Raw genomic sequence first — 72,089 nt, forward strand, 5'->3', positions numbered from 1 at the left:
ATGCCGCCAAGTCGCTCCACGATGCGGTGGTGGTTGCCGAGGTTGCTCTGGGGGGGAGTGACAGCAGCCACTCACCTACATGCCTCCATACATGGGTGGTCACTGCTTCCGACTACCGCCTTCCAGTGGCCGGCGCCCTAGGCAAAGGCCTAATGCTGCCTAGTGGTGGTGCCGGCCCTGCACAGAGGCCCACTAAGGGGTGGGACCATTTGCTGGAATGGGTGTGGCCACCTGACCATTAAAGGATCCGTAGCAAAGGAGAAACTGGGTGCTGAGTGTCACAGGCATTACCTGCCCCAAGAGAGAGCACTTACTGACAGCCATAGGTGGCGCACAGTGAGTGCCCTTTCAGAGTACAGTTAATGCTTGTGACACTCAGCATCCAGTTTCTTCTCTTTCTCCTGTCCTGCCATCATGGGTCCCAGTTCTGGATTATTTAATTCCCTTACATTAAAACTGGATACTGCGGGGAGAAAAGGCCACCATTGCTGCCGTCTCTGCTGACACTACCGCCAAGGACACTAGCTTCCACTAAAAAGTTTCTCCTGTGCTCTGCAAGCTGGAGGTCACAGCTAGCCACAACCCCATAGTGGCTGGCCATTGAGTAACATGACATCACACATCATGATGTTCTAACGTCCTCTGTGCAGGCCCTGCCCTCTCAGTGGGAGGATAAATTAAGGCAAGGCTGTTCTGTGCAAACACACGTTTTATACGGCCTACACACGGGGAGATGTACGATCTAGCATCGCTCAGAATGCTCAGCATCGCTCAGCACACATCGCTGCGCAGCGATGTGTGTCCTGTGCGATCTGTCAGGGCCATTGTTCTGTGTGAGAACACTGACCCTGACTCCAGCGATTATAGATTTATCCAGCATGCTGGATATTAATCGCCGAGCGATAGTGACACACGGGGCCACGCATCGCTATGGCCCCTACACACGCTCCGATGTCGGGGCATTTTCTAAGCAATCTAGTAAGATCGCTTAGGAAAGCACTCAAATCGCCCCGTGTGTAGTCCCTCTTAGAAAAACATTTTTTTTTATATAACAGCTGAAACACACAAAGACACAATGCTCCTGACTGTCCTTTTTTATTACATGGAGGGGTTTCTCTCTCTTGACCCCAATTACAGCCTCTCTTCTATTTCTCCTGTCTATACCAATTCCTCCCATGTCCCTCTATTCTTCCTTCTATTCTATGCATTTACCTCTATTCTTTCTAGGGATGTGCACCGGCCACTTTTCGGGTTTTGGGTTCTGATTACCTTGTGGTTTTGAGTTCTAATGGGTTTTGCCAAAACACCTCCTAAGTGTTTTGTGTTTGGATTTCTTGGGTTTTGGGTTCTGATTTTTTTGATTTTTTTTGTTGCTCATACGCTATATTACCTCAATAACATTCATTTACACTCATTTCCAGTCTATTCTGAACACCTCACACCTCGCACCGAGGTAGCTGGATAACTATGCTAAGCCACACAAGTGTGCGGCACAAACACGTGGCTCATGTAAGAGTGGCACTGCAGTGGCAGACAGGATGGCAGTTTAAAAAACTAGGCCCCAAAAAGACCCCTATCTGGGTAGATACGGCAGTATTAGGCAGTGAGCGGCAGACCAGACAGGTAGATACAGCAGTATTAGGCAGTGGGCCCCAGACCAGACAGGTAGATACGGCAGTATTAGGCAGTGAGCCCCAGACCAGACGGTAGATACGGCAGTACTAGGCACCAGACAGGTAGATAAGACAGTACTAGGCACAAGACAGGTAGATACGTCAGCAATTTTATTATTAGGTACTGCTTGGCATTGGGACTCAGTGGCACACGTCAGTGCACCAGCAGCAGCAAGGAATTATTTTTTTATAGTCCCACACAGCACAAGTATTATTTTTTAATTAAATTAGATATAACAGCCTAGTATGTAGTTGTACTACTAGGTAGGTACACTTAGGCAGTAACACTGCCAGTGGCAACAGTGGACTGAGTAAATAATACTGGCAACCTCTATTCACAGTATTCAGTGCAGGCAGCACCAGTGGACTATATATAATTCAATTAATTATTAATAATATAGCAGCCTAGTAGGTAGAGAAAATAAACTACTAGGTAGGTAGGCAGGCAGGCAGTAGCACTGCCAGTGGTCACCACAAAAGGTAGTTATTATATTACACACCACCAGTAGCTTTATGCAGTGCACCAGCAGAATTTATAATAATTAATTTTATTATTAGGTACTGCTTGGCAGTGGCACTCAGTGGCACACGTCAGTGCACCAGCAGCATGGAATTATTTTAAACAGTCCCACACAGCACAAGTATTATTTTTTAATTAAATTAGATATAGCAGCCTAGTATGTACTAGGTAGGTACACTAGGTACTGTAGGCAGTAGCACTGCCAGTGGCAACAGTGGACTGAGTAACTAAATAATACTGGCAGATTCAGTGCAGGCAGCACCAGTGGACTATATATAATATAATTAATTATTTATATAATATATATTACAGCACAGCACCAGAAGTAGGCCCCAGCACAGAGGAGACAGTAGTACTACAGGTACACAGTTAGACTGTCCTCCTTGCTAGGGAGAGCCCACCCTAAGCAGAGAGGAGAACAGAGTACACAGCAGCACTGAGAGAGACAGCCCCAGCGAATAAAATAATTACAGCACAGCACACCAGAGGTAGACCGCACAGAGGAGACAGTAGTACTACAAGTACACAGTTAGACTACACAGCAGCACTGAGAGACAGCCCCAGCGAATAAAAAATATTGCGTTCAAGGTCAAGCTCAAGTTTAAGCCCCAGCAGCAGCACCAACACACCCTCTCCCAACCCACTACTAGACTGGAGTGAAGATGGCGGGCGCAGCAGCCGCTATTTAAAGCCTCCCGAAATCCGGCGCCAGGAGATGACGTTCTGACCACGCGGACGGACCCGAGTCAGGCGGGAATCTCCGAGCGCTGCTCGGAACCGGGCTCGGAATGATGACGTTCGTGGGGGCTCGGATCTCTGGAATACGAGTCTGCACATCTCTAATTCTTTCTACTATTCTTCTTGTCTTCATCTATTTCTCCTGTAACCCCATAATTTTCCCCATACTCCTATTTCCCCCTATTCTTCCTGTCATTCTTTTTTCACTTTTTTTTATTAGTTTTCTTCTCTTTATCTATGTTGTCCTCCTCTCTCCCTTCTATTTCTGCAGGAGGTAGTGTGTGGGTTTGTCTGGTTACTACCTGGGTGGTCCTGTGGCTCGTGCAGATTCCCAAGTGCTGCGCCGGACGGGTCCGCAGCGTGACATCATAATGCAGTGGACGTCAATACCCAGTGTGAGTATGTTCCCCCCGCATGGATCCTCTAAAAAGTTTCTGCAGCCTCTCATCCTGCAGCCTCCGGGTCAGTCAATAGCTGATGACTAACCGGTGGCGATAACTACCATGTCAGCTAGTCTGATCATCTGCTGTAGGCCCCACCCCCTTGCACATATGGGCATGGTTATAAACTAACGGGAATCCCCCGGTACCCCGTTAGGCCAGTATGAGCCTGAGTGGGAGAGCCCCATTGCCATGCTTTTGCCCTTCCCCTCCACCACAAGCACATAGCGCTTTACCCTGTGTGTTCTCACACACAGTGCCCTTCACCCAGTGGCGGATTCAGGGGGGCACCTGGGCACCCTGTTATTTCTGACATAGCTGAGGACCTGAGCTTTTCAACGAGCCCAGCCTCGCATTGCTAGCCCCCCGTGAACCAGAGATACCGCCGGGCAAACCTGGAACATTTCCCCATAGGATAACATAGCAAGCCACCCGACGGCTGCTAGTTCCCCAACTGGCATCGCAGAAGCTTGTGGTTGATCTCATTCGAACCCAAATCGGCAGGCCTTCAATCTGATACCAGGCTAGTCGTATATGGGTCAATTTGTTCGAGAGCTATTGAGGGTAAGCTGATTTTTTTATTTCTGAAATGTAATTTTATGGCTGTTCATGTTCTCTGAGGGAAGATTTCTCTGGAACCAAATGGCCCAGTTTCACAGGACCAGTATACATTCATTCAAAGCCCACTCGAAAGTTCTTTAATATGATACTGGTCTTGTGTAAATGGGTCAATTGGTTCTGAAGATATAGCCAGTTAAACAATATAGCCGGTTAAAGTCCCTGACACCAGAAAATGCAGGGACTAGGCTGGTGGGAAAGGAGCCAACCCGGGAATGCATAATCCAGGGACCATATTCCCGGGTAAGACCCTGTATTTTCTGGTGTGTAAGGGGCATTATTTCAAGTAGTCGGGACCTGCAGTGTTCTGAAATCTGGATAGCCCCTGGCTCTCTGCCCGGCTGTCAATGGCTGTCACTTCTTCCCAGCGGGGGGCTGTCCCCCAGTTTCCGCAAGCATGTATTACTCCTTGGCAACGAGTATGTAATCCTACATGGCAATGAGCATGGAAGAACACCTGGCAATGAGCATGGAACCACTGGTAATGAACATGTAGCTAAGCAGCACTCAGCATAATTTTTAATAGAAGGCATTACGGTGTTTGGCATAATATGTAATGGACATTATGGTGTGTGGCTTAACGTGTAATGGGCATTACGGTGTAAATTTTTGACTCGCCAATGTCCCTGTTTATTAAGCATATTGTGAAGTTTGGATTAATCAGTGTAGCATTATGTGACTTTTGGCTCAATCCGTTTGGAGTTATGTGAATTTTGGCTCAATTTGTGTGGCATTATGTGAATTTTGGCTCAATCTGTGTGGCAGTATGTGCATTTTGGCTCAATCCATGTGGCATTATGTGAATTTTGACTCATTCCATTTGGCATCATGTGTAAGTGCCAAGTATAATGCGGTCTAGTATTTTGTTGCATAATTTGTAGAAGTGGTATATGGTGTGGTACACAGTTTCTTATATAGCGCATACATATTCCGCAGCGCTTTACAGAGAATATTTGAACATTCACATCAGTCCCTGCCCCAGAGGAGCTTACAATCTATATTCCCTACCACATGCACACACACACAGACATTCTAGGGTTAATTTTTGTTGTAAGCCAATTAACCTACCTGTATATTTTTGGATTATGGGAGAAAACCGGAGTACCCAGAGGAAACCCACGCAAGCACGGGGAGAATATACAAACTCCGAACAGTTAGGCCATGGTGGGGATCGAACCCATGACCTCAGCGCTGTGAGGCAGTAATGCTGACCATTACACCATCCGTGCTGCCCCCTTTTGAGAGGCCACACATCCTTTTCTGGAGCGACTTCGGTGCGCACACAAATACATCCTTCACTTTCGACGCCAAGGTGGACCTGTGTACTTTAAATGCCAGGGCCTATTTTTAATCCCATTCCCACCCTCTCTCTGCTCTCCTCCTCTCTTTCACCGCTATCTGAGCATGTACACTGGCACCACTGACACCCTCCCTCCCCCTCATATCCCCTCTCCTATCATGGTGCCCCCCCCCCCCCCCCCCCTGTAATTTTTTTCCTGGATCTGCCCTTGCCTTCACCCACTGCTCCCACGCATGCAGTTCCCCTCCTGCAAGAGGGCAGCCAGCTCTGTTAGGCAGGGGGCGGGGCCATCTCCGGGAGTGGAAAAGAAGAGAGGCGGTTCGGGGTGGGGCCACATACACACTGTCCTGTTGGGGGCGTGCCTACAGTGATCGTGTCATTTTAGCCCCCCCCCGCCGTGTAATGCCGGTGTTTCAGGCATTGCAGGGCGGGGGGTAAAATGCCGAGGGGCGGATCGCGGGAGATGGGGGGTTATGCAGGAGGGTTGCCGATTTATGGGACCCTCCCGGCCATCCCTGTGCAGAGGGATTGCCCGCCCTTCCGAAGGGGGGTACTCAATTTTCGGGACCCTCCTGCCCATTCTGGGAGGGTAGGTAAGTATGACATGAACACTGAAACTTTGGATGTAATTGCATCTTCTATAGCGAGCACATTTACACCCGAGATCAGGCCGCCTATATGCAGCTGCTGATGTGTGCAGTTATTAGACATTAGCCTAGCAGCCTACAGTATAAGAACCTACCTTCTGCATCGGTGTGTGAACAGTTAATAATCTGCTACGTCTCCTGGATACAGGCTCTAAATGGAAAAGGGTTGAGTAAATTAATGTCTTCTTGAGATGTCACCTTAGAAAGTGTCAGCACAAAAGGTGGCTTGCTTGTTTCATCTCCAAAACAGCAGCATTCTTTCCCTGACATTTGCCGACCTTTCTTTGTGCTCTCTGTCTGACCTTGGAGGCCATTTCCTGGCCTTCTCTGGGTGACCTCTGACCGCTGCAGACCTTTAGCTGGAGAATGTGACATTTTGTTCTCCTCTGGCTGACATGTGATGCTCTCATTATTCCAAAGTATGTGAAAATAATGACCTCCCGGGACCTTTGAGTTCTTGCTTTCCTACCCCAGTCTGCACAGAAAGCAGAATCACTGGGCCACAGTTCCTCTGCAGGAAACACACAACCAAAAATAGGCAGAACTTCAAAACTAGTATTAATCAAACAGGGACATTTTTCTGTGTTTCTGACATAACCTTCTATGTTACATATAATTATTCCCCTGACATGTCATTTCTCCGCAGGTAATATATGCACTCTCTGCTACTCTAGAATACTTAAACACCCGTCAGTTTTTTTTTTTTTTTAACCTAGCCCAACTTTAATAATTCAAAACGATCCACTACTGCTGTGCGGAAAAATGTATCTAGTAAATATAACAAGCTGTGTATAAAATTGCAAAAAAGATGATTGCACTATATAGCCGGTACTAATATAGAATTATTACATTAGCACTTTAAAATGTAAAGCTAATTTTGAGTTGTATTAAAGTGCGCGTGCTTGTGTCAGCCATGGCAGACAGATTTACTATATTATGCTAATGTGAGTTTCCATGTGGCCAGTGGTGGCACTTGGGTTGATGTCACCTAATGCGACACTGGGCGGGTTGCTTGCCCACTACAGGGGGTGTGGCCTAGTTCCGCAAAGCCACACCTTCTGGTGTGTGATATTTTGCATGCTGCAGGAGACTCCTGATTTTTTGGTCAGTCTCCCACACCTATGGAAGAGTGTCCAGATCTCCTGCATCCTGCCGCTTCCTAGTGAAGTGAGCGCTATGAGGGGATTATACATGGAATTGCATGACCCTATGGAAAAGCATGGCTAACTGATGTGAATTTGCCTCCTTAATTATTGAATTTGGGGGAGGGGCTAAGTGACTGACAGCTCTGTTCCACCCACCAAAATAGCTAGTATCGCTTTCTCTCCGACTTCTCCTAGAGAGGAGACTTCAAAGGTAGTCAACCATGCAAGATTTGTAAAGTGCAACGGAATCTGCTGCGCTATATAACAAACTGTAAATAAATTATTCATTATCCTTTACTGCTGACACCGCAGCTCAGTGACACCATCAGGAGTGAGACGAAAACAGCAGATTGGTGTAGACTAATGAGAATGTGACGATGTGGAGTGGAAAGGGAGCAGGGACCATGCTATTGATATATCCTGGCAGCCCTGAATGCAGGGTCGACGGTGGATGTCTCTGACGACCCCCCAGGAGCGTGCATCATCAGCGGCATAGTGCGTACACACTAGACAATATTTACATTAATATTGTCTAGTGTGTACCCAGCTTTTGATGTTCAAAGATTACTTACTATAATCAATAGTCATTATTGTAATCAACCCAACCAATTTGGCCCTTATTCAGATCTGATCACAGTACAAATTTGTTCTCAAAATGGGCAAAACCATGTGCCCTGCAGGTGGGGCAGATGTAACACATGTGCAGGGAGAGTTAAATTTGGGTGGGTTGTGTTGAAACTGAAATTTAAATTGCAGTGTAAAAATAATGCAGCCAGTATTTATCTGGCCCACCTGCAGTGCACATGGTTTTGCCGATGTTGAGAACAAATTTGTACTGCGATCAGATCTGAATAAGGGCCTTTATGCTTTATTTTAAATATTATTGGCAAATGTACTATATTTGTGTTTTGTGTTTAAGTTTCAACATTCTATTTAATACCAGTTATTTATATAGCACACACACAATCAGTCCATGCCCCAGTGGCTCTGGTTGGGATCATTTTGTCTACAGCATGCTGGTCGACATGGGAAAAGGTTGACATAGGTCTAGGTCGACATGGGAAAAGGTTGACATGGTTCTAGATCAAAAGGCCATTAGTTCGACAGGTCGTTAGTTCGACAGGTCATTAGTTCGACAATGTCTAGGTCGACAGTCACAAGGTCGACATGGGGTTTTTCACTGTTTTTTTACCAGAATGTAAACACAGTCGACATGGACACAGTTTAAAGGGCACTGCATCCCCTCGCAATGCATCGGGCACGGTGCCTCGCTACGCTAGGCACACTATTTTATTCTCCCACAACACCCTAGTGGATGGTAGGGCATGAAATACCGCGTGTCGGCACATGTTGGCTCAAAAACAGTGAAAACCCCCATGTCGACATTATGACTGTCGACCTAGATACTGTCGAACTAATGACCATGTCGACCTAGAACCATGTCGACCTAATGACTGTCGGCCATCATGCTGTAGACCAAATGACCGCATCCCAGTGTCTCTTACAATCTATATTCCCTATCACATGTACATGTACAATTTTTGTTCAGAGCCAATTGACCTACCAGTATATTTTTGGATTGTGGAGCAAACCGAAATACCCGGAATAAACCCATGCAAGCACGGTGAGAATATACAAACTCCACACAGTTAGGGCCATGGTGGGAATCAAACCCATGACCTCAGTGCTATGAGGCTGTAATGCTAACCATTACACCAGCCGCGCTGATTAAAAAATATTTCTACAACTACATTTGTAAAAAAAAAAAAAATGAATGCTGCAAATACGAGACTATAAAATGAATGCAAAGAAAAAGCAGAAAGATAAACCAGCATGAGATATAACCTCACAAACCACATATGCATCACAATTAGGTGACGAGGTAACAGAGCTGGTTATAAACTATCAAATCTATGCTACAAAATAGGATTGGAACCAACTAAACTGCAAGGTAACAGTGTCATGCTCTTGGAGTATTTAATGGGTTAACCGCGGTGCATTCGAAAGCCAAAAATATAACAATTGTATTTAAGGAAGTGAGTTTCATTTAAGGGGAGTAGGTTATCTCCAGAGGCTGAAAGGACCTGGAATTGGTGTTCATGCTGAGCTGTGTATGTAGCAGCTGGTATTCTGCCCAGGATTGATCCTGCATAATGATTTAATCATCTGCTACCCATAGACAGAGTGATTCCTCTAGGTCAGGGTTGAAGGCATTTGTGATATGAACCAGCTTGTGGCAGCTCAGACCAAAACGCTACTGAATCCAGCCTGAAGCGAAATTGTACAGGAGACTGACTTGTGCCGGATTTTACTTATCACCGTACAGAGTATTTAGGTTAAATTTGCGTCAAATCTGGACAGGCCGTCACACGTTAGAGGACAGGCCGCCGGAAGAGCCTTATTTGTCCAACATTATTACATTTCCTCCTATTTTAAACAAGTTTCCTGACTGGAACTCTCACTGATATATCGTCTTTCTCTTTTCATTATTATTTCATAACCTAATGGAGAGGTGCGTTTTACTGTCGGATAGATATTGAGAGGATGTCAGCGTGCTTTACGACTTAGAGCGTGTTGTGGTTAAGGACCATCACTCGCTGTAGTATACGCTGTGCATTAATATGGTTTAACCCAGAAATGAGACCTTTGCTTGGAATGAAATTGGAACAAAGTGCTGTCAGCGAAGCCAGATCTCATTATTATTTATCGTCTGAGACACGGCTGTCTCTGTAAAGCCAAAGCAGCATGTTGGATTGCAAACCCTGACAGAGATTTTATGAATGTGTACGCGTGTCCTGAGATGATCGTGCTGGAATTGCAATGTGCTGAGATGTTCTGGGAATGGCAGCCAGGGGACAAATGCCCACGCCCCCAGGCTGTTGGCAGCAGAAGAAGCCTGGTCAGATGGCATGCTTAGGCGTAGAGTGGTTGGGTATTTAATTAATGTACCTAAGTTATGGCATCCATTTATGCTATCCGTTCCACATGCTTTCCGGAGATCCCAATTTAAAAATGGGGACAAATTTAGCAACAACAGTGCGTGTCCTGATGCCCCTATGTCACGCCCAACTCCCAGATCTGGTTATACCCATTATTACAGCCCAAACCGTTTTTGCTGCAAGATATTAAACCACTCTTTAAAACAGTTACTAGTGACCTCTATCTCAACGTAGTATCAGACACTATAATACTGGTGGCCCAGTAGAGCTTACAATCTAAATTCTCACAAAGGCTAGAATTTGTTGACAATGAAGATGGGGAGAACATACAAACTCCACATAGTGTTCTCCTATGAAACTCTATGCAATAAGCCTTGGAGCAAGAGAAAGTTGACAAGAATAAAGTACCAGCCAATCGGCTCCTAACGGTCACTTCAGAAAATGACAGTTGGGGTGGTTGGTTGGTTGGTACTTTATCTTTGCTAACTGTGGGCCAGATGTACTAAGCTTGAAAAGTGATCAAATGGAGAGTGCTAAACAGCCAACCAATCAGCTCCTTCCTGTCATTTTTCAAACACAGTCTGGGACATGGCAGGAAGGAGCTGATTGGCTGGCTGTTTATCACTCTCCATTTTATCACTTTTCAAGCTTAGTACATCTGGCCCAATATCTATCTCCAAGTCTAAAGGCCCATACACACTGGGCAACTTTGTGCTGAAAGCAGCTTTAGTATACTCGTTTGAGCTGCTTTCTTCTAGAAAGCCGCCCAGTGTGTACGGGGCAGCGATGAACTGTGATCACAGATGCGCACTGCTGAATCATCGCTGGCCCGGCCAATCATCTGCTAATATTATCAGCAGATGAGCGACCGGATGGACGGATTTCCATAGCGACGGATTTCCATAGCGAAGGATTTCCATAGCGACCTGCTATGGAAAGTTGTCCACCCCCAGGAAAATCTAAAACAAGCAAAAATGCTCCCTGTGTTGGCACAGTGTTTTTCAGCCCAGCAAAATCTCACACGCACACACACCAGCTAGTTGGGGGGTGTGATGTGAGTGGGTGTGGATAAAAAGATCAACAGTATACAGATAGACAGTCAATATTTCCACACCAGATGGCCAACAGTCAATAGGTCAAAAGGGTGAAAAGGTCAAAAGGGTGAAAAGGTCAAAAGGTCAGAAGGTCACCAGCTAAATGCCTGACATAAACGTAGGCTAATATCTGCCAAACAATGTGCATATTCCGGTAGGCCATGATTTCTCCAGCGCTCGCAGATCTGAGACACCTCTGTGGTGTCTCAGATCTCTGAGCGACCTGTGCGGGAAGTAGGCAGGCAGCTGACATCCGCTGATGTCGCCCCCCCCCAGCATTTTTGAGGGGGAATAATGCTGTATTTTGATAAATCAGAAACTCATTTTTTTCACGCCAACGCTAAAAAACCGGCATACAAGATTGGCCCCTATGTGTTACAGCTACGGGAGACACATTTTCTGTAAAAAAAAATATAAGACTCAACATTTTGCTCCAACATTTGGCAGCTAAATAAATAAAAATAATAAGAATAATGGAAGGATCGGCGAGTGGGCGCCGGTTGACTCTAAATTTTTTAATTAAAACACTCCTGGAAAAATAGAGTAAAGGTAAAAAAAAAAGAATATTTTCCTTCAACTAGTAAATGACTTAATTTGCTAATTTATACCGTGAGTGTTTGAGAACAACAAGCCAGACGCAGAAGGGAGGAAACTCTTCCTTAAGGGCATTCACTTTTTTGAGTGAGGAACAAAAGATTAAAAGATCAGTGGGGAATATGTTCATAATTGCTACAATACAGAACTTGAAAGCGGAATATGAAATGAGGGAGCAGGATAAAATAAAGACTGTGGGCGTGTGACGGAGGAATATGATAAAGGCATTCAGCTCTGCTCACCCAGATAAAGGGGGTGATAATTATAAGTCAAACGCTGTGGAACTGGGGCTGTGATTACACATTTGAGAGAGCGGAGTCAACCTGTCATTTAGGTTTTTTTTTTTTTAACCGGCTTCCATTAATTAGTGAAAGGAAAAATAGAATATTTAGAAAGATACTACAGTATGTTACGCGCTGGCACATCAATATATGCAGGATTTGTTTTACCGTCATTGAGGCGCCATTCACCTTAGATGACTTTCAAGGCTAAATCCATACAAAGGGTCTGATTCAGAGGTGTACGCAAATTGGTTTACTACATGCCCCTATCAGTGGTGTATTTATAACGGGTGCAGTGTGTGTGTGCGCGGTATCCACAAGGGTCCACGCGTCACACGCTGCACCCTTTTTTTAATACGTAACCCTCCGGCTGCGACAATAGCAGCAGTGCTGCTTAAACTGAATGAAAAATGGCAGCCGCACTGGTTTCCCGGAGATCTGTGCATGCACCATTATAGTATGAGCCCTCTAGTGCTCAGATTCTATAGCACTGGCGGCACAGATTGAGGAGAATACACACGGGCTTCCTCCTCAATTAAAATGCCCCCCTCCCTCCCAACTCCACTGCAAGGAGAGCACACCCACTAACACTTAACATGCCCTAGTAGTAGTAGTAGTAGTTCGTTTATTTATACGCAAGATAACTCTTTGGTTGCCCTTGCAGAAGGCTTCGGGTCATTGTCCATTGTCTGCACTGTGAACCGCCGTCCGATGGGTTCTGAAGCATTTAACTTCAGAACCCATTGGACACTGCAGATGGATCGACATGACTAAGGTCAACAGGGTTGGAAGTTCAACACAAGCATTAGGTCGACAAGGGCAAGGTCGACAGTCAAAAGGGTCGACATGAGTTTCTCATGTTTTTTGAGCCGACGTGCTGACAGGTGGTATTTCACGCCCTACCCTCCACTAGGGCATGGACGGGGAATAGAATAGTGTGCCGAGTGCAGTGAGCCATGAGGGACAGTGGCGGCCTCGGGCGGGACGCGGGAACATCCCCATATACCGGGACGTTCCCACGGTAAGCGGGACAGTTGGGAGGTATGCCTTTGGAGCAATACCTAAAATAGGTCACAATGGCTAAGGTTGAAATGGTTGGAAGGTCGATACAAGCATTAGGTCGACAATGGCAAGGTTGACAGTCAAAAAGGTTGACATGAAATGTTCATGTTTTTTTGTCCCGAAGCATTAGTCCCCCAGCATGAAGAGAACAGATGTTGTGCGCATCATCCTGCAAGGCCACATCCCTTTTCATAGGCCACTCCCTTTTCTGGGCTCGCACAGCTTCGCCACGCACGGGTCCCAATCCAGGGGGGCTCAAAGTTGGGAGGTATGCTATGGCCTGTCAACCTTCAGTGGTCGACACAATGCATGTCGACCTAAATTGGGTGGCCCCAATGACACATACCTCATAGGGCTCGTATAAGTGTCCATGGTGCCCTAATGGGGGCTGTTTGTGTATTATCTTTGCTGCAGCAAGAAGCAGAATTCCCTACCTGCCCCTTGTCCTAGGGAGTTTCTTATATATGAAATTAAAAAATTAGCATTCAAAAACTTAGCCCAACTTACATTTATATATCCTAGTTATAAACACATCTTGTTTTAAAAGATTTTATTTTTAAAATATTCTGTATATATTCACTTGAGTTCTCTTTGTAGGCTTAGGTGACATTTTAGGTCACTGTAAATTATGATCCTTGGTGACCCTTTAATGCTATTTGGAATCTCCTGATCTGACATCTAATGATTACTAGTCTAGCTGGATACTGGGTTTGCTTCAGGCTACCTCTAGCCACTAACTTAAAACATCCTCGAACCTATGCTGATGACCAGACATCTGTGACAGCATCTGCAGAAAACAGAAATTCATTTAATTTACTCACTTTCTTTGTTGTAGTTTATCCCCTCCCTTGTGGTCTCTGTGATTCTGTCAAGGGTAAGGTTCACTTGCAGAAAATAGTCGAGTCATAGTCCACCATTGTTGACAGTTTTGTTTCTATAGAATGAAAGATATTAATATAACCTGTCTACATTGACAATACCTGACATTGCACCATTAGATACACCCTATGGAGAGAATATAAAACTATATAGATAACAAAGTTACTGTAATCTTTATTCTTTGTGGGATGGCATTGTATGCAGGGGTATACAACGTACTTACATACTCTCCCGGAAGTTGCGGGAGACTCACAATATATAAAAATATAACCTTGAAAATTATTGTTTTCACATAATTTTTGTACCACCTTAAGGTATCAAAGGAGTTTAGGAGGAGTTTTTGTACAAATCTCCTCCAAGCTCTTTAAATTGCATTTTTCAAGTAAGCAGACTGGGTGAAAATTATTAGGATGAGAGATTCAGAAAGTGAGAGATCTGGTAAGAAATCTCCATTTTTTTTTTAAAGCGGCAATCATTTACACTGCAAAACCAGTTTAATTATGAAGTGTAAATTCATTTTGAAGTTGAAAAAAAACTGGAGATTTCTTACCAAATCTCTCACATTCTGAATCTCTCATCTTATTAAATTTCACCCTGTGCATGCTTGTAATTGGAAATGCGATTTGTTCAAATGTATTAATATTAAATTGTATAAAAAAATACCAATGGGAGCCTTGCGATAATAACACCATATTTTGATGGCATTCTGCAGGCTTTTCCTCCAGTACTCCTTCTTTGCCCTTCCTGCATGCTGACTGGCAGAGCAAAGACCAGAGCAGGCCTCTGGGATCAGCCTGTGAGTCTCATTAGAACACAGATGAATTTAGGTAAAATTATCACATATGAATAGCAGATTGTTATAAATATGACCTATAATCTTTTATAATATGACAGGATGTGTGTTAATAAGCTAAATGACATACTATAAATAACTGATACATTTATACTTGGCTAAATGTATCTACCATGCTTTCCTTCGCTCTGCTGCAGAAGGCTGCAGTGTTGTAATGGAGGAGGAGCTTGTCTTTCTCTGCAGAAATGCAGTGTATCGATTGGTGGATTTATGATGTCAGCGAAATGTCAACTTTAGATCCTGTTAGCTCAAACACATTATTTAGAAGTATTTAAGAGCCAGGGTCTTATTAGTCTAATGGGAAAAAGGGGAAACCCTAGTGGGCTCCACTGACATAGGGCCTACCCCTATAGGGATCCGGAGGCTGGCCACACCCATTAACATGGACTTCTACTCCTGCATTCCCCAGTGGCTTTTCGTGCCCCAGTTCGACACTAAAAGAGCTACAGGGTTATATGAGCAATGAGTTTTCCCTTCGAGGTTCATATCTAAAATGTCATTGTTGGAGTTTGGTGGCCCTTTCATTTTTAACAATACCTGAGAGATACCATGAGGGTCCTGCTCATTAAGGGCAGTGCCTTGTGTGAAATATCTGGTTAATAATAATGCTGGTGCTATGTAAATAAATAATGATAATAGTCCCAGTCAGCCTTACACTGCAGCTTTTAATAAAATTGCCTTGAATTGCAGCCTCTGCACATTACTACACTTGGCAGGAGATAGACCCATAATAATAAGCCAACCAACAAATCATGGAATGCATCCTATACAGGGTTGGGTGTGTAACTCTGCCGATAATGAAGTAAAAAAAGGTTTTCAGAATTTATACTATCTCTTATATATTTAGCCAGATCTGTCACTCAACCCCTGTGGAGAACGTTCCTGTGTAGAACAGTTTCACTTTCATGTGTCTGACGTTCCACCCCCTTGACATCACCTCCCCCCGCCCAGCCAGGGCTACAGTACACGACCACCATCCACCATTACTCCACAGCCACCATCCACCATTACTCCTGCACATCCCTACCCTCTGCCAGGACCCCCGCGACCCCCCTCCCGCGATTCGCGGGACCCCCCGCGACCCCCCCCCTCCCGCGATTCGCGGGACCCCCCGCGACCCCCCCTCCCGCGATTTGCGGGACCCCCCCGCGACCCCCCCTCCCGCGATTCGCGGGACCCCCCGCGACCCCCCCTCCCGCGAATCGCGAGACCCCCGCCCCCCCCCCTCCCGCGAATCGCGGGACCCCCGCGACCCCCCCTCCCGCGATTTGCGGAACCCGCGTGACCCCCCCTCCCGCCATTCGCGGGACCACGTTTCGCGGTAGAGGGTGGTCGCGGAGGTCCAGCGAATCGCGGGAGGGGGTGGTCGGGTCTGGGACGGATATTAGACAGCACTTACATCGACAGCCATTACATCGACAGCATTAGTTCGACAGCTCAATGTCGACAGCTCCTTAGGTCGACAGCTCATTAGGTTGACATGTTTTTAGGTCGACACTGCCATTAGGTCGACAGAGTCTATGTCGACAGTCAAAAGGTCGACATGGGTTTTTTCACTGTTTTTTTTGCGGGACCCCGCACCCCCCCTCCCGCGATTCGGGAGCCCGCACCCCCCCTCCCGCGATTCGAGGGACCCCCGCTTTCCACCCTCCCGCGAGTCGCGGGACCCCCGCGACCCCCCCTCCCGTGATTCGCGGGACCCCCGCGAACCCCCCCTCCCGCGATTCGCGGGCCCCCCGCGACCCCCCTCCCGCGATTCGCGGGACCCCCGCGACCACCCCGGTATCCGGACTATTGTTAGACAGCACTTACATCAACAGCCATTACATCGACACCATTAGTTCGACAGCTCAATAGGTCGACATGGTTTTAAATCGACATACCATTAGGTCGACATGTCATTATGTCGACAGCTCATTAAGTCGACAGCTCATTAGGTCGACAGCTCATTAGGTCGACATGTTTTTAGGTCGACACTGCCATTAGGTCGACAGTGTCTATGTCGACAGTCAAAAGGTCGACATAGGTTTTTTCACTGTTTATCGAGCCGACATGTGCCGACAGGCGGTATTTCATGCCCTACTATCCACTAGGGCGTGGTGGGAGAATAAAATAGTGTGTCGAGCGCAGCGAGGCACCGTGCCCGAAGCATAGCGAGCGGCTGCGGTACACTTCAAACTGTGTCCATGTCGACTGTGTCGACATTTCGGCCCAAAAAAACAGTGAAAAAACCCATGTCGACCTTTTGACTGTCGACATAGACTCTGTCGACCTAATGGCAGTGTCGACCTAAAAACATGTCAACCTAATGAGCTGTCGACCTAAGGAGCTGTCGACATTGAGCTGTCGAACTAATGCTGTCGATGTAATGGCTGTCGATGTAAGTGCTGTCTAATATCCGTCCCAGACCCGACCACCCCCTCCCGCGATTCGCTGGACCTCCGCGACCACCCTCTACCGCGAAACGTGAGACCCCCGCGACCCTCCCGCAAATCGCGGGACCCCAGCGACCCCTTCCGTGAGCCCCCTCCCACAATTCGCGGGACCCCTGCGACCCTCCCTCCCGGCATTAAAAGGGCCCCCCGCGACCCCCCCTCCCGCGATTCACGGCACCCCCCCCTACTGTGATTTGCGACCCCCCTCCCGCAATTCGCGCCGCCCCCTCCCGCGATTCACGGAACCCCCCGTAGCGCCCCCCTCCCGTGATTTGCGGGCCCCCTCGGCACTTCTCGCGATTTGCGACCGCCCCCTAATTCACACATTCGGGGACCCCACCTCCCGCGATTCATGCCCCCCTCACGCAATTCACGGCAACCCGCACACCCCCTTCCTGCGATTCGCAACCCCGAACGACCCCCCCTCCCGCGATTCACGAAACCCCCCGTAGCGCCCCCCTCCCGCGATTTGCGGGCCCCCTCGGCACCTCTCGCGATTTGCGACCGCCCTGTAATTCACACATTCGGGGACCCCCCCTCCCGCGATTTATGCCCCCCCCTCCCGCAATTCACGGCACCCCCCATACCCCCCTTCCTGCGATTCGGAACCCCCCACGACCCCCCCTCCCGCGATTCATGCCCCCTCCCGCGATTCACTGACCCCCGCACCACCCCCCTGCGCCCACCCTCCCTTGATTCACGCCCCCCTCATGCAATTCACGGCAACCCCCCACACCCCCCCTCCTGCGATTCGCAGCCCCCCCAGGACCCCCCTCCTGCGATTCATGACCCCTCCCGCACCACCCCCCCTTGACTCACGGCACCCCACGCGCCCCTCCTGCAATTCACGGACCTCCGCAACCCCCCCTCCCGCAATTCACTAACCCCGACAACCCCCCTCCCGCAATTTGCGGACCCCCCTTCCCACGATTCAACCCCCCCCGCACCCCCGCCCACGATTTGCGGACCCCCGCCCCCTCCCGCTAACCGCGGATCCCCACACACCACCCCCCCTCCCGCAATTTGCAGACCCCCCAGACCCCCTTCCTGCAATTCCACCCCCCAGCAGACCACCGCGGCCCCCGCTCCCGCATTTCACGTACCCCCGTGACAATGGGGGATCCTGTACCACCACAAGCAGGTACCGCCCCTAGGTGGGAAATCCGGCCCTGGCTGCCGCACTGCAGGTTTCCCCACTGCCCTCTGCACCAGTGCCACAACTTTTATCAATGTCTTGCATACATACCACTATTATACAGCCTCCTGCTCTCATGCACGCTCACTCCCTCCCAGTGGGAGGAGACGCTCACCCACTGCCAGGAGCTGCATACTGTCCCCCACCCTCCTCCAGTACTAGGGATGCCCATCGACCATCAATGATTTTCAAAAAATCGATGGTTTATGGCCGATGTTGAATACTTTTGCCACCAATGTGGGAGGACACTGCCCTGCCTCCTGTTCTCCTGCCCCGTAACTTCCGCCAGTGGAGACCCGCTCACCCTGTGTTGCCCACATTCCCCTATCATGCTTTACCGCCCAGCCTCCTGCTCTCATGCACCCTAACTCCCACCCAGTCGGAGGAGACACTGACTCCTGTATTTCTGTGCTGCCACGCTGGACCCTCACCCACTGGCAGAAGCTGCACAGTGTCCACCACCCTCTTTAGTCCCCCGTATGCCCACACACCCCTATCACTACCCAGCTTCCTGCTCTCCTGAACCGTAACTTCCACCACTGGGTAATCGCTGACGCTGTGTTGCCCACATAACCCTATCATGCCTCATAGCCCAGCCTCCTGCTCTCATGCACCCTAACTCCCACCCAGTAGGAGGAGACACTGACTCAGGGCCACCGTCTGGTACTCCTGTGCTGCCACGCTGGACCCTCACCCACTGGCAGAAGCTGCAATACAGGGCATCTTTCATACAATTCTAACCATATTTCTCACAATACAAATGTTCACAAATTAAGGGGCGTAGCCCCTTACGCCGGTGTGAAGAGCGCCCGTAGGGCGCGATGAATCACCTAGTTAGTAATATTGGGTCAGTTTAGACCATTTTTCTGATCTGCCAGATTACATCCATTTCCAGCGAGGTCACTACCCCTTAAGACAGGCATGACCAAACTATGGCCCTCCAGCTGTTGTGAAACTACACATCCCATCATGCCTTGCCACAGTCTTGCTTTTAGGGAATGCTAAAACTATGGCAAAGCATGCTGGGATGTGTAGTTTCAAAACAGCTGGAGGGCCACAGTTTGGACATGCCTGCCTTAAGAGAAAGCCGCAATCTTTTATGTATAAACATATAGCAATTAGTCCACACAATTAGTCCACACACCAGTAGTCCCACAGACCCTGTAGCGGGGAGGCGCTGTGTAAGTGCGGGCGCTCGGCTATTGTAATGCTGCCGCCGTGTCTGTAATGCGGCCGGGACCTGCAGATTTACTTGTCTGAGCTGCGATTCCGGCTCCCCTCCTGGCTTCTGCTGCTATGAAAATGGACCACCATAAAATGTCCGCCCCCATACATCAGACAGTACGCAGATATGATAGTTACGCCACTGCACCAGGGTATAAGTCCACTGCAGGGTTCCTATACAAGGTGAGGGCTCAGATAAGTGGACCTTAACTAGACCTCTCTTGAGCAGTCCGGCAGTGCCCCTTTCACAGAGCATTTGGTTACTGCGGCAGAAATCTGGCATAAGCAGCCATGGCACCCCTTGATGTTGTCAGACTTCTCCTGAGAGATGAATCCCCCATAACCCCACCACCCGTTGTCACGATCCTCATCGCATTTGCAATAACATACCCGATGAGGAACGCAAAGAGCAGCTCTTCCATTGAGAGCTGCCCATTGCAATCCTCACAGCTGCCTAGACTTCCCGGTGTCTGACCCGGGAGTCCCACTGTGCATGCACAGAGAGGATGAGGGCATGCTGGGAGGGTTCCATGTCGGAACAGCAGCACTGCGTAGAAAAGCCCATCTATGGGGTAAGCTGGAGGGGTCTTTCGTTCATTGCTGTAAAAACCCAGAAAACAGTGTTTCACCGCATTTCTACTTTAGTCCTACAGCTGGATGCATCATCACTTGGAGCATGATACAGTGGAGAGAGAGAGATAAAGTACCAACCAATCAAATCCTATAATTTTTCAAATACAGCCTGTAACACGGCAGTTAGGAGAAAATAGATGATAGTCGATAGGTAGAACCATCGATGATCATCCATTGCATAATGGCACCAATTATGGCCGGTTGCACCAATGCTATTGATGGTAATGGTAACGATGGCCACCCCTAGTGCTTCATTGGCACGGTTATAAATGCCCCACCTACAAATAGGACATTTACATAATCTCATGAAGGGGTAGAGGTGTCAAACCTTTGAGACAGGAAAAGTGGAGAAGTTACCCAAAGCAACACATCAACTTCAAGGTTGTCACTATGTGTGCTAGATACTTGAAATTACAGTTAGGGGTAACTTTACTAAGATGGGATTTCTATTGAAGATGGGATGTTGCCCATAGCAACCAATCAATTCTATCTATTATCCGGTAGAAGGTGTAAAATAAATAAGAAGTAGATTCTGATTGGTTGCTATGGGCCACACCCCATCTTCAATAGAACTCCCATCTTAGCAAATTTACCCTTTAAGGGGGGTATTCAATCCCCGCCGCTATTTCCGATGGGGGAAATAGCAGCGGGCGTCTATTCAATGCTGTCTTGCCCGACAGCATTGAAGAGGCAGATCGACAGAACGGGCCCGAGTTAAAAGCTGTCGGACCCATTTTGTCGATATTGGCCATAAATTGTCGCAATCACGGCCGAATCTCGACAATCCTCGGCCATCTACGTGGACACCCCCCCTTTGCACCGATCGCCAAGTAGGACATTGAATTCCGCTGGCGATATGCTGTCGAACAAACCGAAAATGTGCCAGGGTCATGGCTGTCGGGATGGATCAACAGTCATGACCCGGGATTGAATACCCCCCTTAGAATCGGGTGCCTGATGGGGTCCCGACAGTCGGGATCCTGACAGGCATTTACCCGACATCGGGATCCCCATAGAGGGATATTTACCCGACCACGACCCCCAAAGAGGGAGAATAGAATAGGTGGCTCGCGTAGCGAGCCTGCAAGGGGCTTAGTTGCGCTCACCATGCTGTTTGGGTCCGGCCAGTCTGGATCCCAACATCGGGCTAATGACTGTCGGGATCCCAACTGTTGGACCCCTGTACCACACCCCTTAGAATCTTATAAATTGTTATTGATTTTATTGATTTAACGTTTACACTTTATCACAGAGTTAGATACATCTCCCTCCTACACTGGTATTTAAAAAAAAAAATCCAGATTCACTAGAAGAGAGTATCAGTTACAGGCAAATACAGTGAAGTACCACTTATCAAATAATGCTATTTTAATATTTCGGTGGAGTTGTTGTTTAAATACCTGTTCTGTAAAAGGTTGCATTGAGTTCAGACTTTAATAATATATAAAAAAACTGCAGATGGAGTAGTAAATGAATGCTTTCCCCTGATCAAAACTTGCGTCTATCCATGGACTGTTTAAAATTTCAATGAAGGCCGATAATAACTTTGGCTCTGTATAATAAAATGCCAAGGACAAGTGTAAGGGCAATCTACGATACAATAAAGCAAGATTAGTATGCCACCTTAAAATCTCAATAGGGAACATCTAACTCCTTCCCTTCTAAGGCCGAAGAAATGGTCACTTTTTGCATCTTTGCTTGAAACATATTTTTACAGTCCGTAGCTAATGAAGCTTCATATAATTTTTATTTTCTTACTTTGAGGGGATTATCAGCACCAGAGGAACGGGAAGCCAGTTGCAGAACCTAAGCTGTATCTCAAACCTTTAGGGCAGAAGGCATCTTGGCTCGCCTCCTTAATTTTTATTACATTTGTTTAAAACGAGGACTGTACCTGATCCTTGAAAGCTGCTCTTCCTGACAGAGCGTCATCTTTTATCATACTTATTTTGGCTATTCTCCCAGTCCATCTATTCCTTAATGTAAGTGTTATAAATCGCTGAAAAGTACTATAAAGTATTATAAAGAAAAAAATAAATCAATATTTCTGGGATAAAAAGCTAGAAAATGCTGACCAAGCTCTGCTCCTGCTAAGCATTTATGTGCTGGCGGATTAACCCATTAGTACTCCAGGGCCGTGAACCCCATCTCACTGTATTGCTGTGAGTTGCAGGGGTCACTGGTGTTTAAATAACTCCCACGTAACAATATATAAAAACAATAAAATGATAAGAAAAGAAAAAGCAGTTGTTACACAGGCTTTTTATCATGTATTCAGTTTATTTTTTTTTCCGATTGTTTTCAGATTATATATATTTAATTTATATACTTGCAAAACCATCCAATATTTTGGCTGGTATCGACTTATCGGGCAGGAGAAAATGTAAGTTTTTTGTGATTTCTCACGATGTTTCGCTGATTTTATTTTGGGGATGATCCTATTAGGTCACCCATTTTCTCACCGAGGGCGGGATGTATTAATATACATCACCGCCCCTCGCCGCCCAGCCGCCGCGATGCTACCGCATATGTACTAACATATGCGGCTAGCATCGGGGTGTGGTGACGGAGGCCCCCGCGATACCTGTAATGTGGTTTGCGGGGGTCTCCGTCACATCCGGCGGCTGTCAGTGTCCCCCTGCGTCTCCTCCTCCCCCTGCAGCCGGATGTCCTCCTGGCTGTGACACCTGCTACGGGAGGAGGAGATTGATGGAGGACAGGAGGGGGGGTCGCGCGGACGGCGGGCAGCAGGCGGCGATAGAAGCCCATAGGCTTCTATAGGGTATCACCACCCAGAGGGTGGCGATACCCTGCCCGGCGGAGACGGGGCGGATGGGTAATGGTACATAGGAAAATGCAATAAAACCCAGTTTTACTGCATTTTCCCTTTAGTACATCCTGCTGCAAAACACAAATGTCCAGTTAACAAACGTATGTGTTCGTGTTTGCGTTCCTGAAAAACCAACACTTATCAGGGATTTTCTTTCACCTGCTTGAGACAGGTAAAACAAAATCCCTGATACGCTCTTTCTGGCTTTCAGGGACAATAAGATAGCCTCCGGCAATACAGTTACCGATGGTAAATTAGTGCGGGTACTTGGATAATACCCTTTGTTATGTTACATTGGTTTTGGCAGCTGAGAGTCCCTCAGTAGGCCAATGTAATAGTGTCATGGGTTCGATTCCCACCATGGCCCTAACTGTGCGGAGTTTGTATATTCTCCCCGTACTTGCGTGGGTTTCCTCCGGGTACTTCGGTTTCCTCCCACAATCGACTGGTAGGCTAATTGGCTCCCAACAAATTAACCCTAGAATGTCTGTGTGTGAGTATACATGTGGTAGGGAATATAGATTGTAAGCCCCACTGGGGCAGGGACTGATGTGAATATTCATATATTATAAGTGCAGTGGAATAAGTGTGCGCTATATAAGAAACTGTTAATAAATAATATACAGAAGGTGTTATGCTTGCCGCTAGACACTGGGGAACAGTTACGGGGACCAAGGAATTGGAGGTCAGGCGTGAGCCCGTAGCCGGGACCGCCGGTTAGGACGGCCACAGCGAACCCTATGCTGACTCTGTTGAGTACCCCGGACAGATGACAAACTCCTGCAGGTACTAGGCTTCACCTGTGGCCGCCGCGTTCGAAGGAGCGAGTTAGGCCCGCTCCAACCCCGATGCAGCTAGGTCTATGAGGAGACAAGGGGTAAGCAATAGTCAGGGGTGACTCAAAAGGATGTACTAACTACAGGGCCTAACTGTAACAAAACCCCTGTCTGCCGGCACCGGGCCAAATACGGGAAAGCGACCCAGTCGCAGGCACAAGCGACAAGAGATGGGGAATCTCCACGTAGAAAAACAATAATAACAAGGCTGGTTGCGAATCCCCAAAACATGGACTGGGACAGGAGAGGGAGAGGCCCTGCCTATCCGGGAAAAACTAAAGGCAGTCAAGGGAATCTGGGTATCAGAAAAACAATGGAAATAAGAGTATGGGCCAAGCCCACGGAGGAGCAAGGTCCAAAACCCCCACAAGATGACCAAACAAATGGCTAGACAGCCTAAGGCAAAAAGAGGTAGGCAGCTCCAAAATAAAGGAACCAGGCTCCACAGGAGCACTTACGTGACCCCAAGAAGATCACCAGGGTGGCTGGGCTGGGACACTGGAGCTGGATGGTGACACTCCAGTTCCCACCAGTGAAGACAGGCAGGAGCTCAAACTATGAGACCAGGAACAAGCCCAGGAGGTTGGAGATAGAGACAGCGCCAGGGACCAGGGAGCAGCTAGTCAAGCTATAACCGGCGTCTGTGCCCAGCAGACGCCGGCTCTTTATTTGAAAGTTCGCGCCGCCTAGCTGACGTCAGCTGGCGACGCGGGGAGCTGCCGGGCGGAAGTTCGGGGTCGTTGCCTAGCAACGCCCCGACGCCCGAGACCAGAGCGAGTCGTGAGATGCTGCCGGGGACCTCCCCCAGCGCTCACGTGCCCCGTAACGTCCGCCGGCTGTCCGGGTGCAGGAGATCCCGGACAGCGGCGTTTAACAGAAGGTTAGGATGACATGTGGTTAGCCAAAATCTTGGCAGGAATGGGAGGAAGTAACCCGTTGGCAGGAGAGGTGGCGTGCATTTGTGGAGCGAAGAGGGTGGGTGTAAAGAGAGATAAAGTCAGATATGTAGGTGGAAGAAGAATGGGTGATGGCTTTGTAAGAGAGTGTGAGTAGCTTGAATTGTATTCTAAAGGGAGCCAGTGTAGGGCTTGTAAGAGAGGGGACATGGACATAGTACGTTTGGAGAGGTAGATGACCTGGGCAGCAGCATTGAGGATAGATTGCAGTGGAGAGTTGTGTTTGACAGCTAGGTCAGAAAGTAGGAGATTACAGTAGTCCAATCTGGATATGACTAGTGAGTGGATGAGGGCCTTTGTAGCCAACCTGGGTGAGATAGGGTCTGATTCTGGAAATATTTTTGAGGTGGAAACAACAGAGCTGTAAGAAGTGTTGAATGTGTGGTTTAAAGGAGAGAGAGAGGAATCAAGAATAACACCAAGGCATTGTACCTGGTGACTAGAGGAGATAGTTGTTCCATTGCTGTGAAATTGTGGGAGGTGAAGTTATGCGGGAGGGTGGGAAAATGATCAGCTTAGACATGCTTAGTCTAAGAAAGCGCTGGGACATCCAAAAAGGATAGAGGAGAAACAGTTGAAAATACGAATGAGGAGAGCAGTGGAGAGGTCAAGAGAGGAGAGGTAGATTTGAGTATCATCAGCATAGAGGTGATATTGTAAGTTAAATGAGTGAATGAGCTCTCCTAGAGAAGATGGATAGAGAGAGAAAAGGAGAGGACCAAGAACAGATCTCGGAGGACACTACATTAAATGGAAGTGCAGGGGAAGTAGAATCATGACAGAAGAAAGGAGCGGTCAGAGAGGTAGGAAGATAGCCAGGAGAGAGCAGAATCACACAGACCAAGGGAGTGAAGGATTAGAAGGAGAGGGTGTCAAAAGCAGCAGAAAGGTCAAGAAGCATAAGTAGAGAGTAGTGGCCTTTAGATTTGGCAGATTGAAGATCATTGCAGAATTTTGTGAGAGTAGATTTAGTGGAGTGGAGAGGACGGAAAGCACACTGTAATGGATCAAGCAGGGAGTGGGAGGAGTTATGAGGCAAAAGGGAGGACAGTAATTGGGCCGTAGTTGGGGAGAGAGAGAGTTAGGATCAAGGTTTTTTTATGGAATGTAGAGACAAGAGCATGCTTGAAGGCAGAGGGGACAGTGCCTAATGAAATTGAAGAGGTGGGCAAGATGGGACTGGGCAGAGGGAGAGTGGAGGGAGAGGAGGTTAAAGGGGATAGGGTCAGTTGGGGAGGTGGTTAAGGCAGAGGAATGGATGAGGGCCATGACTTCCTCACCAGATATATCAGAGAAGGAAGTAAGAGTTAGTGGGCCAGATGCACTAAGCTTTAAAAGTGCTTCAATCAGCTCCTACCTGCCATGTCACAGACTGTGTTTGAAAAATATCAGGCAGGAACTGATTGTCTGGCTGTTTATCACTCTCAGTGGCTGTTTATCACTCCCAGTGAGAGGGAGGAGGAGGGGTTGTGAGGGAGAGGAGGTGGTTGGATGCTGATGGTCTGGTTGGATGTATGTCCTTATGTATGGAGTACATTTTGGTTTTATAGAAAGTGGCAAAGTCCAGAGAAGAGAGTGAAGAGGGGAGTTGGAGGTGGATAGAGGATTGAGTTGATACTAGTAAAGAGGCACAGGGGCTTTTTAGACTGGGAGGAGATGAGATCCTTGAAGTATGACTGTTTGGCAAGGGAAAGGGCAGCACTGAAGGATGAAGGCATATGTTTGAAATGAAGGAAGCCTGCCTTAGAGCATGATTTCCTCCATTGTCGCTCAGCAGTATGTGAACATTTTTTGCAGGTATCTAGTGCATTTGGTGTGCCAGAGTTGAGGTGTTAGTTTGCGAGGGTGAATAATGGTTGGTGGAGGGACAGGATCAAGAGCAGAAGTAAGGGAAGCATTATATAGGCAAGTGGCTTGTTCAGGACATGTGTGTGAGAGAGAGAATAGGAGAGAGAAGTGAGCTAAAGAGGGAGGTGGTGCCAATAGCCTCAATGTTACGCTTAGTGATGGTATTTTTGGGAGGTGGAGAGGGAGAAGCAGAGAGAGATAAGTTAAAGAGAGCAGGTGTTGGTCAGAGAGTGGAAATGGGATGTTGGAGAAATCAGACATACAGTATTGTATCACCACGGTAGATGAAGACCAGATCAAGTGCGCTTCCATTCACATTGGAGGGTGATGAGCTACAGGGGGAGAGACCAAGTGAATATGTGAGGTTAAAGAGTTTAGAGGCAGAGGTTTTTATGGGAATAATGATAGTGATGTTGAAATCACCTAAGACAGTGTTTCCCAACCTTTTTTCTCTCCCGTACCCCTTGATTACGCTTTTCATTGATAAGTACCCCCCTCCTCTCATTTTGAAATATGGACAGTACTTAGAGGTATGCGGATCCTTATGCATGTCCTTATATTAAGGAGGAGCGGAGTAGTAGTATACAGCCAGGAATTGTGCCCTACTGTGTCTAGACACTGGTTGTGTATTATCTCCAGGATTCCCGCTAACACCGGTAGGATTAATGCCGCTGCTTCCTCCACCTTTGTCAGTGCTGGGCAGGTGACTGCTGATGACTGAGGGCAGCATGGGAAGCTCCCAGTGGATTGCTGGTCAGGCATATGACACAACATGGTTTGTCTCCATGCCAATGGGTCTTCTTCAGCCATCAAAAGACCTTTTCATCGTCCGCCATTACCAACATTATTTTCAAATACCCCCAACCGGTCTGCAGAGTACCCCCAGGGGTACTAGTACCCCAGGTTGGGAACCACTGGCCTAAGATAATGGAGGGAATGTTAGAAGAGAGGAAGTGTGGAAGCAAGCAAGCAAGCAAAGTTTTTGCGGAATTTTGAAGGAGTGTTGGGGGGAGGGTCGGGTGGTAAGGCATATAGTGTGAACTTCATATGTAGAGAATGCAAGGGATAGATCTGTGGGTATAAGTTGGTAGGAGTAACTAGAGGGTAGAAGGACTCCAATCACAACACCATAGCGGCCCTATAGTTGGGGTGTATCCAGGCGCGGGGGGGGGGAGAGCTCCGATCCGGCCGGGGGGGGGAGCTCCGAACTGGCCGGGAAGGGGGGGAGAGCTCTGATCCGGGGGGGGGGGGGGACTCAGATCCGGCCAGTGAGGAGCTCCGATCCGGCCAGGGGGGAGTTGCCGCTAACTGAGGCGGCCGCATAATTCCACGGGGGTGGAGCTCCAATCCAGCTGGGGGGGGTCTGGTACCAGTAACTGAGGTGCCTAGTCGCTAGGGGGGGGGGGGGGAGTTGTGGCCGCCACCGTTGCAACTCACCTCCATCCGGGGGGGGGGGGGGGGGGGGCGGCTGCAAATAGCCCCCCTCCATCGGCCGGCGCCCTAGGCAAATGCCTAGAGCTGCCTAGTGGTGGCGCCGGCCCTGTATGTATGTGAGAATGTGAGACCACCAGCTGAGGGAGCATAATAACTTCTTATCAATGTGAAAACTGGGAATTAAACATAATTATAGGATTTATTACCTGATTATTAATAAATATACTAAGTATATACATAATACCTCTCAATTTATTGAATCAGAGTCGTATTAAAGAGCAGCGGGAGACAGCTGCCCCCCCCCCATCACCACCACCATAGGACACTGCTGCCCGCGGGTGGCACAATCCACTAAAAAATGTGACAATCCCACAAAAACCGGGACAGTTGGGAGGTATGCTAAGTATCCTTTGCAATTTTATTATCACCGATAGGTTTACAGTAGTATTTATTCTTCACCTCCCCTCGCTATAATTAAATGAACTAGCGCCGTGGAATGTTACAGCAGATAGTGCACGCGCTCAAACTTTCTCCCAATGTAGAGTAGTGAAGGTCACTCCTTGGGAGATGGGATAGTGAAAAGTAAAATTCGAAATGACTTTTGCTTCACTGGTCTGGAACATGTTGGATCATTGATGAGTATTGCATACTGTTAATGATATATGAAGGATATCTCAATAAAGTCACCACAAGGAGCAAATTAAGTCAAGGTTACAAAGGTATCATTTTGCCGTTAAACTTTTCTTAGTTGTGAAGCAGACCCCAAAAAAGCCTAGTTTTGCTATACTGAGGGCTATTATTAAAAAGCAACATTAGGCCTAATTCAGAAATGAACGCAGGACAAATTTGTTCTCAAAATGGACAAAACCATGCTGCACTGCAGGTGGGGCAGATGTAACATGTGCAGAGAGAGTTAGATTTGGGTGAGTTATTTTGGTTCTGTGCAGGGTAAATAGTGTCTGCTTTATTTTTACACTGCAATTTAGATTTCAGGTCAAACACATCCCACCCAAATCTGACTCTCTCTGCACAGGTTGCACCTGCCCCACCTGCAGTGCAGCATTGTTTTGCCCATTTTGAGAACAAGTTTTTCCTGCGATCACGTCTACATTAGGTCCATTATTTCTAAGACTTCCACAATGCCCCACTATAATTTATGAGCTGGGTTTCACTTGCTGCATGTGGCATGGACTGTATTAGAACCAGAAATAGATATCAAGGTTATACCATTGTATATCTGAACTTTTATTCAGTGATCTATACTTCAGTTTTGTATTTTGAGGTACATTTGACTTTTTTTTTTTTATCAGTCTATAAAATCCACACAATACTATAATGCACAGCAGCTGTAATAAATTATTCCCACTTATTCTGATCATTTGTGTGCAGTCTAGGTCTGAATTGTTGAAGGATGAGCATTATGAAATCAATATTTTTGGCAAAATAAACAGCAATGTCCTGGGAAAAACTCATTATTATTCCTGGCAAAGTCTGTATAAGTGCACTTCTGCACCCTGGGATGGCTGCTCTCCCCCCTCCCCCTTGCCATCTCCTGAAGCGGAGACGGCCAGGGTTTCGGGTGCGGGTTCGGTGATTCCCGGCACTGCATGAGAGGTGCTCCATCTGTACACATCATTTCTAACACTCCACATATGACATCACAGCAGTATAGGCTCATACAATAGCAGGAATTGAGGGCCTTATTCTGGTTGATGCGGGAGGACCGCGTTTGCACGGTCCGGAGGTTTTTTCTACTGCGCTTGCGTATCATTCGGTATGCGCATGTGCGGCGTCAGCAAACCGCTGACGAACGGACTGTCCCGAGCAAAAACACGGTGACAGTGGGCGTGATGTGGGTGTTTTTAGGGGAGAGGTCAGAAAACTGGGCGTATACCTGGGCGTACACGGGGGTGTACACTCAAACTGCACGGAGGAACAACCACCTCGCTCGGCGGCGCACCGTGCATTTTTGGCCATAAACAGTCGGACGCCAAAGAGTGCTCAATATCACTCTTAGTTTTTCCTCCTGAGTGCGGACGCCCTGGTATGCAAATTAACACCAATTACAATTAAATGGCATACACCCAGGGCTATTTTTGTGCAGGCTCCAGCAGGAACTGTGGCCCTTATTCTAGTTCACTCTTTCTGACAAAATATTTCTTAGATGGACAAAACCATGTGCACTGCAGGTGAGGCAGGTGTAAAACTCCACCCAAATCTAATTACCTCTGCACAAGTAACACCTGCCTCACCTGCAGTGCACATGGTTTTGTCCATCTAAGAAATATTTTGTCAGAAAGAGTGAACTAGAATAAGGGCCACAGTTCCTGCTAGAGCCTGCACAAAAATAGCCCTGGGAATCGACATGTGTCAACTTTTTCACTGCAACACAAACATACAAGTCACATTACTTATTTTCCCACATCTATCACATCTAACAGCAACAATGTGTTTTTGGGTCACCTTTTCTACTTGCAATGTTTGTTAAATGTGTTATGCTCATGGACACGCTGAGTCTCCGAGCGAAAAAGGCTGAGATCCGTCCGAGCACGGTGGCGTACGCTCATATGTACACCAGATGTTGGTGGAAAAGGCTGAGATCCGTCCGAGCACGGTGGCGTACCCTCATGTGATTGGCTATGCTGTGGGCGGACTCTTGCTCTCCCCAGAGAATGCGGAATTTGCTCGGACGGACCATGCAAACGCGGTCCTCCCGCATCAACCAGAATAAGGCCCTGAGTGCCCAATCCACCCTAAGGTTACGCAGGTTGACTGTATAGGCTACTGGGAGCCTTTCCTAAATACAGGTGTTACCAGGACACCCCTTGCTGCAGCCTGATCACCATCCTTCTGGGACCTGGACTGGCATACAGTAGCTCCTGTGTGTCAATAAAGCCTTGCATGCGCAGACAATAACTAGTGACTGGAGGGAGGTGAGGACCTTGCAGCCTGCCAAACTATGGCCATTCTGCTATTGTGAAACTACACATCCCAGCATGCCTTGCCATCTGTTTCGCATTCCCTTATAGTAAAACTGATGGGACGTGTAGCTTCACAACAGCTGGAGGGCCATAGCTTGGTCATGCTTTTAGCATAGGTGAAAGTTACTAACATTTCGGTGGATGCTATCCGCATTAGCGCTTAGCCTAACCTTAACCACCTTCCTTAGCACCTAACTATAACCCTCCCCCTTGCAGCCTACCCCCCACCTCCTCCTTAGTGCCAAACCTTAACCCTACCCCTAGCCCCAACCCACAGCTTCACCCTAACCAACCTCCTATATTGCCTAAACCTAACCCCCCCCCTCACACTAGCACCCCCTAACACTGCCATTATTACAAGCAGGATACCGACAGTCAGCATTCTGGCACTGGCATTGTGACCAGTGTCAGGATTCCGACACTGGCATGACATACGCATACCCCTTCAGATGGTGTTAGCAATTGCAGATGAGCTCTGAAAAGTAAAACAGATCAATTGATCAAGATTACAATTTTACAGATTTGATGACCTTAATATCATTTGCGTTAGACCTTTAATAACATTTAATAATCAGCAAACATATTTAGTATTGCCTTAATCATTCAGAAAAAAGTAATTTCCCTTTGATTTAAGGGCTGATAAATAGGCCCCACATGATGCGTATAATACATGACCACTAAAAACAACACATTAGAATATTTTTAGCCATTAAACCACTGAATATGTTTTTTTTTTACATGACTGAACATAAATGGTGATTTATACATTTCTGTGCAAAATTGATGTCCGGCGCCTTTCGCTTTTATATAGTGTAATCAAACGAGCAAATTAAAAAGAACACTTTAATAGAAATGGCTGATTCTGTCCAAGTTAATATATACTTTATAATGGAAGTAATTTATTTCCGAAAAACGACATGTATGAAAAAGATCGATTTGTGGAGTTCTTCATACGAGATTTATACAAGATGCAAGATATATAATGAATGGACAATATTATGGAAAAAAAAAACTTTCAATTTTATTTCAGACTTAAATATAGGCTACCACCTGACTGCCAATGTAATATCGATAAATGTGAATGTTTTACTTTCTGTTTTATGGATTGATTTAGAGTTGCTGTGTGTGACGTCCATTATATCTGTAGAAGGGACACATTCCTACAATAAAACAGTTAAAATTTAGATTTTTTTTTAAAACTGTAGTCATGCAAAGTGGAAGACACCTAAAAAGTGCAATAACTAGGGCATCAACTAGTGGCGCAAGTCTGATGGGCTGGCACTACTGTTACCACATTGACATCTGGATTTGGCTTGCAGGGTGGCCTGACTGCAGGTGCGTATTAAGAAATGATAGGACCTTTTTGGCCTCAGCCAAAGCACTGTAGACTCTGTATTTGCATCTTAGCATCAGAGTCTACTGCACATGTGCAGGTCTCCAGAATCATGGTGCCCACACCTTATTCAAGGGGACAACTCCTACAGCATAAATCACTGACAAAATGGCAGACATTTTCCAGGTGATTTCTGGGACTCTGGAAGTAATTAGAATTATATGAGTGCATGGTGTGAGGTATGAACCCCATAAACCAGGGGCTTGTGTGCATGGCACATTCTGCACCCATTATTGATCTGCCAGTGCTGGAATGACACCCTGTAGCCTGAAAAGTCGCACAAGATGCACATCCAGGGCTTATCTTTCTAGAGCCATAATCCTTTCTGTAACTTCATGTCATTCCATGACATCACATGGGCGGGAAAAGGTTTAAGGATCCAGGGAGTATTAGTACCCCGCTATAGCACTGATAGTGATATTGGGCACTATGGTGCGGGATTCTCTAAACTAAAAATGCGGTAAAACCCCTATTATTGGGCTTTTTCCGCATGATGGGGGGCATCGCCAGCTGCCTCATAGAAGCCTATGGGCTTCTACCATGACCCACCGGTGCCCTGAACAGACCTGCACGGACCCCCGCCGACCCACCACAGTGCTGTGCTGCCCGGACCTGTAACCTCCTCCTCCCTGCACTGAAAATCCTCTTCCGGATGCAAGGAGGAGGAGGAGAGCCCGCCCACCCACAGCAGCACAGTGTAAACCGGGTAAGGGAGGGAGGGGAGAGCCTCCGGGACCCGATGCGCATCGCTGGCTCACTGCAAAGGACAGCTCTTAACGCAAGAGCTGTCCTTTGCAATAATTATCGCATATGTTAGAGCGTTTGCGATAATTATGTCAGTGATGTGCGGCAGACGGGGGGCGCGGATATCTGTACTGTATACTCTTTTCCGAGTCTGTCTCTCATCAAATCAAATGGAATGGAATGGGTTTAATAATGAATTTCTCTATTACTTAATATATTATCACTGTGAATAAAGAAGATTATTAATAATGGGCAGAAACTACAATATCATTGTTATTAACATATAGCACAGTGTATGCAGAACAGGCAACCTATATTTATTCAAGTGATCCTACTAATGCAGGTACTTTGCACATATACACAAGTGCATACCAAGTATAAGCAAAGTCACAGTCCAACCAATGCACAAGATTATTGTCATTTGGCCGAAGGGACCCCCACCCAGTGCATCACCCAATAAACACAACCTAATACACACTCACATTTGTTCTCTCTTTTCAGACCTTGTGTTTCCACTTATTTTTTGTATTTTAAATACTTCAACCCACAAAATGAAATATGAGAGGATGGGGTGGCTGACACGTTTCGCCGAGGGGTTCTCAGCTTTTTCAAAGGTGTCTTTGAATAAGCTGAGAACTCAGCGAAACACATCAGGCGCCAGGCACCCCGTCCTCTACTTATCCATTGTGGATTACAATTGCTTATGGACACCTGAACTAGGATTTGTGTACTCTTACTGTGGACCAGTAATTGCCAGCAAAAGGACAACCAGCAGCTGCCACAACTCCATATGGTCATCTGGAATCTGCAATATCAAAGATGCAGGATCTATCCCAAGAAACATGAGTGGTTTATGAAATTGTCTGTGCTTACAACAGCTGCCGCCATTCCAAAGGGTCATCAACAATCTGCAGTACTAAAGTAGCAGGACTTATCCAATGAATCGTGAGTGTTTACAAAATTGTCCTAAGCCATTTCCAATAAAGCATCAGCTCTCAATACAAGTCCTATAAGGAACAGGGCCCCCAAAAAATAAGAGGAAAAGTAGGGGTGTCTATTCCCTCATATTGCATTTCATTTTATGTATGTCATTAAGGTACTTGTTTCCTAGAACGGCCACAATCGCGGGCATCGTGTATCTTAAAGTTAAGGTACACGATGCCCGCGATGGACCCGATTTCCTTTGAAATCAGGTCCATTTTGCCGGCAAAGGCAAAATCGGGGGCATCGCGTCAGTCGCGTGCATTAACATGGCCCCCGACGCGACCGACGCGATGCCCGCGATTTTGCCATAGACTTCAATGTTAAAATATTTTTAACATTGAAATCGGGAGCATCGCGTCGGTCTTGTGCCATTATAATGGCAAAAAAACTGTGGTAGCACAAGAAGTTGTGCAAGAAAGGATGTTACACTGTGTGAGTGCACACTATAAGACAATTTCTGTTTTCGTTCAATGTATTGAAATGATGTATTTAATAAAATTTACTTTTTAATAAACTTTTCTTTAAAAAAATTCCCCTATGTCTTGATTCCTTTTAATTTTTATGGAAACAAAAGAGGATTGATTCTTTATAGGTGAAATAAAGAGTTTAAAATCATATACATATAGACATGGTGCTCATACAAGGAAATGAGAGAGTGTAAAGGATAAAGTGTTAAAAAGATGTCAGAGCCCGTTGTCTTTTTTTTTAAAGAAAAGTTTATTAAAAAGTAAATTTTATTAAATACATCATTTCAATACATTGAACGAAAACAGAAATTGTCTTATAGTGTGCACTCACACAGTGTAACATCCTTTCTTGCACAACTTCTTGTGCTACCACAGTTTTTCTGTACATCCAGTTACCTTGAGTGGCACCCCCGCCAGTGATATTTAAATAGCGGGCAATACGGGTCCAAATAACATTAGCGACCCACTTAGAGTGTGCAGACAACATCCCTACCCGTCCTTTCCTTATTGTTGACTTGACTCTCGCTGTAAACTCAGCTTCTCTAACGTCTAGCACCTCCTCCCGAATAAAGGAGGAATTACCTCCACAAATTTTCTTAACAAAAATCATTAAAAACCAACCAACTCACTATGTCGAGCTTTAGTCTTGCAAAAGATCTAGAAAACAGAAAAGAGAAATTGAGAACGGATATGAACTCCATTTTCCTACAAAACCCAGAGGCAGGGGATAGGAACAATGCGAATTGGTCAGAGGACCTCTTCTCCTTAAAAATTGCTCTTATGAAACACAGCAAAACAACATGGAACCGGATGACATTCGATAATTATCTGAAGCAAAAACTGATCCCTAGGGGCCTAAGAGCAAAAATATTCCCTGCTTATGACCTAGCAACTGAAGAACTGCAAAAAGAATGGGAAGCCATACTGATCCAATGTTCAAACGAATTGATCAAAATATTGATAAAACATGATGAAATAATACTGGCACAACAATCTCAGGAAATAGCAAGACTGAGCGAGAAATTGAAGAACTTTGAAAATCTTGAACTCTTCCAAACAAGATATGAGAAATATAAAAAAGAAATAGAAAATTATGAAAACGAAATTATAGAAAGAAAGAGACGTAAATTCCAAAGGGACCGGACTGACTTTGCTACAAACAAAATTTTTAAATGGAATACCAGAACATCACAACAATTCCAAAGAAGACCAAGCAGCGCATCTAATTATACAACTTCTGAAACAGAGATGTCAGAAAGTGACAATTCTGAACATAGACCATATCATCAGAGGAATTTTTTAGGCCGTGGTCGGAGAGACACACAAGACCCAGGAGAAAGACAAGGAGGAGCAAAAGGAGGAAGACGGAAGAGAGAATCATTGGACTGGAGGGACGAACCTCGAGAGAGGAGGAGATTCAGGCAACAATTCTAGCCCCAAACGAAGCACAAGAAAACATGAATGATAATTTAAGAATCATAAACCTAACAGACAAAATTCTAACACCTGAACAAGAGTCCATCCTAAAAAGAGGCTTATCATTTTCACCCACACAAAATCTTGATCGCTTTGAGTGTGAAAAGGATCTAAACCTTTTTACAAGGAAGATCTTACTCAAAAAATTCTTCGCCAATCAATCTGAATTGCGTAAGAACGAAATAACCAGGAGAACTGCTGAAGAAAACTCTAACAATTTCGAAGAAGACGATCTAACAATGCTTCAAATCCTAACAGAATTAGAAGAGGAAAGTAATCCCAAAAGCCCATCCAATGAACCATTTGATAAGAGTAAAATTAAGAAAAAATCAACCTTCCAACCAGACCCTAAGATATGCCCTCAAGTACAAGTATACCAGAGTATGGTATCAAAAGATCTCGACTGCCTCTTCTCAAAAAGAAACAAACAACAAGATAACATCAACAAAGGAGAGAAAAAAGCCCTAAAAGAGATAGAGAAATGGGAAGATACAGTGGTCAAGCCCTCGGACAAGGGGGGGAATATCGTTTTATGGCCCCTCGACTCATACCTACAGGAAATGGAGAGACAACTACGGGACGAACAATGTTACAAAAAACTCACATTCAACCCGAGCCAGAAATATACTCTAATGTACCAAAAAATGATACAAGAAGCCTATGATAGGAAAATAATAAGCAAAAGTGACTTCCAGTATCTAAAAGTAGAAAAACCAAAAACACCAACCATGTACCTATTACCCAAAGTGCACAAAAACGAAAAGAAGCCCCCAGGGAGGCCAATACTATCTGGGATAGGAAGCTTAACCGAAAAAATGAGTATTTATGTTGACCAATTCCTCCGAAAACATGTCACAGCCCTTCCCTCGTATACAAGAGATACGATGGATATTTTAAAGAAACTTGAAAATATAACTGTGAATGAAAACACCTGGCTAGTGACATGTGACATCGAGAGCTTATATACAAGCATCAATCATGAAAAAGGAATTGCTGCAACAAAATACTTCCTAAATATGGAAGCAAATCAGGAATTCAACAACTTTTTACTGGAAGCACTAGAATTTATCCTCACTAAAAACTTCTTCACCTGTAACGAATCCCACTACCTCCAGGTGAGGGGCACAGCGATGGGGACGGCCTGTGCCCCTACTTATGCCAACCTCTACCTGGGGTGGTGGGAGAGGGAAATTCTGTTCCAAGAAAATCATGAAGAATACACAGACAATATCTTAATGTATCAGAGGTACATAGACGATATATTTATCCTGTGGGAAGGAAGTAGGATTGACCTGGAAAAATTCATCTCCATGCTCAACACCAATGATTTAAACCTGAGACTTACCCATGAAGCAAGCAAGACGTCCATCAATTTTCTTGACCTTACAATTAACATCCAAGAAGAAGGGATAATAACAACAGACATCCATAGAAAAATTACAGCAACAAACAGTATCCTACATTCCACAAGTGCTCATTTACCTGCAACAATTAGAGCCATACCCAAAGGAGAACTGATACGTACTAAACGCAATTGCTCAGATCCAGAAACATACGAGAAGAGAGAATTAGAACTGAGCAAAAGACTCCGAGACAGGGGATACAGTCAAAGACTGATTAAAAGATCAAAAAAGGAAGTTGATGCAATATCAAGAGAATCTCTACTCCAACCCAAGACACGTGAGGATAAAGAAGAACCAGTTAGATTTATAGGCAGTTTCAATAAAGACTGGAAGGAAATAACAACTATCCTACAAAATCACTGGCAAATCCTTAAGACTGACGAAGACCTGAAAAGGATATTACCAACACAAGTACAAACAAGTTGGAGAAGGGCTAGAAACATTAAAGACCGTATCGTAAAAAGTCATCTTGCGAAACCATCAACTCCCGATAAAAGACCGGGCTCTAGGAAATGCGGAAAATGCAAAGCCTGCCAGTATATGACCCCCCAAACAACATATACAGATAAATGGGGGAAAGAATGGAAGATACATGAGAACATCACATGTACTACCATGGGAGTCATATATCACTTACAATGCCCCTGCAATAAAATATATATCGGCAAAACCATCAGACCTCTTAAGATACGAATACTTGAACATGCAGGAACAATACGTAACGCACAAAAGGACAAGGATAATTTCAAAACACTCACCCCCGTGGCGAAACATTTTCTAAGACACCACAACTGTAAACCAGAAGCCTTAAAAGCATTCGGAATGAAACAAATTCGCCTGGGAATAAGAGGGGGAGATCTCGATAGAGAACTGCTGAAACAAGAAACCAGAATGATTTTCATGATGGACAGCCTGCATCCGACGGGCTTGAATGAAAACAACACTTACACGGCATATCTTTAAAAATCTCATAGCCTATGATACAAACATACAGGAAGAACCAGCAAATGTTGAAGGTTGAACATTAATGATACGAAGAAAAGGAGAATCCCTCTCCTCCTCTCTCCCCACTCCCCTACCTTCCTGTCTCCCCTCTGCCCCCCGTATATATACACATAAATAATATATACACAAAAATATATAAAGAATACAACCATCCAAAAAACATAAAATAAAAGAAAAACATAAAAATAATACAAGATGATATAGAACAATAATAATAAAAATAAAAATAGAAAAATAAGGATTAGAAAACAAAACAAAGAAAGACTTACCTGAAGAGAATGCTTGAGGGACTGCCGGATGGATGGAGAAATACCCTTGAAGAGACCTGGAAGGAATACACCATGAATCGTTGAAACAAATGAGACAGCCCAATACATCAAACCAAAATTGACAAATAATAATAACCCAAACTCTTAATAAACAAGACCAAGAAAACCAATGATAAATAAAAAATAAAAAATAAAAATATAAAACCAAGAATATCAGGAGGATAGGATGAAAATAAAAACAGAGAAAAAAAAGAGAGAAAAAATAAAGAGAGAGATGACGAATATGATTCAACGATCTATTTGACACATGATCAGTTTAGACAATAACCACACCAGCTCACATATCACCAGAATTGAGTTTATCACGAAATATCTTCACCTAATATCATCACATTAAGAATTGAAAAGATTATTATCACACCATGAATGGGAAACCACATAACATAGTAAAACCCCTTCTCTTTTTTCACGCAAAATAAAAAATTAATAATCACTAAAAATGTCACCACCTGTATTATGAGTTTTTCACGTTTTTTCACACAACCAAAAAACTTTTTTTTTTCTCACTTTGTTCCACAAACCCCTCCCCCCCTCCCCCCCTCCTCTCTCTTTTTCCCATCTCACCCATAAATATCATAAGAGTAATGGATGGGGAATCTGAATTAAGTATAACACAATCGCTAAATATGAAACACCAAAACATTTATAAAGGGCAACTACCAACTGAATAATTAAAACATCACATAAAGAATGAAAAGGTAGTCAATCGCCAAATAAATATCCAAGATAATAACGGAAAGAATGTGAAACGAAAAATGATATTCCTCCATACAGATTCCGGATCCTCAAATATATAGCATAGAATAATAACATAACCACCAGTACTATTAGGAATTTGTGAAATAAAAGTATCAAACATCTTACCAAGATATAAGAACCGCCCCAAGAACATAGATACAGCAGTACAGCGATACAGGAATGAGATTTAACAACATTAATAAATCAATATCAAAACTCTAACTACGATATACAGAGTCCCGGGCGAGACTAAACCTGAGATCGAGATTCTAAGACACGGATTGGTCAGTCCGGACCATGTGACATACAGATGACGCGTGACGCAAACCACGTGACCCGGAAATAGGGCAAAACAGACGGAGATGCCGTCTTAACAGGAGAGTGAACCACAAACGCAGGATTGGCTCACAACAAAACACGTGACCACTGGCACGCGATATGATTGGAGGAGTCAAATCAATAAATACAATCCAAGTGAGACAATCGGTTGGTCTTGAAAAAGCCTCATTAGGTGAAACGCGCGTCGAGCTATCAGAGCCCGTCCTCTAGCTGCTAAAAATGATACAAATGTATACAATGTAAATCAGGAGAATACTTTCAAGTGTGTGTGAAGGAAAACAGTGTTAATATTGACTTAAGCTGGGAGACTCTATCAGTGAAAGCACATTTTAGTGTGTTACTGAGTAAAAATTGAATCTGTGTGTATATACAGGGAATCAGTGACAGCGCTTACCCAAAGGGGGAACACTAACCCTTGCTGGGGAATACAAAGGGAACAGGGAAAGCGCTTTTCCCAACTTTTGCTGGAAAAATCACTGAAATATTAACCCTTGCTGGGGAAATAAAATTGACAGGGCAAATATACCCAGCTGCACAAGTTCAAATATATGAACCACAGAGCTACCAGAACCTGTCCTTCAGCTACTAAAAATGATATAAATGTATACAATGTAAATTAGGAGAATACTTTAAAGTGTGTGTGAAGGAAAAACAGCGTTAATATTGACCTAAGCTGGAAGACTCTACCAGTGAAAGCACATATGAACCAGTATGTTACTGAGTAAAAATTGAATCTGTGTGTATATATAGGGAATCAGCGACAGTGCTTACCCAAAGGGGGAATACTAACCCTTGCTGGGGAACACAAAGGGAATAGTGAAAGCGCTTCTCCTAACCCTTGCTGGGGGAATAAAATCACTGGAATATTAACCCTTGCTGGGGAAATAAAATTAACAGGGTAAATACACCCAGCTGCACAAGTTCAAATATACGAACCACATAGAAATAAGCTTGCAATAAAAGCTATTTGAAGCACTGAAAATAAACATACTTTCAAAATATGATGAAGGTATAAACCAATGTGTACACATAGAAGATTGGTGTCCGCACCTGTCTAGACAGGGAAATACAAATCCCTGCCTATTTAAACAAGGAAGTACAACTCTCCATATATCCAGACAGGAAAGTGCAGATTGATGCTTAAAGGAGAAATAATCCCAAAAATAAATAAGGGAAAATATCCAACAATATAGGTTGTCATATATAAAACTTGCAACCTAAGTACCCAAACAAAGGCTGACACCAGCACCCACCCGGACGGGGAAGTGCAAGTCACTATTAATAAGAAACCTTTGAAATAAACACAAAGGAATTCTTAGAGTGACCTATGCTAACAAGAACCACACACAGAAATTATTAATTCACTGAATCTCCCCCCCTAAAAATTACCAACAGGGGCAACACAATCTCAAGCTCTGGCAGAGCTAAAACTGAAATTAGAATCCAAAACACACCTCTCCTCAAAAAGAGGATAATGCTAAGTTGGATGCCAACTATTGAAAATTGAATATTAAAAAATTGAAAATTGCTAACTAGCACTTATCCCTGTATAAAGTATACCTAAAGGTGGAAATTTGGTCTGTAAGCCAATTTAGGCAATAGTGTATGAACACAACAGACCTAACAGACACCTTAAAAATAATCAAATACAACGCAGCAGACAACGGGCTCTGACATCTTTTTAACACTTTATCCTTTACACTCTCTCATTTCCTTGTATGAGCACCATGTCTATATGTATATGATTTTAAACTCTTTATTTCACCTATAAAGAATCAATCCTCTTTTGTTTCCATAAAAATTAAAAGGAATCAAGACATAGGGGAATTTTTTTAAAGAAAAGTTTATTAAAAAGTAAATTTTATTAAATACATCATTTCAATACATTGAACGAAAACAGAAATTGTCTTATAGTGTGCACTCACACAGTGTAACATCCTTTCTTGCACAACTTCTTGTGCTACCACAGTTTTTCTGTACATCCAGTTACCTTGAGTGGCACCCCCGCCAGTGATATTTAAATAGCGGGCAATACGGGTCCAAATAACATTAGCGACCCACTTAGAGTGTGCAGACAACATCCCTACCCGTCCTTTCCTTATTGTTGCCATTATAATGGCACAAGATGAGATGGACTTGATTAAGTCCATTTTACATAGCAAACAATGTGAAATGGGCCAATATGACCCATTTGACATTGTATATGGCCCCGTCGTCACCCCACGATTGACGCCAACCCGAAGAGGTGGCGAGGGGCGGCGGTGGGCATCCTCCGACCTTTTCATACCCCTACTATCCACGTCGGCGTGGAGTTGAGAATATAAAGTGTGGCGAGCGCAGCGAGCCACCGAGTCCGAAGCGTGGCGAGCGCACGCGTATACCTGTGAAGTTAGACGCGTCCCCTCACGGGGCTCGCTGCGCTCGCCACGCTTCGGGCTCGGTGGCTCGCTGCGCTCGCCACACTTTATATTCTCAACTCCACGCTGACGTGGATAGTAGGGGTATGAAAAGGTTGGAGGACGCGCACCGCCACCCCTCGCGGGCTCGCTGCGCTCGCCACGCTTCGGGTTGGCGGCAATCGTGGGGTGTCGTTGAGGGGGTAAAATTGGGGGTCTGGGGAATATTTTACATTGAATCCAATGTAAAATAGGGTCCCAGAAACCCTATTCACATTTGATTCAATGTAAAAATCGGGTCGATCGCGTCGGTCGCATCGCATGCGATTTGGTCGCATGCAATGCGTCCGACGCGATTTTTCCGACGCGACCACCCCGATGCAAATCGGTGTGGCCGTGCTAGGAAACAAGTACCGTCATTAATTATTGTTAGCTGTTGTCAATAAATGTTTATATATTTTTATCAATTGTTGTGTGTAAGTTAATCTTTCCCCAAAAGCAGTTTCCTTATCTTGTTCTTTTGAAATCAGGAGACTCCACATGCCACTTGTGCTGGTGGTGGGGGGATTAGATGTGTTAAAATTATGGATGTCTCAACCCTTTCAAGTCTCTTCTCTCCCTTCTCCCTCCTGCTCTCTACCCCCTTCCCTCGCCTACTCTACACCCCTTGTCCTCTACTCCCCCTCCTCTACTACTTTACTACCCCTCTCCTTCTCTAATCCCTCTCATCCTCTACCCCTCTCCTCTTCTACCCATCTCTCATCCTCTACTCCCCCTCTCATCCACTTCTCCCCGTCCTCCTCTACTCCACCATCTTCTGCTAAACTCCCTCCTCCTCCTCTACCCCCTCTTGTCCTCTACTTCCCCCTCTCCTCCTCTACTTATTCTCCTACTCTACCCCCTCTCATTCTCTACTCCCCCCTCTCCCCCTGACACCCTCAACTCTCCCCTCCTCTAGTACCCCTTCTCTCCTCTATCCCATCCTCTCCTACCCCTCCCTTCTTCTCTATACCCCCTCTCATCCTCTTCCCCATCTCTCCTCCTCTGCCCCCTCATCTACCCTGTTCCTTCACCACCACCCCTCTACTTTCACTCTCTCTTCCCCCTGCCCCCTCTCTTTTGCGTAACCCTCTCACTCTCCTTTCTGTCTCTTTTTATTTACCTCTCTGCCCCTAATCTCTTTCTCCTCTATAGTATCTCTTTCTCCACGCGTAACCTATCTCTTTCCTCACTCTCTCTGACAGGCGATGCCTCTCCCTCTCCCCCTCCCTGACACCCTCGCTCTCACACCACCTGTCTCTCCCTCTGTCTCTTCCTGACACCCTCAACCTCTCCCTTCCCTCTTTCTCTCTCTCTCACTCCTTATCGCACCTCATCCACTCTTTGTTGCTCCTCTCGGCACTATTCACAGCACATAGAATAAATCATCTCTCATTACCCTCACTCTCTTTTGAATCCCCCTAAGATGCATTTTAGTGACAATGGTGGTGGTGGTGGTGGTGGTGGGGGGGGGGGTTTCAAGATTTAGCTATGGGGCCCTTAAAATACTAGTTATGCCCCTGCATTATAATATCGCAATGCATTTAGCCACACAAATCTATGTTCAGCTCTATCATGTGTGATAGCTGATAGGTGGATCTTTTGTTTTATATTTAAAAACAAACAACAAACAATGCGTTTGCATAAACAGCTAGGCAGCGAATGTACGCTGCCTAGCAAGCCAACCTGAATAAGCCCCAATGTATGATAAATCTCAGAACATTCTCATGTAAGAATTTGAATAATAAAGCTCTATCTCGGCTCTCTCTAAGCCATACAATGTCCTTCTTATACTATGACTATGCCCGATAAACTGTCAGATGTCACGAGCAGGACACTTTGTCCCATGGCTAACATCCTTTTGGCAACCTCATCTGTACTTGTTTTGTTTGATCTGTGATTGCATTTTGTTTTGAACCTTTATTCTCCAGCGAAGCAGACCGTTGTTGTGGCACCTAACAATTTACTGAAGATGATGATGATGGGAGCTTGGGAACATTAGATGCTGTACATTCTGTCATCAATGCCTTACAACTGGCCAGGAAAATGATATGCTCTTCTTAGAACCAGTGTCATTTTTAGGTTTGATTTTTTTTTTTTCATAGGAACTTTATTAGGCTGTATGCATAGGTCATTGTCACCAAATACAATTTCATTTCTTATTACAGTACAGGTTGAGTATCCCGTATCTGTATATCCCAAAAAATGAAATGTTCCAAAAATCAGAATATTTCGGGGGTTTGTTTGTTCCCCCAACCCCCCCCCCCCCCCCCCCCCCCCGCCTCATACTTACCATGTCCCCCGGCATCCACGCGGTATCTCCGGTCTCTGGGGTTCATTGCATGAGTTTGCAGGTGCGCTGGTGACATCACGACGCGCCTGCATACTCACGCATTGCACCCCACTGAAGAGGATCCTCAAAGCCGCCGTGGATGTCAGGGGACACCGTGGACGTTGGGGGACCATCGGGGGGACCAGGTAAGTATGTTAAAAAAAAATATTCCAAAAAACTGAAAAATCTCTTATACGAAGTGCTTGTGGTCCCGAGCATTTCCGATAAGCGATACTCAACCTGTATATGGTTTTTCTTTACACAAATTAAAATAAATATATTTAGTCGTAAATATACATAATTAGCAAAAAACATGTGGAACAATTGCATTAAAATGCTGAATTATTAACCTGAATCTTCCACAAATGACATTATATGGTAATTTTCATGGTATCAGTAACATAATTGAACCATCCATATACCTGTAATTGCTTACTCATGGACTATTATACAGTTGTAGAGCAGATTAGAAAATGAAATCATATATCCAGATAGGAAATATTATACATCCATATGGATTAACACAGGGGATAACAGTGATGCAGCTGAGGGACGTTCTCCACAAAATAACAAATGAATACTATTTATATTATTTTGGAGATAAAAATTTAATGATAATGGCGCAGATGTACTAAGCATTGGATAATTATATATTGGAGAGAGATAAATGCAAACCAAATTGCTCATAACTATCATTGTTAAACACATGTCAGTGCATTGACAGTTAGGAGCTAATTGGAAAGTAGTTTATCTCTCTCTACTTTATCTAACGCCACAGCTTAGTACATTTCCCCCTATGCCTGCAAAGATGGATAAAGAAATGTAATAATGCAACATCGCATGAGTCAAACTTGTCTACTTTTTGGAGGAGAGGTCCAAGTGCAGGAAGAGGGGGGCGAGAAATTATCATGGCTCCACCCCCTGCTGCTCATTGATGCGATTTCCATCATCACTGTGGCATGTAATGACAGTCGAGTGAACTCTGACCCCTCCCACTTGTGACAGTGATGTCACTTTCCAAGAGTTCCAGCATTACACACATCTCCAGTCTTTAGCCATTCTTACTTACCGCATACAACCACATGATTAAAACACATACACACTCCTGATAGCCACCAAATGACAACACCACAACATTATCCACAGCCAAAACTCCCATTCCTTAGAAGAAGGGTACAAGGCCCACAGGGATGCGCAGGCCACATACAGAGAAGAAACAAACACTTTGTAGAGGAGAAAAGATGAGGAAGTTCAAAAAAGCCCAACAGTAAAGAAAAAATATATACCATCGATGATCTATATTATAAAGTAAAGTGCTGATAAGAGATAAGAAGGTGAAGAGTGAAATGGAGTGCAGAGGTGCACCCCTATTTGAAATTTGAACTGTGCTGCATCCCCATCTCTGCAACTGCCACTGGTGGGGGGTCATTTAAGAGATGGAGGGGGATTAGGAAAGAGGGGAAAAAAACCCAGAAAGCTCCAGGAATATCTTGTTGATATATGTATGTATATTATTTATTATTAATTTATTAACAGTTTCTTATATAGCGCACACATATTCCGCAGCGCTTTACAGAGAATACTTTAACATTCACATCAGTCCCTGTCCCAGAGGAACTTACAATCTATATTCCCTACCACATGTACACACACACACAGACATTCTAGGGTTAATTTTTGTTGGAAGCCCATTAACCTACCAGTATATTTTTGGATCGTGGGAGGAAACCGGAGTACCCGGAGTTAACCCACGCAAGTACGGGGAGAATATACAAACTCCACACAGTTAGGGTCATGGTGGGGATCAAACCCATGACCTCAGCGCTGTGAGGCAGTAATGCTGACCATTACACCATCCGTGCTTATTATAATAAAGTATGTAGCCATCTACTGTAGCTTCTGATGCAATGTCACCCTTCCTGTCCCCATCTTTAGTAAATGGTTTCATTAAGACTGGGGTGTTACACAGATTTTGTGGGAGGTAGACTCCTGGTTTATTCTTGCAAAACTTGAATCATTTAAAATAAAAATGTAGGTCAAACTATTAATAGTATGAACAGCGGAATGACTGACATACAGTAGGCATGCAGTGGCTTAAACGTTAGAGGCTGTGATGGCCTTGGGGAAGCATATGCCTCGGCATCCAATAAGGGTGCAGGGATGGCAAAGTTAGCTTGGATATAGGATTCAGGAAGAGGAGGAGTCTGCCTCTTGTTTCTGATCTTCCCGCCCTTCCTCCCCTTTTATAGTGTTGGTAAGTGGGAATGCCGCTTGTTGGTAGGTAGGTTGTTGTTTAGGTAGGATAGTTATGGTCGGGGTTAGATAATAGCCGTTCTAGGGGGGGGGGGGGGGCGTGTTACTAATTTATTCTAATTTATTTCAATCCCCTATATCTTTCTTATAGCTTTACATAAACATTCGGAGGTCTATTTATTAGTAAGCTGATTTTCTACCGCCTCATATCACAGTCTCCATCCCGCTGTCGGGATAACAGGGCACATATTGCAGCGGTACGGGTACTGCCACATTCCTTGTTAAACCGATCCCTAGTGACACTCCCGGGGAAATTTACTAAGATGGGCGTTGTATTTCACATGGGATGTTGCTAGGGGCAACTAATCAGAATCTACTTCTTATTTATTTAACACCTTTTAGAAGATGATTGATAGAATCTGATTGGTTTCCCCTAGCAACCTCCCATCTGAAATAGAACTCTCCGTAGACTCATAGGGGGAAATTTACTAAGAATTCGTATTTCACTCATTGTCATTCGTTTTTGTATTTTTATGACGTAGAATGGATACGTACAGTATTTGTCATCAAATTGGTACAAAATATGCTTATTCGTACCCTTTCGTTCTTAGTAAATGTCCCCCCATAGGGTAAAGCTCTATCATCAGCGAGAGTAGAGCTTTGCAAGATGTTCACAATGTCTATCAGTGTCTATTACTTCTTACTAAGAAGACTTCATGTACGATCTCACCTAGAGTACTGTGTTTAGTTCTGGAGGCCATATCTCCAGAAGGATATAAATACATTAGAGACTGTACAAAGAAGTGCAACTAAAATGGTGAATGGCCTTCATCACAAAACGTACCAGGAAAGACAAAGATCTTAATATGTATACTTTAGAGCAGAGAAGGGAAAGGGGGGACATGATAGAAATTTATATATATATATATATATATATATATATATATATATATATATCAAGGGCTTTAACTAGGTACAGGTGGGAGACATTCTTCACAGGAAGAGGAGCAGCAAAACAAGAGGACGTGCACTGACACTAGAGGGAGGAAGATTCAGGGGAAATCTGAGGAAGAATTACTTCACAGAAAGAGTAGTAGATAAGTGGAATAGCCTCCCAACAGAGGTGGTAGAGGCAAATACAGTAAAACAATATAAACATGCTTGGGATAGGCATATTGATATCCTTACAAAAAACTAAGGATCAAATATGGTTTGAGGTAACATGTTTAAAAAAGGGGCAGACTAGATGGGCCAAGTGGTTCTTATCTGCCGTCAAATTCTATGTTTCTTTGTTTCTATGAGTGACCCTGCCAACAAATCCATTGTGAGTCATAGTTATGAACATTGGCTTTTGATATTATAGGATAAGTACAACTTATGTTTTTATTCCCACAAAATACACCAAAATTCTGAAACTGACGTTATAGCACAGCACAAAGGATGGCAGAATTATTACTGTAAAGGACACATGTCTCAATAAGGTCATTACGACCCAGTTTTCAGAAGTGTTTCATCTGACCTGCAAGAAGCAATACAAATTATGTTGTTGATTTTATTTAACAGTGAGCAACAAAAAGAGAGTGTGCGCTGTGGCTTGCTAACATCACACCGCACACAGCCGTTTTACCGGGGGCAGGGCTGGGGAGCGGCTGATGTAGTGCTCAGCGGCGCTACACGGCCCCGGGAGAGACAGTGGTGGGGTTTTTTTTAGTGAGCGTTCCCCCCAGAAAAACTCAGTGGGGAGCACTCCCTAAAAAAAACAAAAAAACACCACTGAAGGGGTTAATACCAATCACCCTGAAAAGTAAATTAATAGTATTCACGTTTAGGAAAATCTACATACAGTACAGCACTTTCCCCTAACCACCCTAACATTAAATTAATAGTACTCCCATTTTTATATATTATTTATTTACAGTTTTTTATATAGCGCAGCATATTCCTTTGCGCTTTACAATTGGAAACAACAGTGATTAAACACACTGAGTAGTAACAAACTGACATAGAGGTAGGAGGGCCCTGCTCGCAAGCTTACAATCTATAGGGATAATAGGAGAGATACATAAGGATAGGATTCTATAGCATGGTAGTCCCACCAGATTACAATACAGTCCTGATGGGATGCAATTAAAAATATATAAATCCATTTCCTACTAAACCTAAAATAATGTTCACGGTAAAGGTGCCCATACACTGAGGTGATTTGGTCCGATTTCGGCCTCTCCCTGACATGCAGTCGGGTCCGATGCACAGTCCCGTGCGCATTAGACCCGACCAGGTGGTCGGACCAGCTGGCTGTCTGAACATCCGTTTTGGGACCTCCCTCCAGGCCGTGAGGTGGGCGGGAAGCAGGGACGCATGCGATCCATCACAACGGTTGCAGGGTATCGGGTGTCCGAACACTGCGCGAGACGTCGCAGCAGTGTATGGGCACCTTAAGAAACAGCAATCCTTCTCTTACTGTATGTCAGGACTGCCATTGATGTAATGTTTGGCCTGCAGTGCCTCTGGTTTGCCAGAGGTGCTGCTGTTGTGTTGGACTCCAGTACCTGTGGATGGCCAGAGGTGCTGCTGTTATATTCAGCTTGCAGTACCTCTGTGTGGCCAGAGGTGCTGCTGTCATGTTTGATCTGCAGTACCTGTGGGTGGCCAGAGGTGCTGCTGTTGGGTTCTGCCTGGAGAACTGTGGTTTCTGAGAGCAGTCCCAGCTGGTATAATCAGCTGGACTGGGCTGTTCTCAGAATACCATTTCCCAGCTGCAGCACAAATTGATGATTAAGGGGCCTGTCTCTGTGTGCTGCAGGGATTGGTTTGCTCTGGTTTTAAAACTGCATTTGCCCTGAGCCATAGGGCCAGTTATAGTCCTATTAGCCTTGTCTGAAGTGCTCTAACTTGGCTGATACCTGTACTTGAGACCTGTTCTTGGACCTGATGCTTGTACCTGTACCTGAATCCTTGTTACCTGTTCCTGTACCTGATTCTTGTACCTGATTTGTTATCCTAAGAATACACTGAGTTAACATCCATCCTGCTTCCATTGTCTGTTACTCCAGCAAGTATTATTTCGGTACTTGTTTCCTAGCACGGCCACAAATCGCGGCCATCGGGGGTCATTTTAGTGGCCTGCGACGCGACCGACGCGATGCCCCCGATTTTTCCATTGAAATGCATTGAAAACAGTGAAAATCGGGTCGGTTGCGTCGTGTGCGGCTAAAAAACCTTAAATGGTCCACACGCGATGGCCGCGATTTCCCTATAGGGAACAATGTTAAATGGGTAACTTTACCCCCGATGACCGCGATTTCCCATAGGAAACAATGTTAAATGGGTCAATTTACCCAAATCATCATAGGGAACAATGGTAAATGGGCCAGAAAGGCCAAAAAACACCCCTGAACATTGACATGTCCCCCCAAAAGTAGTTCACGCCACCCACGATGCTACGAGGGGCGGCGGTACGCGTCCTCCGACCTTTTCATACCCCCACTATCCACTAGGGCGTGGAGTTGAGAATAGAATAGTGTGGCGAGCGCAGCAAGCCACCGAGCCCGAAGCGTGGCGAGCGGACGCGGATACCTTCACAGGTAAACGCGTCCCTTCGCGGGCTTCACAGGTATCCGCGTCCCCTCGCGGGGCTCGCTGCGCTCGCCACGCTTCGGGCTCGGTGGCTCGCTGCGCTCGCCACACTATTCTATTCTCAACTCCACGCCCTAGTGGATAGTAGGGGTATGAAAAGGTCGGAGGACGTGTACCGCCGCCCCTCGCGGGCTCGCTGCGCTCGCCACGCTTCGGGTTCACGTTCATCGCGGGGTGCCGTGAACTACTTTTGTGGGGACATTTCAATGTTCAGGGGTGTTTTTGGCCCATTTACCATTGTTCCTATGATAATTTGGGTAAATTGAGCCATTTCACATTGTTTCCTATGGGAAATCGTGGTCATCGCGGGTAAATTGAGGCATTTAACATTGTTCTCTATGGGGAAATCGCGGGCATCGCGTCTGGCCCATCGCAGCCGATTTTTTAGTGCATGCGATGCCCGCGATTTTACCCCCGATGCCCGCGATCATGATCGTTGTGGCCGTGCTAGGAAACAAGTACCATTATTTCCACTAGTCTTGCAGTCCACTGGGACTCCTAGCACTGTATGACCAAATGTGGATTCAAATGAATATTTATGGCCTTAATAAAATCCACTTATGTGTAGCCGATAAGCCCCGTACACACGGGGTGACGGGAGCCCGGTGCTGAGCGAGGTGGTTAATCACAGATTGCTCAGCACACATCGCTGCACACATGTGATGCACCTACAATGTATGCTGAGCAATCTGTGCGGAGCAGTGTTCTATACTTATATGCCAGGCATGGCCAAACTGTGGCCCTCCAGCTGTTGTAAAACTACACATCCCAGCATTCCTTGTCATAGTTTTAGCATTCCCTAATAGCAAAACTGTGGCAAGGCATGATGGGACTTGTAGTTTCACAACAGCTGGAAGGACATAGTTTGAATATGCCTGTTATACAGATGGAGCCAGTCCCAGCATTGCGAGGGCTGGCGATAGTATCGCCAGCCCTCGCCAGCCGCCAGGCCCCGCCATCCGCCAGAAGGGGGGGCACGCTCACGAAATGCTTGCACGACCTGTACCAACGGAGCTCCCTGCTGCCGCCCGCCGCCTCCCCGTCACCATTCGCCGGTCCCCACCGCCTCCCCGCACCCCCCCCCTAACCCTGCCCATCTCACTGAAGCAGAGATGGGCAGGGTTTCCGGTGCCGTGTGACTGGGATGCTCATGCGTGTGAGACGTTCGCGCGTCCCAGTCTGATGGAGTCCCTCTCAACTAGCGCTCGCCAGTGGGGACATTCTGGCGGGCACTGGAGATGAATGACAGGGGCTCAATTTGTAGGCAAAACACTGTGATCTAAGCGAATTGGGGGCAGGCACTGTGACATCACCGCCCACATCATTTTGCGGGGATTTGGATGGCGGGGGGGGGGGGGATGAGTTCAGTGGGATGACATTTACCTGCTCTCTAGGAAGGGAATATATGCAGCCTAGCAAGCAGGTCTGAATGACCCCCTTAGTGAGATTGCTTAGAAATAGGGCTTGAATCATCCCGTGTGTATGCCCCTTTAGCCGCTATTGTTTAGTTTTGCATAACCGGGGCGATAACAGAGAACAACAGTTTGCATTCAACTGCACAAATGTTGTCAGATATTTGAATTTCTATCAACCACAAGGCGTCCAATGTAACCGATTTAGCGGTAAATGAAGCCGTTTCTCTACGTGGGCTCACTATAAGAATTATTTCCTGCTATGGACCATATACGAATGACCCATTTATTGCCATGGCCTTTTTAACGCCGATTCCCCGATGAACCGTTTACGCAGTTGCTGAATTCACTCACCTTCCCTCCATTAATGTCCGCGCTTGTCTATAAATATCTTTTCCTATGCCTCAATGACAAAATTCCCCCCCTAAGTATATATAATATGTAATGGTTGTTACCCTGACACTGATTAGCATGAGCTAGTTAGGTTTAATTATACTGAAGGACACATTATTTCCAAGCAACTCGCACATAAACAAGAATCATTAGCTTTTGTAGTGCAGTCATCTCAAAACGCAATATTATATTTGTGTACCTTGTACATGTGGTATCAATGAGGCTAATTAACCTCTCAATTTGAAAACAAAAGCATCATTATCAGGAACACAGAGATAATCCTTCACACTACATAAGTTTCGGCAGGCTCAAGTGGAATAAGCTACAGTGTGTTTACCTCATCCATCGCCTTGCATAATTACCTCACATATTAATTGTTTTATTTCAGGCATGCCAGTGATTGCGAAGGTTAAGAGATCCGAGCTGTTTAAATTGCGCCCTTATTCATCTGTTCATCGGATGAGAGACGCGCTTTTGTTTTCAACTCCAGAAAAACATTTTGTCCTGTCACTCGTGCTAAAAACGAATGGCTGCATTTACAACTCAATTGTCACTTGTGATGTCCATCGGACCACAGGTCTCCGGAGAGTGATCTTGTCTAAAAGGGTACTCAGGAGATTATAGCGGTGTAGAAATTGTCATGATGTGATTTTTCTAATCTCGACATCTGTGCAGTGGGATTTGAACAAACACTTTCCAGCTCTGTGATGTAAACCTCAGACTTAGTTGACAAAAGCTTCTCTACAGACAACAAACTATAGCTACATGCAAAACAACTTCAGTCATCTCCATTTTTTTAAATTACTATAATAAAATTCTTAATACAGATGTTTCCTCATTTACCCATCCCAGAAATAAAGTGACCATCTTTGGTGCACTACAAAGCTTACAACAGTGGCGCAAAAGGCATCACGCAATGCGGTGCATAGTTTGATGCCTGGGTGGTCAGTCTACCGCTGATTAACACAGTGGGTGGAGTCCTGGCTGGCGGTAGATCATGCAATCTGATGGTTACACTGGAGACTTGGGCAGATAAATGGAAAATTAGATTAAATGTATATAAATGCACGGTCATGCACTTTGGGAACAGACATTAGTGAGCTACAGTACTGTATATATAAACTTAAATGTGGTAGAGTTAGGTGAATCACTTGATATGCGATAAAAACCTTGTTATCTGTGTTTTTACCACATTTTGATATGAAGGGAAACCCGCAAGGCAGGGGGTATCACCAGCAAAAGCTGGCAATACCCCATAGAAGCCTATGGGCTTCTTAATGCCACCCTACACGGACCTCTGCTGCCTCATACCGACCCCCCCCTCGCCTGTGGTGATGATTAAGGGCTTAGAATCATTAGAGTACGAAGAACAATTAACCAGGTTGGGAATGTTTACATTAGAGAAAAGGCGATTAAGAGCGGACATAATCAATATCTACTAATACATCAAGGGACAATACAGCAAATCGCCAGGTGCTCTGTTTACTATAAGGTCTATGCACAGGACAACCTACGGTTAAAGGGAAAGAGATTCTATAGTCAACGCAGGAAATTTGGATTTGGAATTCTTTGCCAGAAAAGGGTGTAATGGCCGATTCAATTAATATATTTAAGAAGGAGACGTATTTTCAAAGGGAAAAAAAAACATCCAGGCTTACAACCAATAATTATGTCCGGAAAGACAAATAGCAAACATAGACCAAATACTTTAGATTGTCACCAGAAATTGTCCTTGCCAAAAATTGTCTTAAAATATAGGATCAACATAGATAGGGAGAAACAGTAGTGCCACAGACCCCGCAGTGGATTGGGGACCCAGCTCTGGTGGGGTCAGCAGAGAGCATCAAACACTGTTGGCTGTTTGACAAGGCTTTACCTGATGTTGCCTCCCCGCCTCCCAACTGCACTCTCCGCCCCCTTCATTAATGTTGGCCAATCAGAAGTGTTCCAACCTGATAGAGTGCAATAGAGAAAAAAGACAAGGTACTTGTGTATTTTGGCGGCGCCCATCGCATCGCATACCATAAGGCATACGATGGTATGCGATGCGACGCGATATCGCGCGATATTGTACGATGCCATACAATTTTAAAATTGTATGACATTGTATATGGCATACAATGCCATACAATGCGATGCGATTAAACATTGTATAAGCACCCTAATGTGTGCTTACAATGTTAAAGGCACCCCCACGCCTCCACTCCCCCCACTATAAATGTGAACCCGAAGCGTGGCAAGCGCAGCGAGCCCGCGAGGGGCGGCGGTACGCGTCCTCCGACCTTTTCATACCCCCACTATCCACGTCGGCGTGGATTTGAGAATAGAAAGTGTGGTGAGCGCAGCGAGCACACCGAGCCCGAAGCGTGGCGAGCGGACGCGGATACCTTCACAGGAATCGGAGTCCCCTCGCGGGCTTCACAGGTATCCGCGTCCCCTCGCGGGGCTCGGTGGCTCGCTGCGCTCGCCACACTTTCTATTCTCAACTCCACGTCCCGAAGCGTGGCGAGCGGACGCAGATACCTTCACAGGAATCGGAGTCCCCTCGCGGGCTTCACAGGTATCCGTGTCCGCTCGCTGCGCTCGCCACACTTTCTATTCTCAACTTAACGCCGACGTGGATAGTGGGGGTATGAAAAGGTCGGAGGACGCGTACCGCCGCCCCTCGCGGGCTCGCCACGCTTCGGGTTCACGTTTATAGTGGGGGGGTGGCGTGGGGGTGCATTTAACATTGTAAGCACCCATTAGGGTGCTTAAAAGCACCCTTTAGGGTGCTTATACAATCTTTCATCGTATAGGGGCCAAAAATCGCATCGCATCGCATGCCATTGGGTGCATGGCATGCGATGCGACGCGATTAAAACATTGCGCGATGGAAATGGGGGGCGCCGCTATAATACACAAGTACCAAAGTCAATACTTGTGTAGTTTCACGGCGGCAGTTACGTAGTTTGCGTAGCGTCCCTGTCAGAATCAGCGTAGTGTTCCCACGACCAGCCTAGACATCGTCTCTGTCAGTATCAGCGTAGTTTTCCTGCCCATTTGCGGCCAGCCGGAGCTTACGTAGTTAGCGTAGTCAGTCAGCGCTTATTACATTGTTGGGAACCGTTGACCATTTTAACCTGCCTGACATGACAGGTGTGAATGTGTTCCTGAAACACCCCCACTATCCACGCAAGCCCGAAGCATGGCGAGGGGACGTGGTACGCATCCTCCGACCTGTTCATACCCCCACTATCTACGTCAGCGTGGAGTTGATTTTATAAAGTGAGGCGAGCCAAGCGTGGTGAGCGCAACGTGCCCCACGAGAGGATGCTAAATACACGTCAAGTAATCCGCGTCCGGTCGCCACGCTTAGGGCTCAGCGGCTTGCTGCGCTCGCCACACTTTATAAAATCAACTCCACGCTGACATGGATAGTGGGGGCACGAACAGATTGGGAGGACGCGTACCGCATTCCCTCGCAGGGCTCGCTACACTCGCCACGCTTTGGGCTGGCGTGGATAGTGGGGGTTTGAAGTGGAGGCATTTGCTAGTATGTAACATGGAGTACTGGTAATTGCGTCTTGTGCACGAGACCCATTTGCGCACCGCACCCCCCTTTGTGCACGAGATGCACGTGGTACCAAACCCCTAGCCCTGTTCATCTCCCTGAAGCGGACACAGGCAGGGTTGCCGTACCCTGCCGCAATAATTACAGAGACGCATGAGCGTCTGAGATGCTTGTACGTCTCAGGCAGATGGAGCATCTCTCCGCAGGTGCCTGCATGATCCCCTCTCCGCCGGTGTCCGCCAGCGCAGGGGATATGGCTGTTACCACCACTGTGTGAGAGGCGCTCACTAGGACAATACGGTGACTAGCTGCCTGACAGGGACACTACGCTGACTATGCAGGGCTGCCGGGGACACACTACACTAGGCAGCTGTTGGGCTATGCTGAAAACGTAGCATAGCCTTCCGCCGTGAAACTGCACAAGTACCAAAAATTCTGCCCCTGTTCTCAGTGTGACCAGGATCTTCCAATGTGAAAGTGCACTGTTCTGTCCCACGTGCCTCCCAGCTATATCCTATATGTCTCACTGCAGCACAAGCAAGCCGCCACTCGGGAATCCTTACATCGGACTTGGCACTTGATGAGACATATTTTACATGCGATAAATACCCTATTAATCTCTCCCAGGGAATCTATGTCATGATAGCCTTATTGACTTTCAATGCCTTACATATCTGTACCTAAAGCCTCTTCTGAGTCCTTATTACTTCTCTCGCGGTGATCTGCATGTGAATGACTATGAGCAGTACCTTGAATCTCTCTTCCCTCATTTGGGGTAAAGCTTGTTTTAGATCTCTGGAACTTTCTTCTTTGAATTGTTGAGGATACCTGCTCTCGGCACTTACAAAGACCCAGGCCTTATCTGTTTTCTCAGAATTTCATCAATCGCCTTTTACAGTAGTTTAAAAAAAAATCTGTTTGATTTTCATACTGGTTTATTCTGCATCTTGTGTAGTAGTGTTATTATTTTGAAGAAAAAAGAAGAAATAAGTAAGAGAAGAAGAATTAGCATTGACTCATTTCCTTTTGTAAAGCGTAACGGAATATGCTTCGCTATATAAGAAACTGTTAATAAATGAAATAAATAATTATGAGGCATCTAAATATTGTTAACAACTTCATGGCAGATTCAGATGGTTTGTGGAAATTTGTTTTGGAGAGCCACCCACGTACAGGATCTGTACTGTGCAGATCTCTGTTTGGGATGATAGCCGCAGTACCCCATAATCCCGCCTGATCAGCATTTTATAAAATGTGCGTCAAACTAGCTCACTTTTCCTGTTTTGAGCTACTCTGAGCTCAAAATTGCCTAGTGTGTACGGGTGGGTGATATGCGGTTAGTGCTAACTTGCACTCCCGCATCATCGCCAACCGCCGCCGCATGGTATTGCAGGCCGAGTTAACCACTTTCTATAGTCTCGTACTATGAAAAGTGGCTCATGCCGTGGGAAAAATTGTTGGGACGGATGAAAATCGTTCTGTGTGTATGCACCGAGCGATTTATCAGCCAGCGAATTACATAACATCCCTCATGTGTCTGCACCTTAAGGGGGTATGCAATGTCCCGCTGTTATTTCCAGTGGGGGGAGATAGCATTGGGGCCCTAATCAATGCTGTCTTTAGTGACCACATTGAAGAGGGATCACGGCAGAACGAACCCGACTTTAGAAGCTGTCGGGCCCGTTCTGCCAGTAACGGCCGTGGAGTGTTTTCACGGCCATGCCCCCTTTTCACCGATCGGCAGGCGGAACATTGAATCCCGCCTGCTGATCTGCTGTCGGTCAAACCGCAAACGGGCAAATACGTACAAATACGCATCTGCTGTGCTACTGCGTCCGTCTTTGAATCAGGCTCCTAATTGCCAAACTATGTATGTCAACTAAACTTCATTTGCAGACATCGTAAGAGCACCACTCTGTAATGTCAGAGTTAACAGTTAGGAGATTTTGCGGTTACTTGGAATATATAAATGATAAAATGTCACCTACCTCATATCTCGTATATATGGCGTATGGCATTGTATAAAATACAGCGCTTTGTCCTAAAATAATAAGCAAATACGAACAACAAGACCATCTGATGCTTGCAGGGCACTGTATAAATTTTCTTAATTTTGCCACAAGGTCATTCTAACCTACTGCATCTAAGGAAGCCAAGAAACACCATCGCTTAATCATTAGGCTGCTTCTATGTGTTATTGTGGGCAGCGAGTATAGGCCTGACAAAAGTAAGAAAAAAAGTCATGTAACTTAGGTCGGAGTGACCCTGCTTTCAATAGAAAGTGAGATTATCATAAGGGCTTTCCACACAAAAGAATTATGGTTGTCCCTATACGTACATTGGAATATTCTGCCTTTATACATAAGGGACAACATTTTTCTTTCCTTTTGTTGATTTGTTATCGGCAAGTGTCAAATTAATTTCATTGTTTTAGACCAAACGCCTGTTGGTCAATTCAAACTGAGGTTCTCTTTGGATGTTCCAATGTATACACAAAGACCCAACTGCAGTTACCATGGAAACCCAGCGCCACAAGGCACTCGGATTCATGGCCACTTCCAGAAGCCTCGTTTCTTACATACCTGTACTTTTATGAACCATTGAATAAATGATGGTGTGAGATTTATTAGCTTACACTTAAACAAATAATCATTGTTTAAGCTTTGTTGTGCGGAATGCATTGCTATTTATCAAATGAAAAAAATATCACTCAACGTTTGTCTACTTCGATTCTTACTAGCTAAGGCTACAAAGCATAAGGCGAATTAAACAATTGGGTGCAGCATGCATGAAGCAGGTGATTGTACTTTTAGAATTAATATGGGTACAGGTTGAGTATCCAAATATCCGTTATCCAAATTATTCCAAAAACCATAGTCTCCAAAATGTGCTAAAAGCAGTACTGGGGACATCTGTAACTGGCACTACTGGGTACATGTGTAACTGGCACTACTGGGGACATCTGTAACTGGCACTACTGGGGACATGATCTGTAACTGGCACTACTGGGGAAATGATCTGTAAATGGCACTACTGAGGAAATGATCTGTAACTGGCACTACTGGGGACATGATCTGTAACTGCCACTACTGGGGACAAGATCTGTAACTGGCACTACTGAGGACATGATCTGTAACTGGCACTTCTGGGGACATGATCTGTAACTGGCACTACTTGGGGACATGATCCGTAACTGGTACTACTTGGGGAAATGATCTGTAACTGGCCCTACTGGGGATATGATATGTAACTGGCCCTACTGGGGACATGATCTGTAACTGGCCCTACTGGGGATGTGATCTGTAACTGGCACTACTGGGGACATGATCTGTAACTGGCCCTACTGGGGATGTGATCTGTAACTGGCACTACTGGGGACATGATCTGTAACTGGCCCTACTGGGGATGTGATCTGTAACTGGCACTACTGGGGACATGATCTGTAACTGGCACTAAATATCTGCAAGACAACTTTGTTTTATGTTTTAAAACCTTGTTTCATGCACAAATAAAATATATTTGTGTGTAGTTCATGTGTTTGATTTGTTTGTACAACATAAATGCAAGATACCTCAAGATACATCATTCAAATATAAAAAAAATACAGAATAATCCATTTTCTAAAATGCTTCTGGTCCCGAGCATTTTGGATTAGAGATACTCGAACTTGTGTTTAGAACTGTTCTGTACCTAGAATATAAAAAACGATGGGCCTGGTTCAGAGCAATTATCGATGGAGTGCACATGTGCATGAATCCAGCATCTTCAATTTACATTGGCCTTACGCCAGGTGATTGACAGGTGGCTGGCGTTTGTGGGGTAGCACCCGGCTGTTTTCATAGGCGTGTCAGAAAAGATTTAGGCGTGGACAGGTGTTTTGAGGGAGGGCCGCTGAAGTCGGTTCCGTCCCGAACTGCCTGTATTATTGCCGGAGCTGAGTCCAGGGCCACTCACACCGTGGGGGAAATCATTTGATGATGAGTGTGCTGTGAATGAATTTGCCTATTTATCGCAGGTATTTGGGCGGGTTCGTGTGCTCAGGTGCACTCAGGTATATGGGCGCTCCATCACGTTCATGCACTCAGGTATTCGGGCTCATTCCGGCTCCCGGGTGTTCAGGCAGTAAGGTGTTTGGGTATTCGTGCATGTTCAGGTGTTCAGGCGTGCTTGGGTATTCTGGCGATTGGGAGGTGCGATTGGTGGGGGGGGGGTGCGGTTGATGGGCTTACGTACATGTCATGCCTGGAAACCTTCTGGGGGAGCCCACCCTGGCACCGCAGTTCACACCGGAAAATTTCCCCCATACCACCGACTGGGAGAAGATTTTTCTGAAAACTTTAGATAATTCTTATGATAATTCTTTGTCACAATGTGTCCAGGACTAATGGGGAGTTCAAGGGGAATCTCAAGAAAATCTTGTTTAATATATCTTTCTAGTGTGGGCACGCATAAGTACACACGGTGAGATTTTCTTGCTATTCAATCCTGATTGAATTGGGATTGAATTGGGATTGAATCATACAGCAAGGCAAATGCATTCGATTTGGACTATATAGACTTGCCTGCACAGTCTATTTCTCTATTCGATTTCGATGCTGCGGGGCCATGCATTGGGATCAAACCAAAATGGAATGCGTTTGATTTCTGTTCGATTCTGATTTTGATTGGAGTGTCCAATCCCAGGATTTTGGGATTAGACGGCACATTCGCAGTATAATGCTGGTCAGCGTCTGAGCACCCACTCAGACGCTGCCCGGCTGTTCCCAACCCCAGCATGCAGCCTGCGCAGCGTGACAGTAAGAGGTCACGCTGCGCAGTCCACACTGCCCACTCTGCAGCCTGTGCCCGCCCACTCTGCTGCCATCCAGTGTCTGCGCCGCCTGCCCCTTCTCCTGCTGCTGACAGTGCTACGCGCCCAGAGGCACCGTACACCTCTGCACCCACTGCTGTTTGCTCCACTCCCGGCCGCCCGCCAATGTAAGGAAATGTACGGGTCGGCCGGTGTGGGGGTGGGTACAGGGACACGTCTGCTTAGGGATGCCAATCCCGGAATTCCTAATAATAAGAAATACATATTTATTCAGAGATGATAAAAATGTATGTTAGTACGAGCGAGCTGGACATACTCAACATTTCTCATGTTGCAGCGTTCATTCCTCAGTAGAACAGCATCCCAGTGATTTTCCTGTAAGCATATTTGTAATGATGCTCCATTGGTCTTACCACCCAAGATTTCCTTGTTTCTGGCTGCCCGCTTCAGAGAATAGAATGAAAGCATTACTATAAGTGTCAGAAATATAAGATAGCACAGAGATGAAAAGAGATGGGAAATAGCTGCAGAGGCTGACAGCGGAGAATGTCACATATACAGCGATAGATTGATAAGCATGTTTAGGGAAACACCAGCTGGGCGATAAGCATTACAAGACAGGCTTAGATGTAGCTGCTGAGAAGAATATAGAAAAGGGGATTCTGCGACTGGACTAAAAACATGAGATGTGCGAGGCTCGGTTGCCAGCTGCGGAAAGATTTCCAGGTAGGCTTCATGCTCTGCAATATAAGGCACTGTAAGAGGAGAATGGAGACATTTTCTGGAGTGGTTATGTAAATTACTAAAGGGGGGGGGGGGAGTTATCAAAGCTAGGAGATAGGGTACCAAACAGCCCCTAACAGTCATTTTTCAGACACATCCTGTAAAGTGATTATGTCTAGATGTTTGGTACTTGATTTCTCCCCACTTTATCTCTCTCCAAGATTTAATTAACAACCCTCTCCCAAAAAAATAAAAAAAAAGATTAAAACTGCTATTTTAGTATAAAGTTTGGACTTTATGCTACATTTAAAATGGTAGGAGGGCCCTGCTCACAGGCTCACAATCAAAATGATGTACCATGGATGAGTCCTTTTCTATAGAAGATCATGGTAGAGTATGTCCAGGGTGCTTCGTTCCTCTTGCCTTGCAGTTTGCATCCACCCTATCACTGGTTTGGGGCTAGGTATCACTGTTGTCATACGGAGTATGCTACTGGCTATCAACCCAGCACCCACCGCCCAGAGGTGTCAGGAATAGCCCAGGGCTTCAGCCCTTGCCTGGTGCGGAACCCCTTTATCATGGGGACCCTCACTTCTGCAGGGAGCTGGCCAGGGCTGTCCAGCTACAGTTAGATGCTATGGCCACTGGACCTTATATTTAAAGTGTTCCCCAGCTGTGGCATTTACCTTGCTGGTTGTTGGAGCTTGGTGCTGGTTATAAAAACAAGGTCTATTCTAGTCTTTTTGTCCCTCATATTTTTGTATCCAGGACTGATTTTTAAAATCAGGACCGGCTTAACGACCTCGGACCAGCTTAACGACCTCGGAGCTGGTTATGCTTGTGTGGGGGACCAACTACCATAGAACTCTATGGCCATATGCGGTCAAGTTCTATCGATGGTCTCTTTCGTAATGCTGAATTTGGCTGAGCTAAAATAAATGGCAACTCGGCCCAGCACTGAATGGGTGCATACGTGCCCATTCAATCTCGACCACTCTCCTCTCATACAAACACTACAATCCCTAGGTCTTCAGAATACATCCCTTTCTTGGTTCTATTCCTACCTATCTAATCACTCTTTCAGTGTTCGCTTCTATGATTCTACCTCCTCCTCACTACCTCTGTCTGTTGGAGTACCACAAGGTGTTATGTCCTCTGCTTTTCTCAATCTATACCTCCTCACTTGGGAAACTAATCAGCTCTTTTGGATTTCAGTATCATCTGTACGTTGATGATACTCAAATCTATCTATCCTCCCTGGAATTGTCACCATCAGTATTGCTCCATGTCTCTGAATGTCTTTCTGCCATTTCATCTTGGATGTCATCTCGCCACCTCTAACTCAACATTTCCAAAACAGAATTAATTACATTCCTACCAGCCAAGAGTAGTTACCAACCTGATATCTCTATCACTGTTGAGAACACAACAATTAATCCTACTCCACAAGCTCGCTGCCTAGGGGTCATCTGAACTGTCCTTTATTCCTCACATTCAACCTGTATCTAAATAATTTTACATGCTTCTAAAAAACATATCCAAAATTCGTCCGTACCTTACACAAGACTCTAATCCATGCTCTCATCATATCACGAATTGACTGTTGCAATGGCCTCCTTACCGGTCTTCCTAAGAAAAGACTCTCCCCACTACAATCCATTTGGAATGCAGCTGCGAGGCTGATCTTCCTGGCTAGATGTTCATCGTCTGCTGATCCACTCTGTCCGTCCCTCCATTGGTTGCCTGTATTTTACCGCATTCAATATAAAATAGTTCTACTTACATACAAAGCCATCACTCTGACTACACCGACTTATATCTCTTTGCTTATCTCAAAATATATCCCCACCCGACCTCTCCACTCTTCACAAGATCTGCGTCTCACATCCGCACTCATTACTCGCTCCCACTTACACCTGCAGGATTTTTGTCGGGCAGCACACACCTTATGGAATGCCCTTCCATGCACACTAAGACTCTCCTCTAGCCTCTTTTAAGTATTCCCTGAAAACTCACCTCTTCAGGCAAGCCTATCATATTCAGGACCCCCACACAACCTCCAGAAGCATTCATATCTAACTGCATCCCATAAGTTGGATAGTAAAGCGCAACGGAATATGCTGCGCTATATAAGAAACTGTAAATAAATAACTTTCCCTATCAGAATCAGGCCTATAAGCAGGAGAGGGGAGGAGGAGGGTGCAGGAATGTGAGGTACAGCAGAAGAAGTAATTAAGTATAAGTGGGAGGAAAGTGGGTTTCCAGAGTAAAGGAGTCAGCAGGTACAGGAAGTGGAAAGGTCACGCAGGAGGAGAAGGTCCAGGTTAGAGGTCAGGGCAGTTTGCTGACAGAAAACAGTAAATATGCTAAATATAAGGTAACAGAGGACAAGAGGAGACAGTTATTCATGTCAGCAACAACATACCAGGTCACAGAACACTCATGACCTCAATATAAGGTTACCATACCCAAATGCCTGTGTTCTCTGCTGCATACAGTATATATTGCATTGGTTACATAATATACTTTTCTGTACCTATGAAATGTACCAAAAAGAGAAACTAAATGTACAGACGTTCCCCCAATACACCTGGTGCACATGCGCCAAATGGCCTGAGAAGCCAAGCGGGTCTACTCCACAGATTTAGTCTAGTCACATATGTAAGCCTGCAATAGCATTAACATGGCCTTGACACACCACTTACCCAGCCTCCTTCCCCCCCCCCCTCCCGACTGTGTATCCCCAACCTACTACAGCCTAAATCTAATCTTACCCTCAATTCTATTAACACGCACCACTACCCTTACAGGCTGGGCGGTCCTGGAACTACAGCAGCCTCTCCACTCCATATTGCACCAGCAGCCTGAGGCCAATTACCCCCTCCCCTGCCACACCCCCCTAGTTCAGCCCCTATAGGGTCCCATATAGCTCCGTCCTTGCAAATTCTGTGTTGCTCTGCTCCCTGCTGAGTCCCCTGCAGCAGCATCATGCAGAGCGGGGAGAGCGCCTCTCCTGCCCGGCGCTTCAGCACTCTGTAAACTAGGTATATGCCAGCAGTGTACCCACAGCATAGATACGCTGTGGGCTGTCACACACCTTGTTACAGCCTTTCCAAAACAATCACAACACACTAGGCTGGGTATGAGCGGCCATTTCCCCATTACTGCTGCCCACAAATACTGCCTGAGTGTCAAACACTTTGCACGACTGCCATCGCAACACCATCGCAGCAAGCTCGCAGCGCAACATTGATGAATGCACTGTTAAGCAAGAAATTGCTGAAAAATTAAGCTCTACAAAATGCTAATTAAATATATGCTTCCATATGACTTAACATCCTGCCATTTATGCAGATAACAATTAATTCAGTGGCGTAACTACTGTAAGGGAGCCCCAGCTGCCGCATGGGGGAGCAAGTGGCAGCAGGGTCTGTGTGGGCGCCGACACCCGCTAGACGCACTGACATGCTGCTGCCTACCGCTGCCCACTGGCCGAGCACCGGAGGCGAGTCAGTCGCAGCGTGGGTGCGGCCATGGCAGAGATGACAAATCCCCCCCACTGATTCAATTGACTGTACACAGAGCCGGCTATTGGCTATTGTGTACAGGATGGGAGCGGATGGACGTTATAGGGTGGCCTGGGATGTGTTGGAGCCAAGGGAAGCAGCAGTCTCTGCTGGTCTCTCTTCCTCTCTCCTGCTTCAGCTTCTCCGTTATGCCTGGGGGAGGTGCCACAAACATTTTGGCAGGGGGGAGCAAAATTTATAGTTACGCCACTGAATTAAATGCAATAATTTCTACAGTTACTAATATCACCAAAGTACATCGAGCACCTTACACATTTTTTGCATAGAAATAAAGCTCTTTTGTTTTCAGAAATGACACCTTATTCTCTTTAATGCAAAGCAGTACGGAATACAAGGAATAAAGGATTCTGGGACTCCATAAGTAACTCGGGATATGGTTTGCATTAGGTCAGTTGCCAAGGGTTTCTTGAGTGGCAGTCAACTTGTGTGCAGTCAGCACCATGCAAAGTGGGTTAGGGTGGCAAGCAACTGTGCACTTCATCTGCAGTAAGAGACAGCAGGTGCTACTCACCCCACCAGTCATTTATATTCTACTGGGAGCGGTTAGTCCCCGCTTTACACCTCGCCGCAGTCAGGTCATATTGATAGATGCTTTGTCCTATTTCTGTTTGTTTCCAGGCTATCGGATGCAGAGATATGCTGCACAACATACTGTAGAAAGATAAACTCTCTGCTGTCTATTTTTAGAAAACATGGTTTTAGGAATTGCCTGAGCTGCATTCAGTTCCTGAGATTCAACTTTCACCAACTGGGGGTAATGACCCTGACATATGACCTCAGATCAGAGAGGTACAAGAGACAGGCTAAGAATATAGCAGACAGAACAGTTACAATTATCTCATATTCTGCATTCCTAATGCTATAGATACACCAGGATGATTAGTATCTGGAAATGGCTAATGCCCAACATCAATCTCAGTTTCATTTACCTCATATGAAGAATATTTCATTTTGCTAGGATCATTTTCCTGGACAATTTCTGCAGGTTAAACGACAAGCTCCTAACGTCAGTGATGCCTATTATAAGGCCTGCCGCCTAGTCTTGGTGCTGTTGTTGTATATCGCCTGCTGCGTTTGTACAGCTTTGACCGCTGGGTTTGACCCAGCCAAAAATAAAGTTCAAGACAGGCAGTAAGGACGGTGCAGACGGCAAAGAACACAAGTGAGGAAAAAAGCAAAAGTAAAAAAAAAATTATATTAAGTTTTGTTAGATGTTCAAAACAGAATTTGACCTATTATATATATAATACGAGGGTAATGCTGCTCCTCACCTCCATGGGGGAAATGTAAGTGTTTCCTGCATTGGCTGCAGCTAGATGTCGCAATTCTAGTGTTAGGGTGATGATATCACTGTTATGTTATGTCATTTGGATGGGCCGGTAACTAGTGAGAACTAATATTCCTTTCACACAGCCACTTCAAACTGGGTTAACCCATGTCATGTCTCAGTGTGAAAAATATTCCTGACCCAGTAACCTGGGAAATCCAACCTGGGTTTGTACGGAAAGGAACCAGGATACAGGGCTGTGTGAAAAGACCAACCCAGGGCATCCAACCCGGGTCCCATTCGCAGCATTGAAAGAGATGGTTCCTGGAAGCTTGGAGATGATATCAGTGTGCAGTATGAACGGTGACAACTGGGAACAACCCGATGTGAAAGGGGTCTTCCCCGGGACTGACCCGCCTTTGAACCTTGCACCACCCGTCACTGACGTAAGTTCATACTAGTTGCCCAGGGCCAAGATAAATATTGGTGTGCCCCCCCAACCTTATATATATATATATATATATATATATATATATATATATATATGTGGGCATGTGTGTGTATGTATGTACCTCATTCAGCCGAGGGCTGGCGCACGTCTATTGTCGTGCTAGAAGGGGGAGACAGCCACAGAAGCAAAATTGATGGCTTTCAATGAACTCATTCAATCTTGCAGTGGAGGAGAGGTGCCCCCTTGGGAGCAGAAGTCCAGCGGCAGATAACTCCATTGCCTCCCAGAGTTACGTCTCTGCAACCTCGATTTGTGACGATTTTACCCATGAACAGGACTGGACTGGAACAGGGAGTCAAATCGTATCAGTGTGATGTCCCCTGAGGTCCGATGTGTGGTCCCGAGCGCATCGTACCTGAGTCAGAGGTTGGACCAGCATGCACGTCAGACCTCCGACCTCCCTCCCGGCAGCTGTGCGGGGTACAGGGGTCGCATATTAAAGGGCCACATGTGATGGATCACTTACGACCCTGCCGGGCGGCACGTGTGTGTCACCTGGGCTTACACTGCTGCACGAAATCTCAGTAGTGTATGCCCAGCTTTACAGTATATAAGGCAGCAAAGGCCAACTGGGTGTGGTATAGGGTTCCGACAGTCGGGATCCCAGCATTAATTAGCCCGACGTCGGGATCCCGAGTGGCTGGACTCAGACAGCCACAGACAGCTACGCTCGCCACCTATTCTATGGGTGGACCCCCATGAGGGAGAATAGCCGGTGGCCATCAGGAACCCGTCTGTCTGTGTTTTAACAGTCGGGATCCCGACATTGTGTAAATGACTGTTGGGATCCTGACTGTCGGGACCCCGTCCGGCACCCAGGCCAACTAGTTTCTAAACGTTAACAGTAGTTTATTCTATTCTAGTGTGAAATTCATAACTATATTAATAGCACAATAGCAGGAGGCAATGTGTTTCACGTACAACTAATAAATGCAGGCAATGCAGCAATGGCGTCAATGGTTTCATAGCTAAAATCACATCTCACAATAGTAAAACAGAAGATATATGAGGGTGGAAAGAATACAGGTAATACGGCAGCTTCTCAGTTGTTGCTGATTCAATGTTATAGAGCAATATCAGACAATACAATACAATATGAAAGCCCCTAAAGAGCGTCCTGACCTGAATACTTATATGGAAAGGGCCGCTCAGCAGCTGTTGTGAAAACACAATGACGTTCATATCCTCCAATGTCTGCAGTCCCTTCATTTCTATCAACAGCCTCGGCATCCATAGGTCTGTATGGGGACTGCAAAGCTGTCAGATACCAAGCTCAGGAACAGCCTATGCTAGCAACATACTTCATGAGCCGACCAACGGAAAAAAAAAGTTCCGTTTGATATGGAAGGGTCGCTGTCTTGCAGGCGAGATACAACAGATTTGTGTTCTGGTACCTTGTGTTCATCACTGCTCATAAGTTTAATGGGATCCCCCAATAAGCCCAAAAATGCAACAAGAATGGCCAAATATAGGTTAGCAGGTAGCTCAAATTTTTAGAAGAGATCAATAAAGCAAATCATCTGAATGATATTAGAGGTTGAATATCGATTATCCGCAATCATCGGTTCCAACACTGAGCCGGATTACCGAATTTGCCAGTTTATCGGTGATACCATTTTAAAGCAGCGTGACCCCGCAGTCCGGCTCGCTCCTCCGCCACACCACCTGCAGCTTGTCTCCGGCTTGCAGGGCATTCAGCTCCTACAGAGCGTCTCAGTTCCCACAGCGCCCCCCCATCCTCAACTTGACCCCCCTGCATCCCAACACCCTCTCACTGCCTCTCTAAACCCTCCCACTACCCTCGTAAATACTTCTAAGCCCTCCAACAGTCCCTTCTACATCTAACAATACTAACTCAACCCCCCCCCCCCTCTATCACCCGAATTAAAGAAGGTTCCGGACCATCGGTTGCCGGAAAATCAGTGGTGTACCTGTACTATGTTATCACCATGCAGAGCCTTATTAAGATACTTGAGATACTGATTTGCCCACATACACCTTTATTTTTGGGCATAGAAAACTCCATAAAAGTATATTTGGGTAGGGAGGGACCCTCAGCAAGTGCTACAGTTACATGCACAGAGGATGTGGTCTCTGGGGACCATTGTGCTGGAGCCCGGATAATAACTAGGACATCACATATCTGTGTTGGCCTAATGATGGTTGCGGCACATATGTGGATCTGCATTGTGCACATTATCGAGTAGTTGTATGCTGTTACGGTTACTTTAGCTTCTGTAGCCAAGTTCTGTTTGTGACTTTATGCTAATGGTAGGAAAAGCCCTTTACTTCTATACCCAAAGTGTCTGAATACCCAAGAAGTTACAAGCATGCCACTGCCTTATAACCGCAATCCATCATTGCATTTCTGCTTCCACCTACAGTTGCCTACTGCCCCCTAATGTTCAGGAGGCTCCTGAATCATGGCTTGATCTCCCGACAACCTGGAAAAATGGGCAGGTCTCCCCCAAGGTTGTCCATTGGCCACTCACTTCCTGAAAGAACTGGGCAATACGGGCAGTTGATGATGAGATTATGGCTCAGCCTTCAGTTCAAAATGATGGTAATCATGGCATTTATAGTGAGAGGACAGCCAGTAAGTCAGCGACCATGGTCAACATGCCATCTTTGAACAATGCCTACAACGATGCATCTCCCATAGTTGTGCATGCGCTGATATTAATTATGTACATTGCATAACCAGGCAAGATACACTCAGCAAAGATACCTATGCTTCATGCTGCCTGGTCCCTATAATGAGTATTGAGTATACGTTGTTGCCTTTTAGTAAATAAGTCACATACAAGAGACAATGCTACTTACTAGCTTAGCCCCAGATTTGCAGCAAAGACATATAATAAATCATCTACATTAAATGTCCTTACTCCGATCCCAAGCACTAGAACAATCATTCTCTGTCATTAATTTCTTGGAAAGTGCTGTTCTCTTCCCTCGGAGTGGCTAAATGTACAACAGAGACTTATATGATATGCATAATATCATCAGACCCCATCTAATATAAAGTCAGCAAACAAATGGGTCATACGAAACCGGTGTTTAATAAATAATCACTGGACATATGTATATGATTTCACTGACTCTTATCTGTAACCCTACATCCTATTTATTTCCATTATAATGACCTTCCTAAAATATAACTGTCAATAACATTGTGACTATTGTCCCTTCTTTATCTGAGACAAATCTAACTTTTCAAATAGATTTGCAGGAAAGTAAGGGGGGTTTAGATTGTAGGTTGGTGTCAAATGACCATTAATGAGCTTTATGACCAGATCATAGTAATAAATACAATCCAACACAAACTGTAACACTCTCTAGAAAAGCAGAATACAAAACAATTACCCTTTCGTTACAGACAACCGTCCTGATTTCAGCAGGACAGTCCCTACAGCAATCGGGACTAAACTGTCCAGCTGTCATGATCGGACTAAATTATTCTGATCAATGGGCAGATTTATGTGATGTCGGTTTAGTGCTGTTTACTGAGATTATTGGCAGGGACATATTGAAATTATCGACAAAGTCACCTGCACTGGGGAGTGTTGTATCCTTATTGGCTGCTTGTTTGATGAATTTGTCTTATCCCTGGTAGCTAATGCCATCTCCAGATGGTGTTATTGCTATAGGCTACCTTCTGCATGAGTTAAGCACGTACACCCTGGACGTTTCTCTTAACTGCCATTATTGTTCATTATATCCGTGGTGCTCCCAGATGAACGATCTAGTGCATGCACACTAAACAATAGCATTAACAATATCGTTTGGTGACTTCACCCGGCGCCGCAATGAACACGCAGTCATTGATCAAATGGTCAACATTGAGCTGCATGGTCAGGCAACAGTACAGTACATTTCGTTAAGAATCCGTAGGACCACACATAGTTAATGATATTGATCGTACCCACTGGACTTTATGAACGGTTTCTTGTTAACTATATTAATATCGTTCATATCGTCAATGATATATTGTGTTTGGGCTTTAACCATAAGATCCCTCCGACTCCGGCATGCGCAATCACCAGATCTCACACATGTGGTAATACGTCCAGGTCAAAGTGGAGAAGTGAAAGGATCACTGCACATCTAACACACTGCGAAGATGGGCTCCTTGTTCCTTCATGTGTACAGTATCGTAATACATTTGGGCGATTCGTTTTTAATTGCTGCAAATAGTGACTATGGTATAAGAATTTACAATTATTGGGTCTAGGACCAGATAAATAATTAAAAATGCCCCATAGAGAATCTATTTACAGCAGCTGCTTGTTTGTGTATTGGCTATGTCCCCATATCCTGAGTACATTGACGATCAGTGTGTCTCGGTCGCAGAATTGTAGAAGGGACAGAGTTATACACAGAAGCACAGATTAGCAAGCCATTCACAGACTTGCACACGGTGGAATTAGGCTCTGTTGGGTGGCAGCTGTCTGATCACGAGCCAGATGCACTAAGCTTCAAAAGTGATAAAATGGAGAGTGATAAACAACCGGCCAATCAGCTCCTACCTGCCATGTCACAGACTGTGTTTGAAAAATGTCAGGCAGGAGCTGATTGGATGATTGTTTAACACTTACCTTTGCAAATTCGCACAGCAGCAATCTTGTCCGAATCATGCCCTATACCTTGAACACCCCAAAAAAGGTTTGTTCCCGTGCATCGTTATAGCCCCTTGTTTCAGCTACTGCTGCCGCACAATTATGTTACATACTGACAACATTCCCCCAACCCTCTGCCTTTATATAGTCTGTAGAAGACTGACAAGGAGGAATCATTCCTCCAATCTGCGCCATCTCCGGCCACGCACACTCCGGGGAAAGTCTTAAATAGAAGGCATTGCAAACATGTAACTCACTAATGATGTCACATTGTCTGCTGACAAGTTCAGTGATGGGTCAAGTGGCTGACCCTCAGCAAGGAACAAATGTCTCACTGGCCTTCCAACATTGATTTTTATTGACCACGAAACATGAATCAAAATTTAGAAAAGGACAGAGATAACTAGGCACAAAATTCCGCTCAGAGATTTATGTTTGTGTTGTAACTAAATAAAATGAAGCTTACAACCATGATCAAACAAAGCAGGGTTCCAACGGAAAATACATTGGATCGTTAATTTGATATGT

Source organism: Crinia signifera, chromosome 2 (assembly GCF_055691185.1).
Source record: "Crinia signifera chromosome 2, ASM5569118v1, whole genome shotgun sequence".
Taxonomy (NCBI): Eukaryota; Metazoa; Chordata; class Amphibia; order Anura; family Myobatrachidae; genus Crinia; species Crinia signifera.